This window comes from Pinus tabuliformis, chromosome 9 (genome assembly GCF_031772625.1).
Source record: "Pinus tabuliformis cultivar Carrire ecotype Pingquan chromosome 9, CPIR1, whole genome shotgun sequence".
NCBI lineage: Eukaryota > Viridiplantae > Streptophyta > Pinopsida > Pinales > Pinaceae > Pinus > Pinus tabuliformis.
Window position 1 is genome coordinate 640,789,046 of NC_142307.1, and position 72,089 is coordinate 640,861,134.

The window sequence follows — 72,089 nt, forward strand, 5'->3', positions numbered from 1 at the left end:
ATATAATTAGAGCCGACATAACAATAATAATGTAAGGGCACAACAATAACAATAGTGGGCTTCTCTGAGGCACAATAATAACAATATAGGGACAACATGGGCACAACAATAACAATAAGGGGCTACTGTGACAATAATAATAAGGGAATACACTAGTATTATAGGGACCTAACATGCCCCTCTCCTTCAAAAATGTGTTGTCCTCAACGTTTGAGTAGTTCTAGATGCTTCTGTACAAAATTCTCATCCTCCCATGTGGAATTTTCAGTGGGTAAGTTCTTCCACTTGATGAGATACTTTGAAATCGATCGATTTCGTAGCTGTCGATTTCTTGTTTATATGACTGCTTCAGGTTCCAATATGATTTTTCCTTCCTCGTCAAGTTCTAGCAATATTGTTTGAACTGGGAACTTGTCACCTATAACCTTCTTTAAACATGCAACATGGAAAACTGGGTGCACTCAGGAGGATGTAGGAGGCTCCAATTTGTATGCCATAGTACCAATCTTTTGTAACACCTTGTATGGACCATGAAACTTTGGTGATAATTTATTATCCTTCTTAGCTTGCTTGAGGGACATTTGTTTGTATGGTTGTAGTCATAGAAATACCCTGTCACCTACATCAAAATTGCTTTCATTGCGATGTTGATATGCATGTTATTTCATTCTATTATGTGCCAAAGTGAGGTTATCCTTTAAGAGTTGGAGAACTTGTTGTTGATGCTTGATGTGATCTTCCACTGCTTGAACCATAGAATTTTATTTTGAAGATGATGTCATGGATGGTGGATGATATCCATAAAATTCCATAAATGGGTTCATTTTTGCTGCAGTATGGAAGGAAGTGTTATATCACCATTCAGCCATAGGCAACCCCTTGACCCATTATGTTTGTTTATCATATACAAATCAACGAAGATGTCCCTCCAAACATTTGTTCACTATCTCAGTTTTCCCATCAGATTGAGTATGATAAGATGAGCTATGAGCTAACTGAGTACCCAGACAAGAAAATAATCTTTTCCAAAAATTTCTAGTCAAAATGGGATCTCTGTCGCTTATAATAATATTTGGGTTTCCATGTAGCTTTTGAATTGTTTCCATAAATGCAGTAGCAACTGTACTAGATTTAAATGGATGGGATCATGTACAACAGTGTGCATACTTGGTAAGTCTATCAACTACCACCATGATGATACTCTTTCCTTTGGACCTAGGTAAACATGTGATAAAATCCATTGAAACCTCCTACCAACGTTGACTTGGAATGGATAAAGGTTGTAATAGACCCGGGATCTTAATTGTCTCAACTTTATTTTGTTGGCAAACCAAGCATTTCGCCACAAAATTTTGAATATCAAATTTAAGGCCATCCCAAAAAAAAAAATCCTTCTTAACCCTATGGTAAGTTTTTAAAAATCCTGAGTGCCCTCCTAAGGGAGAGGTGTGATATTCCAGAAGAATATTTTGTTTGAGTTGGGAATTATTACAAAGGTATAAGCGATCTTTTTACCATAATGAATCATTTTTCCAGCTAAATGTATCATATGTACTGGGATCTTGTTGTAACTTTTGAATGAGTGCCTACACTTCTTCTTCATTTTTCCATTCATCCCCTGCTTCGTTTATCCAATTTGGTTGGATAATAGAAATTGTACAAAGCAATGCTTCCACATCCTCATCCTTTCTTGAGAGTGCATCTGCAACAACATTATGCTTCCCTTTTTTGTAGATGAATTCAAAGTCATAACCCAACATCTTTGTGACCCATTTTTTTTGCTCTTCTGAAGATAATATTTGTTCTAAAAAGTATTTAAGACTATCATGATTTGTTTTTACCTTGAAGTGTCTTCCCATTAGGTAAGGTCGTCATTTCTTAAGTGCATGTAGTATTGCCAATTTCCTTCTCATAAATAGCTTTGTGTAAATACTTTCCTTTGGTTGGACGAATTTCGAAAGAAATGGGTCTTTCTTCTTGCATTAAAACAGTGCCAATTCCATTTCCCGAGGCATCACATTCCACAATAAAGGTTTTTGTGAAGTCTAGCATAGCTAAGACCGGTTCTTGGCACATTGCCTCTTTAAAATGTTCAAAAGCCTTCGTTGCTTCTAGAGTCCAAGAAAATGCATCTTTATTTAGTAATGTTGTTAGAGTTGCTGCTATTCTCCCATAATTCTTAACAAACTTGTGATAATACCCTGTCAACCCGAGAAATCCTCATAGATGCTTTATGGATGTGGGGATTTTCCATTCCTTAATGACTTTAATTTTGTTAGGGTCTACCTTAACACCTTCATGAGATACAATATGACTCGGATATTCCATCTCTTGTACTCCAAAGAAACATTTGGACATTTTTGCATATAATTGTTTCTCCTCCAATAGTTTGAGCACCTTGTCAACCTATTGAACATGATCCTTCCAAGACTTGTTGTATCTTAGTATATCATCAAAAAATACTAACACGATTTTTCTAAGGAAGGGTTTGAAAATGGAATTCATCAAACCTTGAAATGTTAGAGTTGCTGCTATTCTCCCATAATTCTTAACAAACTTGTGATAATACCCTGTCAACCCGAGAAATCCTCATAGATGCTTTATGGATGTGGGGATTTTCCATTCCTTAATGACTTTAATTTTGTTAGGGTCTACCTTAACACCTTCATGAGATACAATATGACTCGGATATTCCATCTCTTGTACTCCAAAGAAACATTTGGACATTTTTGCATATAATTGTTTCTCCTCCAATAGTTTGAGCACCTTGTCAACCTGTTGAACATGATCCTTCCAAGACTTGTTGTATCTTAGTATATCATCAAAAAATACTAACACAATTTTTCTAAGGAAGGGTTTGAAAATCGAATTCATCAAACCTTGAAATGTAGAAGGTACATTGGTAAGGCCAAAAGGAATGACCAAAAATTCATAATGACCCTCATGAGTTCTAAATGTTGTTTTTGGAATGTCTTTAGTCTTCATTATGATTTGATGATATCTTGAACAAAAATCCAACTTGGTGAAGTAAATTGCTCCATGTAACTTATCCAATAATTCATCAATGACAGGAATGGGAAATTTATCTTTAATAGTGAGCTTGTTGAGCTCCCTATAATCCGAACACATGTGCCAAGATCCATCCTTCTTGTGCACCAATACTACTGGAGCAGAGAAAGAACTTTGACTAGGTTGAATTATACCATCCTCTATCATTTCTGCAACCATAGGTTCAATTTCACTCTTTTGGGCATATGGATATCTATAAGCCATGATGTTTCGAGGAACACTTCCTGGAATCAAATGAATAGCATGATCATGATCACAAATAGGTGGGAGGACTTTGGGAGTCTCAAATACCTTGGAATGATTATCCAAATATTTTTGGAGATATGGAGAAATAGATGATTTCGATGTGGGAACCTCTAGTGAACATAATTGTTCAATTGCACCCCGTTGGTCTTTCTTTAGAAGCTTTGTCATGTTGTTAGAGTTGATTATCTTTCCCGGTTTTCCTACGATACCCCTTAATTCAAATTCCTTTCCTTCCCAAAAAAGAGTCAAGAAAATTTCTTTAAAATTAAAAGTTATCATACCCAAAGATTGTAGCCATTGGACTCCTACTACAACATCAACACCGCCCATTGGAATGGAAAGCATTGAACTATTCAATACATATTCTCCCATGGATAGCTTGATATTATGGCACTTTCTAAAGAAATTTATGGTTCCTCCGTTTGCAACCATTGCTTGACACTTTGGTGCTAGATATAGGAAGCAATTCAATTCCTAGGCTATCTTACAATGAATAAAATTATGGGTACTACCTGAATCAATCAACACTATTATATTTTTCTTCTTGATATGTCCTTCGATCTTGAGAGTTTGAGGAGTGGTAATTCCTGCCAATGCATTACAAGATATGGTCAAATTCATTTCTTCTTTCTCTAGGGTTGGTTCCTGGTGTATATCATCTTCTTTTGACATTTCTCGTTCCTTTTCTTCCTCCTCTTCACAATCTGTGTAAAATAATTTCTTCTCAGCACACTTATGACCTTTAGTGTATTTGTTATCACAACTGTAACAAAGCCCTTTTTCTATTTTTTCTTCCAATTGTTGAGGTGTCAACCTTGCAGGTTGTGGAAGGCTAGGGGTAGCAACACTTCCCTCTTTATAGTTGTGAGTAGTAGGATTTCTATGAACACATCAACCTTATGCTCCTCTAGGATATCTTTTACCCTTATATTCAACTTTTGGAAGTCCTCAATGTGCTCCACCATTGTACCCTTTTGTTTGAGATTTATCAATTGGCTAAAGAAGGTATTTATTTTTGTATCCTCATAATGTGTTATCATTTCCTCCATAAAAATTGACCAAGTGACAATTTGTTTACAATAGCAAAGCCATCGATACCATACAAACTGTTTGGGTTCCAAATATAAAGTTTCAATGCGTACCTTTTGTGTGTTTTGCACATTATGGAGATCGAACTCATCATGAGTTTCCTCTACTACCTTTTGGCCATTAGGAAGCATTTCTTGTAGCAACTTTTCCAAACCTCCTTTCAAACCTTCCATGTCTTTCTTCAAATATTCAATGTTTACTTCTAAACCATCCATCGTAGCTTCCACGCCATCCATATTAGCTTCCATTCCTTTATTACCATCCATCTTAGCCTCTATTACATTTTGTGAGAGTGAAATTTGTTGCACTTGGTCTCGTAATTTTGATATATCATGTTGCATTTCTTCCTCTTCTTCATGAGTCATGTTAGAGCTTTCAGGTTTCTTACTAGGTGTTTCCATTTTCTTTCTTCGGGGCATCAATTAATGATAATTATGCTTCACTGCACCCTTTGAATCACTTCAAACTAATTTTTCAAACCAAACTAATGCAAATTTTTAAAAGGACTACACACAATATGGGGACAACATGGCACAACAATAACAATAAGGGGCTGCAATGGCAATAATAATAAGAAAATACACTAGTATTATAGGGACCTAACATGTTGAAAATCCTTTCAACTTTCTAAATGTCATATGACGGAGCATTTAATGTTGGTCAACTTGAAGAAGGGGTTCCCACAACTTCATCTTTTACGGAGATGCTATAAAAAAATAAACAAATGAAAGAGGAAGACAATATCTCTAACCTGGTAGTGATGGAATTGTGTTTGGTCACCTAAAACTCATAGGATATACAAATTAAATTCTAGAAGTAGGTGGTTTCTCCATAATTTTTCTCCTTCTAGGAAAAAAATTCACACAATGGCCACAAATGTTTCCTTTTATATGGGGAAACATGTTAAAAAATGTCACTTTTCACACTAGCCATGCATATTCTTGCTAGATAATTCGTTTTTTTTGGATATTATTATGATTTTTTATTATATTTTGATGCTACTAATACCACCATAAGAAAATTTTGATCTATTTTAGATAGGGATAATTATAATTCTATTCATACACTAGCAACTTGAGGTTCACTTTTGAAACCAACATATAAGGTTATGATTCACATCAATTTTTCCACTACATTTTTTACTTTCCTCATACCATTTCATTGTGCCTTAAGTTCCATCGGGTATTTAAAGTTGCAACATTAACCGTGCTTTTTTGCATGTCATGACTTGTGTGATAGAGCCTACCCTTCATGGGTGCCTTAGAATAACACCCAATTTTCATCTTGGTGTCATGTTGCATTCTTTTGTAGGATTAGGAATGCTCTTCAGAGCCCACTATGACTTTGAAATCAAACCTCATTCATCTATTTTTCTACTATTTATGGCCTCTCATTGCCCATAAAGGGGGTTTTGATCCTTTCTATCATTTCTTTTTGGTCGCTCATACCTATGATTATCAATGTCTTGGCATACACTCCTTTATATTTTTTTCCTTCATATCACTCATTGCCTTTGCAGTCACACTTGACCTCTTTCCTTCACATCCATCCTGCTTCTATCTTGCAACCCATCTTACCCTTTTAGAGACATTGTTATTGCAAGATCCTTCTCTACTGCTTCTTGTCTTGCTTGGAATTTTTCATGATCTTCATTCTAGAAACTTAGTTTCCCAACAATTCTAGCTCTGCTTGTTCATGCCTTAATTCATCCATTGCCTCTTCCCCAACTTAGGCCATCCTTCGGTCAATTCTTCATCTCTTTGCATTGCAAAAACATTTTCACACTCATTCATCAGATTCCAATATCATCACACCCTTGTGCAAAGAAACATCTTGATCCACTTAGGTAATGACTTCATATATCGGGTACTTGGTCCTTGGAAAAAACCCCTTTCACCTACATTGTAGGATCAGGTAACTTTCACCATGAATTCAACAACTTATCCCCTCATAACATTGTTCAACCAGAAATCAACATCCCTGGATATGTTAGGTCCCTATAATACTAGTGATTACCCCATTACTATGGTAGTTGTATCCCTTAATAATATTGTTGTGCCCTTATTTGTCCCCATATTGTTATTATTGTGTCCCATAGAATCTCTCTATTGTTATTTTTGTGGCTTTATATTATTATTGTTAGGTCGGTTGGGTTATATTGTGACTCCTTAGACTCCTATATATAGAAAGGAGGTTTTGTCATTTGAATCATAAAAGAATCATCCATTTGTGTAATGTAAAGGAGGTTGCCCCCTCGAAGAGGATGAATTCTAAGGCGTTGATCTATCTTTTCTATCTTTTTGTGAGCTGCTTTCATAACATTTGGTATCAGAGCTTTGGATTCTAGGGTTTTGCTGCTCCAAATAGGTCATCGTGGAATTTTCGCTATAAATTTTTTTCTGCGATGTTTCAGAAGCGAAAAAAAAACCCCATTTGAGATGACATCGCACTGAACCTCGGGTCTAAATTTCAGAGCTTTTCACGCTATATTTATGGAGATATGATATGAGGAAGTTTATCTTTTTGCAGACTCCTGAATTGCATTCCAAACAGGTGACCTGGGGAAAATCGTCATAACTTTCTCTTTGAGCATCAGATTGAAATTTCGTAAGAAGGTACAGAAAGAGGACGGACTATAGTTTCTTGTTTTTTTTTTTAGAGCCAAAGGTCGAAACAGGGACACGTGGCACGTCGTACAAGTTCACTCTACTGAACTAGTCTATAATCAGGTCACTGTGGGAGATTTGGCATAACTCTTCCTTGGAGAATCCAATTTGGATCAGACTAATGGCATTGGAAAGAGGACACAGAGGGCTACTGCAAATCGCAATTTCAGAACTGGATGATCCGAATTTACAGAGATACATCAGAGGCAATATCAAGCTCCTACAAAGTGAAAAAAGGTGTGTAGATTTTTTTAAATTTTTGCTTAAGCTTGGTTTGAAAAATTATTTTGAAGGAATTCAAAGGGCATGGTAGAGCACTATTATCGATAACTGATGCCCCGAGGAAAGAAAATGTAAACACCTAGTAAGCAACCTGAAAGCTCTAGCATGACTCATGAAGAAGAGGAAAAAATGCTACATGATATGTCAAAATTACAAGACCAAGTGCAACAAATGTCACTCTCACAAAAGCTAACAGAAGCTAAGATAAATGGCGTGGAATCTAAGTTAAAGGGCATGAAAGCTAAGATGAATGGAATGGAAGCTAAGATGGATGATTTGAAGATAGATTTGAAGACAAATTTGACGACAGGCATGGCAGATTTGAAGACAGATTTGACAAATTTTCTACAAGAAATATTCACTAATGGTGAAAGGGTAGTAAAGGAAACTCATGATGCGAACAAAAGAAATGTTAATCATGATTTCATAGACTCTAATGTTGGATCGAAGACCCACCATATTCCAAAAATTGATATGAGGAAGTTTGATGGCAAGGATCCCGCAACATGGATATTACAGATGGAACAATTTTTCGATCTTAATAATGTGCAAAACACACAAAAGGTACGTATTGCAACTTTATATTTGGAACCAAATTAGTTTGTATGGTATCAATGGATTTTATCTCGTAAAAAAATTATCACTTGGGCAATTTTTTACGGAAGAACTGACAGCACATTATGAGGATACAAAAAGCAACACTTTTTTTAGCCAATTGATAAGTCTCAAACAAAAGGGTTCAATAATGGAGCAAATTGAGGAGTTCCAAAAATTGAACATAAGGGTAAAAAATATTCCAAAGGAGCATAGGATTGATGTTTTCATAGGGATTTTAAAGGATAATATCCAACATGATGTTTGCCTTTGGGAACCTGATTCATTAGAGAAGGCATTCAGGTTAGCAAGAAAAATGGAAAGCAAAATTATGGCAACCAGGCAGCATACCACTGACAACTATAAAGATGGAAGTGTTGTTGCCCCTAGTCTTCCACAACCTATAAGGTTGACACCACAACAATTGGAAGAAAAAAGAGCAAAAGGGCTTTGTTACAGTTGTGATAGCAAATACACTAAAGGTCATAAGTGTGTTGAGGAGAAATTATTCTACATAGATTGTAAAGGGGAAGAAGAAAAGGAGTAAGAAAGGTCAAAAGAAGAGGATATACTCCAGGAACAAAGCCTAGATAAAGAAGAAATGAATCTGACCATATCTTGTAATGCATTGGCTGGAATTACCACTCCTCAAGCCATCAAGATAGAAGGACAAATCAAGAAGAAAAAGGTAATAGTGTTGATTGATTCAGGTAGTACCCACAATTTTATTCATTGTAAGGTAGCAAAATAATTGAATTGCTTCCTATATCCAGCACCAGAGTGTCAAGTGATGGCTGCAAATGGAGGAACAATAAATTGCTATGGAAAGTGCCATAATATCAAGCTATCCATGGGAGAATATGTATTGACTAACCCAATGCTTTCCATTCCATTGGGAGGTGCTGATGTTGTACTAGGAGTCCAATGGCTACAATCCTTAGGTACAATAGCTTTTAATTTTCAAGAACTTTTCATGAAATTTTTTGCGGAAGGAAAGGAAGTTGAATTAAGGGGTATTGCAGGGAAACCAGGAAAGATAATCAGCTCTAACGGTATGACCAAGCTTCTAAAAAAGGAACAAAGAGGTGTAATTGCACAATTATGTTCGCTAGATGTTTCCACATCAGAATCATCTATTTCTCCAAATCTCCAAAAAGTCTTGGACAATCATTCCAAGGTATTCGAGACTCCCAAAGGTCTCCCACCTATTCATGATCATGATCATGCTATTCATCTGATTCCAGGTAGTGTTCCTCCAAACATCAGGCCGTACAAATATCCCTATGCCCAAAAGAGTGAAATTGAACGTATGGTTGTAGAAATGCTAGAGGCTGGTATAATTCAACCTAGTCAAAGTTCTTTCTCTGCTCCAGTAGTATCGGTGCACAAGAAGGATGGATCATGGCGCATGTGTCCGGATTATAGGGAGCTCAACAAGCTCACTATTAAAGATAAGTTTCCCATTCCTGTCATTGATGAATTACTGGATGAATTGCATGGATCAATTTACTTCACCAAGTTGGATCTTCGTTCAAGATATCATCATATAAGAATGAAGACTGAAGACATTCCGAAAACAACATTTAGAACTCATGAGGGTCATTATGAATTTTTGGTCATGCCTTTTGGCCTTACCAATGCACCTTCTACATTTCAAGGTTTGATGAATTCCATTTTCAAACCCTTACTTAGAAAATTTGTGTTAGTTTTTTTTGATGATATACTAATCTACAGCAAGTCTTGGAAGGATCATGTTGAACATGTTAACAGGGTGCTACAACTATTGGAGGAGAAACAATTATATGCAAAAAGATCCAAATGTTTCTTTGGAGTACAAGAGGTGGAATATCTAGGTCATATTGTATTTCATGAAGGAGTTAAGGTAGACCCTAGCAAAATTAAAGCCATTAAGGAATGGAAAATCCCCAAATCCATTAATCATCTGCGAGGATTTCTCAGGTTGACAGGTTATTATCGGAAGTTTGTTAAGAATTATGGGAGAATAACAGCACCTCTAACAACATTATTGAAGAAAGATGCATTTTCATGGACTCTAGAAGCAACAAAGGCCTTCGAACATCTTAAAGAGGCAATGTGCCAAGCACCGGTCTTAGCTACACCGGACTTCACAAAAACCTTTATTGTGGAATGTGATGCTTCAGGAAATGGAATTGGTGTTGTTTTAATGCAAGATGAAAGACGCATTACTTTTGAAAGTCGTCCAATCAAGGGAAAGTTTTTACACAAAGCTATTTATGAGAAGGAAATGTTGGCAGTACTACATGCGCTTAAGAAATGGCGACCCTACCTAATGGGAAGACACTTCAAGGTAAAAATGGATCATGATAGCCTTAAATACTTTTTAGAACAAAGATTATCCTCTGAAGAGCAACAAAAGTGGGTCACAAAGATGTTGGGTTATGACTTTGAAATCATCTACAAAAAAGGGAAGCAAAATTTGGTGGTAGATGCACTCTCAAGAAAGGATGAGGATGTGGAAGCATTGTTGTGCGCCATTTCTATTATTCAACCAGATTGGATAAATGAATCAAGGGAGGAATGGAAGAATGATGAAGAAGTGTGGGCACTTATTCGAAAGTTACAAAAAGATTCCAGTACATCTAATACATTTAGCTGGCAAAATGATTCGTCATGGTACAAAGATCGCTTATACCTCTGTAAGAATTCCCAACTCAAACAAAAGATTCTTATAGAATTGCACACTTCTCCCTTAGGAGGGCACTCAGGATTTTTTAAAACTTACCACAAGGTTAAGAAGGAATTTTTTTTGGAATGGCCTTAAATCGGATATTCAAAAGTTTGTGGCGGGATGTTTGGTTTGCCAACAAAATAAAGTTGAAACAATTAAGACCCCGGGTCTATTACAACCTTTATCCATTCCAAGCCAATGTTGGGAGGAGGTTTCAATGGATTTTATCACAGGTTTACCCAAGTCTGAGGAAAAGAGTGCCATCATGGTGGTAATTGACAGACTTACCAAGTCTGCACACTTTTGTGCATTATCACATCCATTTAAAGCCAATACAGTTTCTATTGCATTTATGGAAACAATTCAAAAGCTACATGGAAACCCAAATATTATTGTAAGTGACAGAGATCCCATTTTCACTAGAAATTTTTGGACAAAATTATTTTCTTGTCTTGGTACTCAGTTAGCTCATAGCTCATCTTATCATCCTCAATCTGATGGGAAAACTGAGATAGTAAACAAATGTTTGGAAGGATATCTTTGTTGCTTTGTATATGATAAACAGACACAATAGGTCAAATGGTTGCCTATGGCCGAATGGTGGTATAACACTTCCTTCCATACAACAACAAAAATGACCCCATTTATGGAACTTTATGGATATCAGCCACCATCCATCACATCATATTTACGAGAAAATTCTAAGGTTCAAGTAGTGGAAGATCACATCGAACATCAACAACAAGTCCTCCAACTCTTAAAGGATAACCTCATGTTGGCACAGAATAGAATGAAACAACAGGCATATCAACATCACAGCGAAAGAAGTTTTGATGTAGGTGATTGGGTATTCCTACAACTACAACCATATAAACAAATTTCCCTCAAGTAAGCTAAGAAAGATAATAATTATCACCAAAGTATTATGGCCCATACCAGGTGTTGCAAAAGATTGGTACTATGGAATACAAATTGGAGCTTCCTGCAGCTTCTCGAGTGCACCCAGTTTTCCATGTTTCATGTTTAAAGAAGGTTATAGGCGACAAGCTCCCAGTTCAAACAATATTGCCAGAACTTGATGAGGAAGGAAAAATTATATTGGAACCGGAAGAAGTCACAGAAACAAGAACTCAACAACTACGAAATCGATCAATTTCGGAGTATCTCATCAAGTGGAAGAACTTATCCGTTGAAGATTCTAGATGGGAGGATGAGAATTTTATACAAAAGCATCCAGAACTACTCAAGCGTTGAGGACAACACTTTTTTGAAGGAGAGGGGTAGCTTAGGTCCCTATAATACTAGTGATTACCCCATTACTATTGTAGTTGTATCCCTTATTAATATTTTTGTGCCCCTATTTGTCCCCATATTGTTATTATTGTGCCCCATAGAATCCCTTTATTGTTATTTTTGTGGCTTTATATTATTATTGTTAGGTCGACTGGGTTATATTGTGACTCCTTAGACTCCTATATATAGAAAGGAGGTTTTGTCATTTGAATCATCAAAGAATCATTCATTTGTGTAATGTAAAGGAGGTTGCCCCCTCGAAGAGGCTGAATTCTAAGGCATTGATCTATCTTTTCTATCTTTTTGTGAGCTGGTTTCATAACAGGATACCTTGTCCTTCAAAACATTTACCCTCCTGATCAGATCTGTTGTCCACACACATGGCTTTAGAAGATTCCAACCTCCTCGTTTCTCTACCTATCTTTGCAAACACTCCCACAGAATAAAAAGAAACTCAACGATTTTATTTTGTGAAAGTCAGTTTCTAAATACATTTTCAACCACTTCTTTGGAGTGATATGTTGATTCCTTGATTTCTCTACTAAAAACTCATATGGTTTGTTGATCAACCACTGCTTTATATCCTCTTTTGTTGGTCTCCACATCACCCCTTGACATAATCTTCAGGTCCTGGAAATAGAACCATTTGTTGGCACGACACAAGAGTGGGCTATGCTTCAGGAATTGGCCAACAAAACCCCCACAAACACTAGCATATTCAACACCTGTGAGTAGGTGAGATCTAACTTGGCACATCATGATGGGATTTCAATAACCGTTGAAAGGTTTTGTAAGAAAATGGGAGATAGAGACAATCTAACCTAAAATATTTCCTTTGATGACCAATATTCAAAATAGAATGCATATATAAACATATTCATCGCCATGCAGATATATTATGTCAAAGAAATTCAAGGATATACACAATGCGCATTAAGGAAAGCAATAAAATTCAACATTATTCATTAACATTCCATTACATAGACATGAACACAAATAACAATATTTTAGAGAAACCAACGAATTCATATTTTATTCATCATAGCAAGATATTCATTACACTGCAACATGTATATCCTTCCTCTTCGACTCTACAAAAATACCACCTTTCTCATATTTGCATCCTCTGTATCTCATCAACCTATACTCCTCTCTTACAATTACAATTACCATTACAACTCTTCCCTTCCATCAGAAGAATAACATAATTTATTTTCAACAAACATAACAATTTATATAACAATCTACTGATAATAACAATAACTACTCCTATACTACAACTTAAGGTCCAATTAAAACCTCCTAAAAAAAATTCTACTAATGACATGGATCTATGCATAACAAACAAATATCAATAACCAACTTAGTTGATGGGTTGTAATTAACTAATTGGAATTTTCTTTTTGTTATTTCCATCATGGTCCTTCTCATCTCCATCACACATCTATGTAGTATCCTTGCTTACCACTATGTTGTGTATGGTTTTCATCATTCTTTGTAGTGTGTGGTATCCTGCGCAATCTTCCCCCACTTAGCCAAAATTCCCTTCATCCCTTACATAGACAAAATTCTCATACTTAGCCAAAACTACAAAACTTTGTAGAACTTTTCCTTTGGTTACCCTTTGCTCCAATAGGTAGCAATTGTGCTCAAAATCATGTTTTTAACAGGAAATAAGTAGTGCCTTACCAAAGAATATGATGAGATATTGTAAGGCACATTGGAGTATTTTTTAAGTCTATAACACCCATTGAAATTTAGGGGTTTAAAATTCTAAAATGCTTTAGGAAGTATACTCTTCTCGCCCTTCTAGCGGCCTTGATTTAGTTGATGTGCTAGACGACTTATTAGAACTATTAGTCTCATCCTTAGAGGTGTCTACTAAAGTTTCCTCACTTGCACTCTTGTGTATCTTTCTTGTTATGCTTCCTTCAACCTTGTTAGTTGATTGTTCATACTTCTAAATTTCAGGGGGGACTAGAGACTCTTTTGGACCTAAGTAAGTCCAAAAGACTAGCATCTGGTTCACGTTATTTTTGACATTATAGTTATGATACAATTTTCAATATTACAACATTTACTTCTTCTTGCTTATCTTGGGATCTAATAATCTTCTCATTATCAACCTTACAACTCCTTAGCTTAGCCCTTAGGCTTCTAAGAATGTTATCTATTTAGGATTTGTCTCTAATGCCCTCCTCTCATCTAATTTCTCTTCTCTATTATGAGAATTTCTATCCAAGCTATATTGGAACATTTACTACACATTTATTTTTGCCTTTCTACTAGAATTGTATCTTCTTATGTACTGGAATGTCACACACAATTATTCATTTAAAATAATCACAAATTATTTATTGATAAATTAACAAGGTTTAAAATCAATAGGGTCATCACAAAAAAAAAAAATTAACTTAACTCTCTCTACTCCAAGTCTTTCCAATCCAAAATATGAACCTTAAGCTCCTATTTCTATTTTGATAATTCTACTTCTCTTGAGCCCATCTAGTTCAAGTCTTGAACCTCGGCTCTCTGAAGTAGAGCTCCAAAATTATTCATATTGTGTGTCTCTAGCCCTCCATCCCTAATGTTTGAACCACTGCTCTAATACCACTATGAAACACACCCACCCACCTAATTCCATATAGGGGTTGTGGGGCATAATTAGACTTGACCTTCGAGGTACATTATGAATATGGGGTTATCCAATTATCTTTATTCCATTACCTCAAATCACATTTTTGATACTTCCATCATCTTCATATCATCAAGAGATTTCCAACAATATAAATTTCACCTCAATATGAGTTATAGGCATAAATTCATGCCTCTTTAAAGTTTCACCCCTTTTAAGGTCCACATCATCATTTGTACCACCATATGGCAACTCTTAGCCATTTTCCTACCCTAAATGGGTCCAAAACCGCTGACCACCTACTATATCAAAGCCCCACCATATCGAGAGTTTCATAACGATTCAAGCTCTAAAATCCGCGGTGCACTAGTATGTTGATATGTTGGTACAACCACAATGTCCATATGTCGATAGGCATGGGCTTTTGATACACCAATATAACTTTTATCCTCTGATATGCCAATATAATGTTACTTCAACATGGAATATTGAAAATCTGACAAATCATAATTGAAAACCTTTGCAAAACACCAATCAGTTGACATGCTTGTGGCTAGCTTAGCATGTCAACTCATATCTCTCCTTATACCCAATCATAACCCACCATGTGGTGAAGGACGATGTTTCTGACATGTGGCATGGTTGATGTGTATATCATGATATTCATTTATCAATGATTTCCAGGATGCAACCCTCTTGAACTCCTTATATGTCGACATGTCGATATAAAAACTTGGGATGCCACACCAATCATGGATAACCAATCACCATGTAACATGTGGAACATGCTAATGCATCCATTGCCACGTGAAACTATTGATGTGTGCCATGTGTCACTCATATTCGTAAGGTTGGCATGCCAAGAGGGCTAATTCTAGGTTGCACCTATTGCACACATGGCATCACCATATCATCATTAGTGACATCATCATTATGTCATCCCTCCAATCTTCCAAGTGCTTGATCCTTTGGTTTCTCCCATGTTTCAAGGATCCAAAGTCCTTGTGTTGTCACTTGACATGCTCAATTAACAAAACTACTATTGTCAATTGATAACTCGTCTGCAGTGGTTGCGTTATCCTCGCAATATTGAAACTTCTAGGGCTTGATATGCCAATGGCCTGAGGGCCCCCTTTCAACTGGATCTTGGTACTGGATCCTATCGAGTCATGTGACTAGGGATAAGGTTGGGCTAACCAAACCCCAAATTTCCAATACTCAACCAAACTATAGGGGAATTCCATCCTCAAATTTCCAAGGAGTTTTGTACTAAGGAGCTCAATCCCCAAATTTTCTTTATGGTTTAAAATGAAAGGGTTAAACCCCAAATTTCCTTCTTATCCAAAACAAAGGCTCAACCCCAAATTTCTCCTTTCTCATCAAGGATTCTATTCTTACCTCTAATTCCATTCTAAATAGGTGCTTTCAATCCACTCAGTAAGCGTAGGGATCCTTTGGTATGTCTATGGAAGCCTAAGCTTATTGATTCAAACTTACAAGGAAAGGGGATATTACCAAAATCTCAACCACTAACTAGACCACAAACCAATCAGTCATGTCCCTTTACAAACACACCATACATCACAAAAAATCGTAAATGATTACAAGCATGCATAATGACATAGTAAAAATATCTAAGGTTGACCTCTTAATTCATGAACATACAACTCATAACATTCTCATTTAACATAGATGAAAGGTTACCATTTCATAAAAAAACTCATATTTATAAAGGAATGCATTTCAATAGTCAAATAAACCATGTTAATTCCTCAACACATTGATCATATGTTCAATATAACAATACTATATCTCTCATCCTACCATTGCATACATACGCAATGAATCTAACATACTATTTAAACATGAAGTTTTGAATAGCATTTACGAAGGAATACACATATATATTCCTCTTAAAATTGTTGGAAACTGAAGAAGGAACTCCCACTCTCCTCCCAACTATAGGCACAACTACATTGTGAATTTCTTACAGTTTCCAACCCCCAAGTCATATATGATGTATGAAGGATGCTTTACTAAGTGTATTGCACCAAAGGTGTCAATTTAGGGGATAAAGGATGAAGGAAAACTCCTTCACTGGCTAGGAAACAAGGATGCCACTTCAAAATCATTGAGTTTATGTTGATTTCACAATAAGGTATTTCCATTAGGAGCTTGAACAACACAAAGCGAGACCACTTCACCTCTTCCTATAGTTACCTCGATGATCCTCTGTATTTCCAGTGCTTCGTGTGTACAAATAAAACCAAATATCAAAGTTCTTCTTGGTCCGCCTGACTTAGGTGAATGATGCTCTCACTGGTTTCCTCAACTATCACAATTCAATCCTAGACTATGCAGTCCAGTGTCTAAGCACAGGTTTTCAAGTTCATAATGGTCCTGGGTTTAGTCATAGTTCGAGTCTCTTTTTTTTCTTTGTTCTTCAATCACTACAATACTCGCCACTGAACTTCTTGAAACTACCATTATTTCCCCACGATTGTTGCTTCACATAGGAGAGTAATGGGGTCCACTTCTCGGGCTGCAGAGTCAACTAGGACTTTTTGTGAGGTACATATCCCATGCTTGGGTGGTTCTTGTACCTCCCCCCATACTCACATAACTACTTGGATAGTTAGTATTTCAACAAGAACATTAGGGTTCATAACATTAAATTCAAGGAAGTAGGAAACTTCCTAATCTCCCTTATGGCTTCCTAAGCAAGTGATCCTTCCAAACATCAAGATCCATATAGGTTTGTCTTTCTTCTTCAACTTTAGTAGTTATAATTAAATTCAAAACATTTAGATCATACATTCTTAGAAATATATCCATGTTGGCTCTCCAACACTATCATCCTTTAATTGCATTATAAAACCTAGGGATTAGAAAAAGGGATGTTGAGAACTTCAATGGAAACTCAACACTTCATTCATATACTTATTCGTTGAATAATTGTAATGTCTCAATATGTGATAGAACTTATGATGTGAAAAAAATCTTTAATAACCTTTGAAATTAGGTGACTAATTAATTTAGTAAGGCATTTTGAAAATTTAATTGAAAGTTCATAAGAAGAATGATGACTGAAAAAAAAAATCCCTAAACACCTAAAATTGTCAAACTCCTTAAAAATTCACCCTTAAAATCTTAGTTTTCTATAACAACACCTATTCTTAAACATAAGAAAATTCCCCCCCACCCCCCTTCAAAATAAAAATAATTCCACAACATCATTCGTATTTCCATGTGGTAACCCTTGGCCACATGCCTTCACTGTATGGGTTCATGTCTATTGGACACACACTATACCAGAGTCTTACCATATTGGGAGTTTCATAATGGTTCAATTACCAAAATCCCCAATACTTCAGTATGTCAAGATACCAGTATAATTGCAACACCAATATGCTAATATGCTTTGGTTCCTAATATACATATATAGTTGTTATCCTATGATAAGTCGATACAATATTAACCCAACACAAAATATCAGAAATCCAACAAATTTCTTTATAATTGAAAACCTTTGCAAAACACTGATAAGTCGATAAGCCTGTGGCCAACTCAACATGCCATCTCATAACTTTACTACCCAATCACGACCCGCCATGTGGTGAAGGATGACATGTCTAACACGTGGCATGGATGATGTGTATAATGGGATATAAAGATATTAATTATTTCCAGGATGCAACCCCCTCAAACTCCTAATATGTTGACAGGATAGATTGGCATGCCACAATAATCACAAATAACCAATCACCACCTGACACATGGCTTATCTAGATGTTCCATTGCCACATGGCACTAATGACTTGTGCGGTGGGTCACTCATATTCGCAAGGCTTGCATGTCAAATGGGCTAATTCTGGGTGATGTGTCATAGACATAGCATCACCATATCATTAATGGTGACATAATCATCACACCATCCCTCAAATATTCGAAGTTCCTAATGATTTGGTTTTTTTGATGTTTCAAGGTTCCAAAGTCTTGGTGCCATCACTTGACATGCTTAGATAGTAAAACTACTATTGTCAATTGGAAACTTGTCCCCCGGGGCTACACCATACTAGATCTTTCCCATAATGGTGAAATATAGAATGTCTAGGGCTCGATACACTGATAGTATGACAACCCCTTTCAATTAGCTCTTGGTCCAGACTCCTGTCATGGCATGTGACTAGGGTTAAGGCCATGCTAACCAAACCCAAAATTTCTAAGACTTTTCCAAACAATAAGGGAAATCCATCCTCAACCTTCCAAGGAATTTCATGTTAAGGGGATCAATCCCCAAATTCTCTTGATGGCTTGAAAGGAAAGGGTCAAGCCCTAAATTTTCTTCTTGGTAAAAACAAAGGCTCAACCCAAAATTTATCATTTCTCATCAAAGCTTGTACTCTTGCCTTTGGGTCCCATCCTCAACAAGTCCTTCCAATATTCTCAGGAAGCATCAGAATCCTCTAGCTTGTCCAAGGTAGCCTAAGCCTATTGATTCAAACTCATAAGGAACAGGGATATTACCAAAAAAACTTAACCATAATCGGGACCACAAACTAATCAGTCTTGTCCCTTTGGAAACACACCATACGTCACAAAGATCTATAAATGATTACAGGCATGCATATAAAGATGACACAATCAACACAATTAAGGATAACCTCTTAATTCATCAACATAAAACTCATAACATTCTCATTTAACATAGATGAAAGGCTTACATTTCACACAACATTTCGTATTCATTAAGAAATTTATTTAAATAGTCAAACAAACCATGTTAATTGCTTAACACATTGATCATATATTCAATACAACAATACCATAGCTCTCATATGAAAATTACACACATATGTAATGAATCTAGTATAATATTTAAACATCAAGTATTGAACAACGTTTACAATTCATTTGCAAGAAAGAATACATCTATCTATTCCTCTTAAAATCACTGAAAATTGAAGAAGGAATTACCACTCTCATCCCAACTGTAGGCACAATTGGACTGAAAATTTCTTTTAGTTAGCCACCCCTGAGTTGAATCCAATGTTTGAAGGATGCTTTACTCAAGGTATTACACCAAAAGGGTCAATTCACGAGATATAGAATGAAGGTCAATCTCCTTCAATGGTTGGGAAATAGGAATGCCACTTCTCAAGTACTAAGTTTGGGTTGATTTCACAACAAGGTATGCCCACTATGAGCTTACATAACACAATAGGAGACCACTTCACCGCTTCCTATAGTTCCCTTGATGACCATTTCTCTTTCCAATGTTTCATATGCACAAGCACAACCAAATAGAAAAGTTCTCGCTCTACCTGAATCAAGCAAAGGGCACTTTCATTGTTTCCCTCAGCTATGACAATTCAAGCATGAACTCTGCGGTCTAGTTTTTAAACATAGGTTTATATGTTCATGATGGTTTCGGGTTTACACACAATTTAAGTCTCTTTTTCTGTCTATGTTCTCTAATTGCTACAATACTCCCCACTCAACTTCCATAAACCACCATTCTTTCCCCATAAGCACTACTTCATGCATGAGAGGCTTGAGGTTCCCTGCTTTTGCTATGGATTCAACCATGACTCTATCGTGAGGTACATAGCCCATGTTTGGGCAGCCCCAATACGTCTTCCTCCATCCTCTCATAATTGCTTGGACAATTAGTAGTTCAATACAAATATCAAGGGTCGAAACATTAAATTCAAAGAATATAGGAAACTTCTCATTCTCGCTTACAACTTCCTAAACAAACTATCCTTTAAGACATTAGGATCTGTATAAGTTTATCCTTCTTCTTTAACTTTAATAATTTACACAATTAAATCAAAATAATTAAAACAAACAATCTTGACCATATATCCATACTAACTCTATAACACACTGACATTCTTTAATTGCATCAAAAAAAACTTAATAATTAGGAAAAAAAAAATTGAAAACTTCATAAACAATTCACACCCTTCGTTCACATACTTATTAGTTAAATAATTATAATTTCCCAAAATATAATAAAATTATAATGCGTAAAAACCCTTTACTAACGTATTGTGACTAATTCATTTAGCAAAGCATTTTAAAAATTTAATGAAAGTTTATAGGACTAATGATGACCCCGAAAAAGAGTCCATTGTCAAACTACCTTTTTATTACTTTAAAGACATCAACCCTTAAAATAATACTAAAATATTAGTTGTATGTAACCTCGCTTATCCCTTACACACACCATTTTTGCCCTTTAAAATAAAAAATAATTCCTCGACCAAACCATGCAATAGTATTATGTACATTATGTAAAAGAATATTTTATCAATATATTACACCAAACCATGCAAATCATGCAATGGTATTATGTACATTATGTAAAAGAATCTTTTAACAATATATTACACCAAACAATGCAATAGTATGTTGTACATTACTATTAAAAATTTAAAAGCTTAGATATATATAATCAAGTGGATCCAACATTTGTAGATATGGGATCTTGAAAGATTTCACATCATTTTGTAAAATGTCTAAAAAGAACATTCCTTTATATATGGAATGACACGTACAATTTACACATTACTATTAAAATCTTAAAAGCATCACATCTACATCCTTGATTTGGGATTGAACAACGAAAAAGTGGGTATCACATCATAATGTAACATGTCTCGAAAGGACAATTTCACGAGTATGAAATGACACATTTTGAATATGTTTAATTATTTTATTATTGATGGTTAAGTTAATGTAAGATTAGTTTTGATATTGATATATGCATCATATCACCATGTTTATAAATATCCTAAAATTTATTATAATATAATTTTCATCTTAAAATTTATTATAATTTAATTATTAATATATTATAAGAAGGAATATTTGGAGCTCTAATGGCGGTTTCCATGGAGGTTCAGGGGCCCAACAACCCTGGACATGACGGTCTGGGTATCCCTCCTGGCTCGACTGACCTTTAATTGTCTACCCTTTCATCCCCCCCGCGGCTCTATCTTTCCACCTCGCGGTTGCCTGGTCCACTGCAGCTCATCATCTGGCGGTTACTTGGTTTCCTCTCCGTCCCGTATTCTTACCTCGACAACAGTAATTACCTCCGACCGTTTATTGTTGGTTACTATGGAGCTGGATGAGGTATACTATGAGGAGGACCCTCATCCCCAAGAGGTTATATGGTCTCACCGACGCCCCGTGTCAGGCTCTGGTCCTTTCGCTGCAACCCTACGCCCTTTGTCAGTTGCACCTTCCGTTCAGACCCGCCCAGGTCCTTCTGTGCCTCATCCCCTGCCCTATGTTCACATTGACGACGCCCCTGGTATGGATTGCCCCCTCCCTAAACCTACTTGGAACCTACCTACAACCCTCACCCACTTTCGACGCTCCCCTACCCCAGCTCCCCGACATATCTGCTCCACATTGCACCCCATCCACCTCGCGCATCCATTCGTCCGAGCCTCCCTCCCTCAATAATCCTGCCCTCTCCAGTGCAACCCTAAACCCAGGCAGCGCTAACCCTAACACCCCTATCCGCTCCGACTGTTTCAGTTCTCCGATACCAAACCCTAAATCTACTCCTTCCACTCCCTAGACTATAAACCAAGGCTGTCGTGGTCTCCTCAAGGAATATCTGACTGCACGTCGCTTGGACAAGCCCAAGAAAGGCAGGTGCCTTCAAACAGTGGATAAAAACATCAACCTAGCTCTGGGCGAAGACATTTCGATGGGTGAAGTTGTAGAGACTGCAAAGAAGGTACTTGTCGGTCGTGTGTGTGGCAGAAACTACACTGTCAAGTGTCTCCGCTTATGGACCACCGAGATTTGGGGTTCCTTGCTAAAAGAACTGCCCATCATCTAGGTATTGGCTCGAGGGTGGTTTTCCCTGCGCTTCCATAGGGAGGAATACACAGACTGGACCTTATCCAATTTTTGGCACATAGAATTTGCTCCGGTCCTGCTAAAAAGATGGGATCCACTTTTCGACCCGGAGAGGGAACAACTGGGAGTTGGGCCGATCTGGGTCCGTTTGTCGGGCCTCCTGATGTAGTTTTGGACCCCTGTTGTATTCAAGCGCATTGGAGACACCCTGGGCACATACTGGGAACACGATCAATCCTTTGAAAAGACTGGAATCATGACAATGGCGCCTATCCTGGTGCATTTGGACACAAGGGAGGGGCTGGAGGAAAAGATAACCCTCCATTGGAGACATTTCTCACATCATCAAAACCTGGACTATGAAGGTGTTCCCTTTCGTTGCAGAAGATGCCATAAGATCGGCCACCTCTACAAGGATTGTCCATTGTTGACTCCTTCTTCACAGGTGCTTCAAGGGGAACGAAGCATCGTAAGATGGAAGACCCGATTGTGGACGAGCAACCCTCAGGTCCGGATCACTCGAAGGTTGCGGATGGAGTCACTGCACAATAAACTAGTGCACCACAGATACCGCCTATATCTGCTCCACTGACTCGATCTCGGTCTGTTGTGGTGGCCACTCCTACAATGGGTAATGCATCTATTCCCTCTCCCTCCGCTCTATTTTTTAATAATTTAAATGCATCTCTGGCACACTCTACATCCATCTCTAGCATGATTACCCCCATCAATTGTGTGCTCAAACCCCTCTCCCCCATTTTTTCTACCGCCCCGCCGACGGTCCACGGACAGAGTCACCTCCACCATCCCCCTCACTCCCGTTCTGCCTTGGGCTCGCACTCATACAATCTCCGCTCTCGTCAACTAGAAAACCCTAATCTGCTGGATCTAGGCATCACCCCCACCCCTCCATCGAGCCCAAATCCTCCTGGGGCAAACCATCAAAGACTTTCAAAGCCATCAAATCTGCGGGGGCAGATGTGGTCCAGGGGCGCCAGAACACCATTGAAAGGGCGCTTAGAGCCACTGACACCCTTGACTCTGTTCCCTGATGAAGTGGCTTTCCTACAACTGTAGCGGTTTGGCCAACCCTTCCAAAAAATTGGCCCTTAAGCGACTCTTGCAATGTATACCTTATGACATGATACTACTATAAGAAAACCTCGGCCCATCTGAACAGATTGTTAGGACCCTTCAAGCCATCTTACCAGGTTGGCACCTCCAAGCTCTGGATGCGGCAGGAAGATTTGGAGGCCTAGCCATCGGGATAAATCCTCTATCTATAAGGGTGATTTCTTCATGGGAAGGTCAGGGTTTCCTAGGCTTGGAAATTTTCTTGGCTGAATTGAGTAAACAACTTCGTATCATTAATATCTATGCCCCTAATCAAAACAGGCTTGCCCTCTGGCAGTCCTTTCTGGAAATCCCTTGATCAGCAATTCTTCAATACTAGGGGGTGACCTGAATTTCTCCATTGGACATGAGGAATCCTGGGGGCACCACTTGTAGCCAAACCCCCTCTCAAAACAACTGAGCACCCTCCTGGAACAATTTGGACTCATAGATGTCCCCATGAACAAGAAGATGCCAACATGGCATAACAAACATACTGGAGAAGCAGCCCTTGGTTGAAGGCCAGACAGATACCTTATTCAGGAATATCTCCTTCAATCACTCTCTGTCTACAGGCAATGGGTGGGTTCAAGGGGGAATATCGGATCACTCCCCCATATACGTGGAAGTCATTGGCTCATCCCAAAAACCTAGGGTGCCTTATAAATTTAGCTCCACCTGTTTAAAGGATCCCGACTATGTCAAGATGGTTTTGGATTTTTGGCAAGCTCAGCCCCCACTCATGGACCAGAGGAAGGCTTAAGGGTTTTGTAGCAACCTGAAACAACTAAAGAGATTAACCATTGAGTGGTCAAAAAGGAAAAAGGATAGGGATGACCACACCCTAGCTGACATCGAATCACAGTTGGCCTCCTTAACGGATGAAAGTGGGCAAGGTTTCTTATCCATCAAAGCTAAGTTACATCTAGTAGATCTGGAGGCTCAGAGATCTAAGATCCTACTTGATCAGGAAGAAACATGGAGACTCAGAAGCAGGGCAACCTAGCTCCAAGCGGGGGATGGCAACACAAAGTTCTTTCATAAATATGCAAATGGAAGGAAAGCCAACAATACTATCTGGCAGATGCTCTCAGACCTGGATCAAATTGCAAACACACACCCACAACTCGCCCATTTGGGTATCTCACACTTCAAGCAGCTATTCAAAGCCCCTCCAGGAACATCAATTGCTGAAATCATCAGCATTGCAGGACACTTCCCTGGCTTTGTGGAACCTGATGGGATGGAGGATCTCATTAAACCTGTCTCCATGGGGGAATTAGAAAACACTCTCAAGTGGTTCAAGAAGGACAAAAGCCCAGGACCGGATGGCTGGTTTGTGGAATTCTTCCTTGCTTTCTTCGACATCATTGGACCCAACCTGCTAGGGGTGGTGGAAGAAAGTCGCATTCTTGGCCGCATATATGCCCCCATAAACTCTATTTTTATTGCCCTCATTCCAAAAATGGACTCCCCACTCTCCTTGAATGACTTTCGCCCTATATCCCTCTGCAACTGCCTCTACAAAATTATTGCAAAGATCATTGCAAATCGCAATAAGCCAATCCTATCCGAACACATCTCACAGGAGCAATTTTCTTTCCTACAAAATAAACAAATCCATGAAGCCATTGGATTTGCCCAAGAGGCCCTCCACTCCATCAAGCTGAAGAATTTGAAAGGGGTGTCGCTTAAAATTGACCTCTCAAAGGCATTTGACAAGGTTAATTGGTTATATTTAAGGATGATACTTACCCATCTGGGGTTCCCACTAGTATTTATCAGATGGATTATGGGGTGCATCACTTCAGTTTCCTTTGCAATCCTAATTAACGGGTTAGCCTCCCAAACCTTTCAAGCAGAGAGGGGAATCAGACAGGGTTGCTCCTTATCCCCCCCTACTTTTTCTACTAATTATGGAAAGACTGAGCATACTAATAACGACAGAGAAGAGATCTGGGAGACTCTGGGGCCTCAAGATCTTGGAACAATGCCATATAACACATATGTTATTTGTTGATGATATACTCATATTCCTAGATGGGGGAATACAGGACATCATCACCCTCACAGAGATATTGAAGCTCTTTAGAGCTACTACAGGAATGGAAATAAATGGGGAAAAATCTACTATATCCTTCTCTGACTGCACACAACAAGAAAATCAGCGAGCTCTGCAAAACTTCCCCTACCAAACCTTGGCACTGAAGGATGGACTGAAGTACTTGGGCTTCAGGATAAAAGCAAATAGTTATAAAATTGCAGACTGGACCTGGTTGTTTGCAAAGGTGGAAAAAAGATTAAATAATTGGAGCCATCGCTTACTTTCCAGAGCTGGAAGACTGGTGCTCATAAAAGCAGTGCTGGAAGGAACCCCATTCTTTTGGATGTCCTTGGCCTGGATCCCCCTGGGGATACTACATAGGATTCAATGAGTCTGTAGTCATTTCCTATGGAAGGGACACAAAGAAGGAAAGCCCTATGCATGGGTCAAATGGAGCAGGATCACAACTCCTAAAAAATGGGGTGGTTGGGGATTAAAACATCTCCCGGCTTTCGCACAGGCATTGGCAGCAAAGCTTGGCTGGCTTCTCCTGAAGCACAAGAGCCTTTGGACGGAGGTGGTCACCCACAAATACATTTCGCTGAGCACTGCCTTGGACTAGCTAAGACAACCCTCTTGAAACAGGAAGGGTCTATCAGTAATCTGGAGGGCTGTAATAAACACTCTTCCCATCATTAAAAGGGGCCTCATCTGGAGGATTGGAAATGGTGAGTCTGTCCGGATTGGGATCGATCCATGGATAGGCAATGGAAATTCCTATTAGCTTCCACCGGATTTGATTGACCTGCTAAACCTCAATGGAGTACACTACACTCATCTTGGGGACCCTCGCAAAACTACCATATATCAACAAGCATGGCAAACAGGGGAGGCATGGGACATTCTAGATCAATGGCAAAGACAATGGAGAAATTATTTGCAGACATTAATAGAATCCCATGTGCGCCTTAGAGATGAGGAGGATGAATCGATCTGAGGGTATTCAAAGAAAGGTCACTACTCCCCCAAGGAAGGGTATGAAATCATACATGATGGCCACAAGCCGGATAGATTGAAGAGTTGGTGGAGTCATCTATGGAAGTTAAAAGCCCCTCCTCGCACCAAATTACTGATGTGGAAAATTTTAATGGAAAAAACACCTACAAGAACAAACCTTAGGAAACGAGCATTTCTAGGCCCGACTTGGTGTATATTATGCCATGCAGAGGAGGAATCGAACCACCATTTATTCCTCTCATGTACCACAACCCAACACATCTGGACTCAAGTCCTGCATACACTAAGAATCACACTTTCCTGGAGTGGCAACGATATCCCAAATCCCTGGGATAGATGATGAAAAACATCATCAGAGACGAGAGCTCGGAACCTGCCACTTTTGGTCTGCTGGCACATATGGATATGCCGGAACAACATTACATTTAGGGGCCGAAATATAATATGGTCATTGATTCCTCTAAAAATATGTATGAGCTATGGGGAAATCTCAGCAGAGGAACAAGCATTTAGGTCCCAGAACATCACACAAGTACTGATAGACAAAGAACACCCCTGGGCCTACTTCGATGGTGCAGCACAAGCATAGGGATGTGGTGGAGGCATTATCCTTCTTCTGTCTGATTTATATTTCTTTCACATTTGCATGGGGTTGGGAGAGGGCACAAATAATTATGCAGAGTTGCTTTCACTCCGACACCTCTTATACTTTGCAATACAAAAACAATGCAGACACATACAAATATTTGGAGACTCCAAAATAGTCATAAACTGGTTCAACAACACAACATCATGCCATGCATATACTCTCAAAACTATTTTGGATGATATTATTTTTCTCAAAACACATTTTGATCATGTCTCATGCACTCGTATTTACAAGGAGCGTAATCAAGGTGCAGACAAGTTATCGAAAGAGGCAACACATCGTCCTCGAGGAGAATGAATGATTACAAAGCACTTACTTGAGCGAACCTATCGCTTTTTCCACATACCATATATGGAACAGGGACTACAGAGCGCAGACATGCCCTAATTTCAACAATCTATCTTTTTTGTTTATATCTCTTTTTGGCAACAAAACAGAAATCACCAATGGTGTAATTTTGAAATATGTAATTATTTTGTATATGATCAGCAACCATTAGTATACCCAACACAGGGTCATTTTGTAGCAACCATTAGTATACCCAACACAGGGTCATTTTGTAGAAATTTACAGTTGGGGTTTTATTACAAACTCAATGGTGTAATTTTGAAATATGTAATTATTGTGTATATGATCAGCAACAATTAGCATACCCAACATAGGGTCATTTTGTAGAAATTTACAGTTGTGATTTTATTACAAACTCTTCATAGTTGACTACGGTACTTGCATATGCCTATGGCATTTACAGCGTGCAATTTTCACAAATTAATGGAAATTACGACATTTTCTCCCCAAGAAAAAAAAATAAAAAATATTATAAGAATAAAAATAATTAATTATATCGAAAATGTTTTTTTTGTAAAATTGGGTTGAGTAAACATTGTTCATTCTAGCTAATCCTAAAGTTTCATTTCTTTATCTTTCATCCAACAATTTTTAAAGAAGTTTCATTTTCATCATCTTTCATCCAACAATTTTCAAACATATGGCATTTTTTTACCAAACTTTGTGGCCAAACACATTTAAAAAAAGCTTACACAGAATTTTAAAGTTTTAACAGCTGTAACTTGAATTTACAAAAATCCCTTAGAAATTTTCTCAAAATATAGCCGGAATTTCCATGACTTTAAGACCACTGCTTCTTTTATTTATTTATTTATATTGCCGCAGCCAACTTTACCAAAGCGCATGGGCAACAATAAATGACCAAGCATTCTAGAGTAGTACTGACAGCCAACTCAACGAACCGACCACCCTCCCATTTACAGGCTTCCAACTGAATTCCTCTCATGACATTGCTGTTGCAAGAACATGATAGGTCAATTTTCTTTGAATTCAACCTAAAGCCTTCGTAAACCGTTAAATTTTAATGCTCCAAGGGCAGATCACCGGTAAAAAAACCATAAAATTTGACACTCCGAAAGGCAAGGAAAAATTCCAAAGACACTTTGTTTTTCAACACGAAAAAAAAATTCCAAAGACACTTTACATGACAAAGTGTTTTAAAGAATTGAACGAAATTGACAGATTCACTTAACATGCTAAAATGCTATGAAGTTTTGAACAAAATTCGCAGAATCTGAAATAACCGAGACGAATAAATTACAAAATTGACCATGCATGATATTTTGAACGAGAATTGTTGAACCTATGCGAAGATGCATGATATTTCGAACATAAATTGTTGAATACCTATACTCTTTTTAATACTGATGAAAATTTACAGTGTGCTGGATATGGGGAATTATTAAACAATTTTGATCTAACTTACAAGATATGGTCATAAAACAAACAAATTTAGCCAGACCGGCTAGAAAGAACTCTAAAATTGCCTGATCTTTGAAACAAGACAAAAAGATAACAGGAAAAATCATACCTAATCCAGCGAAGCCGGAATCGGACATGAGAGAGCTCAATCTCCAGATAATTTCAAGTCGAATTCAACAAAATTAATGCTCCAAGGGCATATTACCGGTAAAATAAACATAAAATTTGACACTTAGAAGGCAGGAAAAAAATCAAAAGATAATAGGAAAAATCATACCTATCCAACGAAGCCGGAATCACACATGAGAGATCTCAATCTCCGAATAATTTCCAGCCGAATTCAACAAAATTGAGAAAGAAATCCGGAAGGATGAGCACAAGAATCCATGGGCCAGTGATTCACATGCCTTAAAAGAACCAGACATGAGTGAATTCGCTGCTACTCCTTTTGTTCAACCGACTTGGTTTGCACAACGCAGAACATGCAGCCTCCACACAAACAACTTCGTCGCTAATCACAACTGCTATGGAACAATAAAAAACTGTATATAGTACTAAGCAATATTCAAAATCTTGTAGATATTAAGCAATATTCAAAAGCTTGTAGAAGAATAATTTGATGAGGGAACTTAGAAAAAACACGTAGCTTGTTAAAATTGTACCTAGAGACTGAAACGTGTTCATCGAACAACCTTCAAACCTGTCAAGTTGCTAGGCCTCGTGTATTCTTATCCGTCTTTATTTGAGATCTTCTAGCTCCCCCGCTAAATTTAGAGGCCATGGACTAGCGCCAAACTTGGACAAAAAGAATTGAGGAAGAAATGAGTTAGAGTAACCATTCGAAATGTTGACAGTTCAGATGACAAAAATGTATTATTTGTTATTGACATCTGTATTATTTATTATTGACATATCTATCACTAATTAATGATTTATCTAATTAATTCTATTATATATATATTATAATAATTTTATAATATTTTAAGATTTTTAAAATTAAATGTATAGGGAAAAAATATATTCAAAAAATAAAATAAAATAATTATATTGAAGGTATCTCTTTACGAGGTTGGGTTGGACACGTACAATTTATCTCAACCAAAAAGATCTATCCATTTTCGTATTCTTCCATCAAACCATTTTTACCACATGACATTTGAACATTGCAATACGTCAAGATCACCACCAAGAACTCTTGGCACTCTGAACATTGCAAGATGTCAGCTTGACTGCTAGTAACTCTAACCTATTCAACGCAGAGCTTTCAGAGAATGCTCAAAGAAGGAAGTCCAGAAGCAGTCTCACACACCAGATCCAAAGAACCGACTTATCTTTTGAATCCACACTCACTCCTATAATCTCCCGAGCATGATTCTCTTATACTCTTGCGAAGTATCCATGAAAGAGGAATGTGGCCCTCCAAATGCCGTTGAAACTCCAAACCTCTAAGCAGATCTATTAGTCATATGTGCTCTAAACTTCCCTTGAGACTTCGATATTGTCAAATCCAACAAATGTGGACATGACAACCTTAATACCATTGGCATGTGCATTCCTAACGGAATCAAAGTAATCGTAGACCTCCCCTTCGATTCCAGGATTCTGGGTTAGAACCCTGAAGTAGTGGCGAATTGACTAGTGGAATCTCAGAGGAGGACCCATTGTGTAGTGTAGGGAACGATTCACTGGGCTCTAGGACCTCGCCAAAGATTAATCTTGCGCCCTAGCGGAAATCAGGGATTGACAGTGCCATGTGGCAGACAAAAGACAAAATGTTGGCCATGACACACTTGGGGCAAGGTCTGTCAATACTTTGTGCTCATGCATTGGTTGTGAGTAGTGGGCACAACTTGTGACACTTGCATTGGAGACTTTGGTAAACTTTATGCACATGCATTCAAGATTGGCCTTTTTTTGTGGCGATATGATCTTCCAAATCTTCTATTCCTTTGGTGTGTCTTTTCACCTTTAAGGACAATTGCTAGTTATGTTTATATTGATATATAGATGATATCATCATATTATAATAATAATTATTATATTTAGTTATTAATGTATTATAAGAATAAAATCAATTAATTAATTATTATTATTATTATTATTTTTAATTTATTTTTTTTGTGTTCAAAATGGCTTTCATTAGATTTTCAAAATAGCATAACATACAAAAATGATCTCAACAGTCTCTGCTCTCTCATTTCGACCAAACTTTTTGAGATTGGGGGCTGGAGAATACCAGGAAAGATAGTTTGCATACATTATTTTCGGAGGGCGTTGTGGCCTTAGCATACTAGGAGTGACACAAAAAGAGACCTGAACTGGTAGCATCATATTGAGGAGGGGGATGGAGGGGCATTACAGGGGGAGTTGCAAAGTAACCAACACGATCATGAATATGGAAGTCAATATATTCCACTCGTGCTTCCAAGCTGCGGAGTTGGTCATTTGTGTGGCGTTGATTGTGCTAGAGCTTGTCCAACTGCTCCAGAATTGCATTTTGACTATATTGAATATCAACAAAATAGGCTACAATTTCATTATGATCTTCATACATGTGGTCTTTGAGAATGTTGATGTCACATTACATATGTCGCAACTACTCTGCAACGGATTCCATGGATTCCTGGCGAATTAGCTAGAGAAATTGCCTCAGTGTCCTTTGTTTCCTGGCTAGTTGAGTTGGCAGAGGATGAATGTTGACTTGGCTCAGGACGCCTAGCCTAGGCATAGGCATGTCAACCCTTCTCGCAGTGAGGACAACCCTATTGTCGTGGCATGCTGCAAGTAACATTGGTTGACAATCCGCTATAAGGGGAGCCCACAGAGAGATCTGGAGTGAACCTGCATAAAACACAAATATGCCCAATATCACGAACCCATTGCCACACACATGTATGAACCACCAAACCGACACCACAACCATAGGGACGAGATGGGCAAGAGTTTACCCAGACCGGGTAACGACGCAGAGTAGTCTTCAAATACAACCCTAAAGCTTGACGCAAACAGAAAAGGCAACCCTAATTATAGAAGAAGAGACTATTGTTATCTTCAGGCAGAGGAGACCCAAACCCATAACACAATTTACTAGAAACCAAAATAATACCCACACACCTATGAAGACCAACAAGAGTCTTTACAAATGGGAGTGGAGCCAAAAGCTACCATAGGAGTGAAGAGGGCTTATAGCCAATGAAGGCATGGAAACAACACCAAACCGCGACTATCTGGGTGCTTGGATCCTAAGGGCAGACCAGGAGACATATCCCAACCCATAGTCGAAAACTGCAGTTGTGTTCTACACTCCTCACCCAAGGTCGAAACTCCAGTGAGGCACCATAGACCCAGATCCAGACACTTCCACTTGCCTTTCAACCCAAATTCACTGCCTAGACTGCCAGACTGAAATAGACTGCTTGCTAGACTCTGAATTTAACCACAGATTGTATGAGGGAAATCTATCACATAGGAGGAATGAATGCCAAGATAGTGGAGTTAATACGGACTTGGAGGAGGAACAAGCCCAATGGCCTTTCATGCACTTGTATTTCGACATGAACACCCCATGAAAAAATTAATTAATTATTATTTAAAATAAAAGAATATATTTTTATTTTTATTAAACAATTTAAAATTTTTACATTATTAACTTCATTTCCTATATTTTGAAAAAAATATTCTTTTAATTATTATTATTTTTTTTAATTTTATTGAAATCATTTACTATATTTATATAACTATACACTTAAAATAAAATACATTGGTAATTAGATAATTTTTTAGTAATAAAATTGTGTGGAAACCATGAAAATTATCCTACACAATTTGGACTTCGAATATACGGTTTTATGATGCAGAATTATTGGACTTTTAATATACTATTTTATGATATAATTTTTGAAAGGTAAAAGTTTCTCCTATTAAAAAATGAATGAATACAAAATTAATTAAATAAAGTATTCAAGTTTGGTTTTAAAGAAGGAAGTGAAGTATTTGAACTTCATACCGTAAGGTTGTCATACTGATATTGGTACAATGATGAATTTCAGGGGTCTCAGAGATCGGTACAATGATGAATTTTAGGAGTGTCAGAGATCGGTACAATGATGAACTTCAGGAATGTCATATTGATATTGGTACAATGATGTTGGAGGTTTAATCCATTTATCTTTCTTTATATATATATATATATTGATATATATAATATTTTTTTATTTTTTTTTAAGGAAGTTGGGTATTAATTCTTCTTATGTTTTTGGGTTTTATTGAGTTAGAATTTAAAAATAAATTTTTGTTTTTTAAGATTATGGTTTAAAATGAATATTTGAATTTATTAATAGATATATATTTTTTTTTTGAGTATTTGGATTTTGTAGATTTCACAACTTGAATTTGTGATTCCGATAATTTTATGTTAAATTTTGGTAAACTTGACTTGAAAATATGTTAAGAACAAACCTTTGTTGAATTTTAGATAAAATTAACCAAACAAATATGGCTAGAAAAGACCAAAACATTAAAAAAAAAAAAAAAGAAAGTAAAAGTTACGAAGTTATTCGTTGCAAAAATAAAAAGACACATGATTAAAAAATTTGAATTGGGAAGTAGATTATTATTTTTCAACCAAATTGAATGAAATGCAACTAATATGAGTCAGAAGTGATGAATTCTAAATGATGTTGTCTAATTAATCTGCATTTTGTTTTTTTGCGGAAGCAATGCAATTCTTCCCAATATTGTAATTTTTGGTTAGTTAGATAACATTTTTGAATATATACAAAATTCAATGCCTTGGAAAACCCTAGAAGCTTTTAGACTATGTAGACAAGACATCTTTAATATGGAAGTCCCACCTTTGTTGAATTTCACATAAAAATACTTGAAAAATATGTCCAAAAATACCAAAATATATAAAAAGTTAAATTACACATTTCTAAATAAATAAACTAAAATTATAGATTTAAAAAAAATAAAATTATAAGTAAAATAAATTTTCAAATGATATATATTTTTTTAAAACGTAAATTAAATTAATATATTGAGTATGAAATTTATAACTAAACATATATATATATAAATATATAAACAAGGGTTACATAGTATCTAGTCCCTGCAACTTAATTTAAATGTAATTAAATTAAAGTAAAAATATTAATTTCAAGTTATTATTAAGGTTTAGAATCACGCCAATTTAGATAATATGAATAATTTTATTTAATGGATTAAACTTTTGTATTAGCTTTTGTGATGGTTTCCTAAAATTTGTGATGGTATTTTTAAGGAAATTTACTTCACTAAAAGTAATTCAAGTGTCCAATTATATCTTCCACATTGATAATCCTTACTTAATGTATTTTTTTGAATTAAAAATGTGAAAAACCAAATTATCATCAAAGCTTTAGAGTTAAACAAATTTTAATAAATTTGAATCAATGGATGATTAGAAAAAATCTTTAATGGTCATGTACGAAATATATAATGAAATAAATGAAATGATATTTTAATGTCCACGAGACTATAAATAGTCTATGGGACCATCAGTTCCATGTTTTTCGCCTTTTGCAATTCAATCCTTTTCTTATTCAAAGTGATGATGAGCTGGCCCAACCTTCCAACAATCCCCTCGGTGAGAAGACAATGCCAAGAAATCGATGCTAACATATTCTCATAACTTTCTCTGATGTCTTTGAATGCATCACAGTCCAAAATGAAATGCTTTTCCAATTTTATTGCCCTAGACGTGCAAAATGTACACACCTGTTCTTCCCAATCTTTTTTAGGCCTTTTCCATTGTCTTGTTTCACACCGAAGTTGATGCGAGTTGGTTCTTAATTGAGCAATAAGAGCCTTTGGCCTCCACAGAATGTTAGCTCCAATGTACTCTTTGTTGGCATTATGATTCAGGTTTGGCGCTATGGCACAGGTGTTGTACTTGATGGCAACTCACTCAAGAGGTAGATCTCTGTTGAGGCTCTCAAAATCATAGAAAATGAGATACCCGCAGGTGAACCTAAGAAAAGCTGCGGACCCGCAGGTACCCCGACCAAGAAGTGCGGACATACCCGCAGGTACTCTGTTCAAAAGGTGCAGACCTCAATTTCACTCACTTCAATGCAGAGAAGCGCGCACACGTGGGAATTCTTATGAATGGTCCGTGGTATTTAGTCCGACGTATATGATCCTATGGTTTTGGTCAGTGGTATAGCATCTAAATTATTAAACCCCGGTTTTGGGTCCCTTGTATCGGTTCTCTATGGTTTTGACCCTTGGTTTGAGTATGGGCTTGCCTATAAAAAGGAAAGGAGATCATTTGGCTAGACACTTTTGAATATTGAATATCTTAAGATCTGAAATTTTGGGTGATCGGTTTGATAACGCTAGATCTAAATCAAGGTGAATACTGTAAATTGTAAGGCGGATTTATCGTGATCTCATTGGTGCATGATCAGATCTGTGGATCTGACAGTCTGTGGCACATTGGAGGACTGATAAATTGGCTCTATTCGGAGGTCCGCAAGCGATCCACAGTGCAGGCGCGAAGGTACGCAGCTCAGCAGAAGGCACTAGTGCAGAGGTACGCAGCGCAACAGAAGGCACAATGCGGAGGTACGCAGAGGAACAGAAGGACCAGGTGCGGAGGTACGTTGTTTGGCAGACAACGCAGGTGCGGATCTGCGCAGAGGTACGCAGCACAACAGAAGGAGTAGGTGCAGAGGTATGCAGAGCAGAAGAAGGATCAGGTGCGGATCTACGCAATTTAGACACAGAAGAGCTGCGGGTATTTGCAGGTTTCTATTAGTGAAATTGCGGACTTTCCTTGAAATATTTGTTGACTGCCTTTTATCTATTGCTGAAGAGTTCTGGGTTTAGATTACTGGTATTGTTGTTCTGGTTACTGCATTCTGAGAAGTTATTGGATTGATTCATTAGTTGATTGAAAAAGGAGATTGGTTGATTCACATGTACTTGATGATTATTTGATGTTCATGGATCCAGTCTGAAAATTAATGAAACGTGGTCCTTGGAAGCAAAGAAGTAGGTCAGCACCTACGTACTAGTAGATCAGCTGGTACAAGAGCTAAGGGGGTTGTAGCTCCCTTCCAGGAGAGACTGGAAAACGAGAGAGGGTTGTAGCTCTCAGCAGGTTGCAGCTTGCGTACTGGTAAAGGTCTGCACCAGTACAAAATCATTGTAAAAGAAATTTCTAATTGAAAGAAGATAGAGACATATTGCAGTAGGTGGTTTTCACCCACATTGGGTTTCCACCTTATATCTGGTGTTCATTGGTGTGACTTTCTGTTTTTCTTGTTCTTGCTCATTATTATATGGTACTGACATACAAATTAATGATCAATATCTGAAGAATAAACTTGGAAGATATATTGAAAAGAATTTGATAATACTAATTCACCCCCCTCTCAGTATTATTTCAAACACTCTTTTTGTTGGAGATCACATGTAGGGTTGAATTCCTCAATTTAGTACTTCTTCTTTCTACCCAACTCTTTTCCCCATACCCGTTTATGAAACCTCCATAAAAAAATCTTTAGCTCCTTGCTAGTTGTGGGACAGACATTGAGGTAGATATTCCGTTTTTGCATCCATGTGTAGTTTTATCTCATCATGTTTTCTATCTTTCACTCATGTCTTCATTGACGATAACATTAGGTCATCTACCTACTCTCATTTGCTCAATTATTTTTAGATATCTTATGAGTCGCACCATAACAATTGCTTCGATGAGAGTTGCTCCTGTTTCACTCAACATTATCTCATAAAGTATCAAACTTTTTATTTTTGAACTTGCTCATGATCAAGCGTTTTGGGATTTTCTCAATTTGTTTCCATTTTGAGATGGGGGTGCTGCTAGCCCACAATTCACACCCATATAGCATCACTGGACAAAATAGGAGTCCAAAAAGCACTTTAATTGTTTTCCAATCCCATAAATCTGCCTCTCTACATCTATTTTGAAGAGCATATAATGCTTTCCACCCTCCTAAAATTCTCTTCGTTTTGTAGTCCTCCCAATTAAGTTTGTTGTTGAAATCAATCCCAAGGTACTTGTACTCATTTAGTTCTTCAAGAATTTTCCCTTCAAAGAAGAACATATGCTGTCTTTGCTTCATTTTATTAGAGAAAATCATTATTTTGGTCTTGCTAGTATTGACTTGCATCCCCACTGCTCTACAAAAATGCTCACGGGCATATAGGTGCATCTGCAATCCATTGGCAGATTTAGAAATCAATACAAGATCAACAATATATAAAAGAAGCTTTATCACAAACTCCCCCAACAACATCTCCACCTTGCAGATTTAGCCACTCTTCCAGTTTATCAATATATAATCCAAAAAGAGTAGGGGATAGAGGGAAACCTTGCTTGACTCCAATATCACTTCTAAAGCTTTCTGAAATACCCACTGAGGTTATAATTTTGACTTTCAACTCTTCATAAAGTCTATGGACAACGACTCTATAATACAAATGAATTTCAAGTTCTTCCATTCTATGCCACAACTTATCTCTAGGATTGTGTCAAATGCCTTTATGAAGTCAACAAAGCAACAAAATTCTTCTTCTTTGTCCCCCCAAACCTTTTCAATAATGTGTCTCAACGTGATACCATGATTCACTGTAGGATGCTTCGACCTAAAATCCGCTTGTCCTTTTTCCCTCTTTTCTTTTACTTTTGCCCACTTACTGATTCTCTTTTCTACCATGTTGCCGAAAATATTTGTAAACAAATGATTGATCATAATGATTCTATAATTTGAAGGATTATTAATGTCTCCACTTTTAAAAAGGGGCATTGCTAGACTAATTGTCTAGTCTCTTGGGAATCCTTGCTGAATGATGTTGTTGGATATTTCCATGATGTGCGGTGCAAGAGTGTGCATTCCCCATTTTAGATAATCTGCTTGAAGTTCAACCAAGCCCTTTGCCTTTCCTGATTGCTTAGTTCCAATCTCCACCTCTTGTAACATGAAGAGCTTTGTAGTTGTGTTGATCCTAGGGGGAGGCTCAGCCTCTAATTATTTCTCATAGAGTTCTCTTGCATATTCAAACCATTGATTGACTGTAATATTATTTTCGATTTGCTTCTTCCCTTGTTGAAATTCCTGCCATAAAAGCTTTGAGTTATTCTTGCCTAGATATATTAACTCTTCTTGCCTTGTTTGCATGAACTCATCTTTTTTCCTTTTTAGTATCCGCTTATATAAATTTACATTCATCTTCTCTTTATCTATATTTTTGAAGGTTCTCCTTGCCATTTTACATTCCTCATTGAACTAAGCATCTATAGGAAAACAATTTGATTGAAAAATTAATTTTAAGTCTTAAAAATTAATTTTTATATTGATAATTTTTTTTTTTCAATGATTTTTTTTTGAGCGGAAAGTAGTTGGAAGTCAATTGAATGATTTTTTTTTAGCTTAAAGTAGTTGGAAGCCAATTTATGGTAGACTCCCACACTTAAAATTCAAGAGAAAGTAGATTGTAGTAGTAAAAAGAAGAACATGCATAGTAGATAAAAGTGGAATCCATAGAGATCCTTTCGGTATGGGTAGAGCCAATAAATCAATCAATATTCCCTTCGTGCTCAAGGATATATTCTTTGTGCCCTTCCTTACTTTAGAAATTCACACATGCAAGGGGAAAAATGTTGGCGTGTTGTTGGATCCAAAATCGTAAATAGGTAGGTCTCTATAAGATTGGCTTAGGTATCGACTAATGCTCGCTAAGAATATGGTTGTGCCATTCCGTTTTTTAAGTGAAGCAAGTGTAGCATGTGTTCTCTTTAGGTGGGTCTTTATTATATTAATTCAGAACATTGCGTATGTAGGTTTGTTTGTTTGTTTGTTTGTTTTTTTTTTTTTTTTAACACATGGTGAATCGGTAACTATTAGGCCTAATCTATGGGAGATCTAGAATCAATCCTTATAGCAGCCTCTATAACACTAGGAGTACATCCAACTACCTGCAAGTCTAATATACTAAGATCCTATGATTTTGGCAAGATCCGAGACTCACATAGTCGTTAAGGCGATCATGGGGAAAGCAACCACCACAACAGGACATTGTACTCCATGAGATTTGAATTGCGGTCTCTTGAGCTTCGCCCAAGTAGACTTACTGTTAAACCACACATCACTGTACGCGTATGCAGGCTTGTTAACGCGTGTTTTCTATGAAGTCATAAAAGTTGTACTTGCTTCGCCCAAGTAGACTTACCGTTAAACCACACATCACTGTACGTGTATGCAGGCTTGTTAATGCATGTTTTCTATGAAATCATAGGAGTAGTACTTGCTTTACGACTAGATGATTTAAATCGTATTGTGGATATTTATTTGAGTGAAATGCAAATGTGACTATCAATTTAATGAAATGTGCATTTGTGCAACCATTAGACTCGTATTAAACTTTAACTATTACCATAATACCACGATTTACGAGGCATGCTCTAATAAGATTTTCAAAATTACAACCAATAATATTATAGATAAATACTAATAAAAAAACTGTAATAAATATATTTTTTTCTTCTAAAGTTTCACTTAAATTGAAAATTATTTGCCTAGTTTGACCAAAATAATAGGTGGTCAACATCAAATCAAAGGCCTAATACATGCCAACATAATAACTAGTTAAAAGTATGATTTTAATAAAACGTTGGATCTCACATGTTTAAATTGCGATATACCTATGGTCATTGTGAATTATAGTTGAGTCATCTTTTGTTTCAATATTACTTAAAAGAAAGGGGGTTATAAAAGACATATTTTTGAAATAAATTTATAATGGTTATTATTAATAATGTTAAGTATTTATTTATTGGTTTATATCAAGTGGTTAGGATAGTTTTTTTGTTATTTTTTCTATTTGGTGTTAATTTTTATAAGAGATATGTTGGCTAGCCTTGATAAGGCTCTAAGAGTAGGTGATCCTTGAGATAGAGCTCCCTTGCGAGGTTTTAGACTTTTCTGGCTTGTGAGTTGTTAGATATACTCGTGTTCTTATAGTGGTAGTAGTAGGTTTGATTCAAAGCCTCACCCAAATTACTCCACTCATTTATTCAATCATAATTTTAAAAAATGTTGTTAACATTTAGCTAATTCTATACCAACAATTATTTAGATATACTAACTACATAAACAAATTTAATAAAAATATTGTCCAAAACTATAAAATAAAAACCTTTTATATAAATTAATTCTACTCTAAATAATTAAACAAAGAAATTGTTATTCTTTCTATTTAAATTTAATTCCCCTTTTATCACATATTTTCCCTATTCATTAAAATTAAAAAAAATATTAATAATTTTAGTGTTAATCAAACACACAAGAATGAAACAAAAACGTTCTAAAATAATATTCTAAAGGTTAGTTAATTTGTACGCTCATTCAAACACACCAGGTAGAAGCAAAACAAATTCTCAAATAATCTTTTAAAGATGAGTTAATTCATTTTTACTGAAAAAATTTAATGGTTAAAAATACAAATTAACATTACAAATCTTGTATCAATGACTTAATGTTAAAACTCCATAGATATTTTATATTTCAATTTTTTTCTTTTTCTTTTTTCTTTTTAAGTTAAGTTGAGCTTAGGTCTGGCTCACTACTAATGTTGGATAGAAGAATGATGTGTCCACTAATAAAATGTTATCAACTTAAAGCTTGATCTTGGATCTTTAATCTTAAAAAGAAAAAAAAGAAGAGAAGTAAATCAATGTATATCTCCAATTCACTTGAACATGTGTCCCATAAATAGCAAAGAGATAATTTTTTTTGTTATGGATAAGTTCCACAAGCGTATTTGGGATAAGGAGATAGGAAGAAATAAAAAGTACTATATTGAAGTGTTTAATCCCACTCATAGTCATCAACCAAAAGCATACATAGAGGCCAATATCTCTTGGAGAGCCAAAATTCTCACTGCTTAGTTAAGGACTAATTCTCATCAACTCCCTTGTGAAACACGACGCGGGAAAATGCCAAAAAAAATGTGAGAGGAAAGAGTATGCATTTTTTGTTCTTCCAAAAAAGTGGAAACAAAAACATTTGTTCTAGAATGTGAGGCCTTCAAAGGCACCATGGAAAGTTATGCAGGCTAGCTCTTGGGAATCGGTTTGTTGAGACGCTGGGAGCATTTATTGTGTAGTTTCACATAAAAAAGAGCCGCATACATCAAGCATATGAAAAAGCAATTTGTCCTATAGACTATCTTTAACCTCATGGACGTTAAAATAATTTATTTCTTTCTTCTTCTACATTTCCTACACAAATCATACAGAGAAGATAAAAAGATCAAATCCATAAAATCTCATTGGCCAAAATAATTTTCCCTAGCAACCATATTTCTTTTGTTTCTTTTTAACTACCAAATAGTTATAGCCCATCCCAAATCGTAATTACTTCTACCAAAAACATACGACAATCAATATTTCTCCTATAAAAACATACCACAATCAATATTTCCGACGACAATCAATATTTCTCCTACTAAAAACATACGACAATTAATATTTGTGGAACTAGAGCTCCATTGGGCAATAAATTTGTACTTACTTAATTTAAAGTTAACATATACTGCCAAATACATTAATAAAACTATAGCTCCAAAAATATTAATAAGTAAAACGAAGCGTACCAGCAAATTGTTGTTCCCTGTTCGCTCGCTTCATCGTACGCAGATAGGGTCGAATCTCTTTGTCCTTCGTGCCCAAAGGTTCCGATAGACACGTGTACGTAGCATGCGGGAAGGGTCGGTCTCGCTTTTCCCTTAAAGGTCACTTTCCAAGAGGCAGCAAACCGCAATGTCGATGACAATGGCGAAGAGAGACTACGACAGCATCACAACAATGGCGGTGTACATACTGTTACTGGGATGTCTATGCGCAAGTGCGGAGGCTTCTGCTCCCAGTGGAGGGATCCACGACATTCCGGGGTTTGAAGACAAGAAAGAGATTCAAGACCTCGGACGCTTTGCTGTCGATGAATACAACAGGCAACAGGTCTCTGTGTGTAAATTTATATACAATTTCTGGTTCAGATTCTGTCATTATTGTAATGCATTTGACAGTCAGGGTTTTATTGGCTTTTGGCAGAATGCCAGTATTTCGTTTTCCATGGTGGTGAAAGCCCAGGAGCAGGTCGTCTCAGGCCTGCTGTACTACCTCAGAGTAGAGACAATGGACGGCGGCGAAACCAGGCTCTATGCGGCCAAAATATGGGTGAAGCCATGGGAGAAATTTAGGCAGCTGCAAGAGTTCAAGCCTGTGCAGACTCTGCATCAATAACGGTTTGTTTCGTCTTCATTTCTGCCTCTTTATTTGCCCTTTTTTGTGAAATGAGGGTTTGAGGATTCACAGAATAAGAATGTAAATGATCTGGGATTCTATGTTTGCAAATCTGAATGTGTGTTTCCTAATGCTGTTCCCAAGTTTGGAGGCCATCAAGGCTTATATATGGATGCAACAAAGAGTAATGGTTATGGAATCAAATGTGTGTTAATGGAGATCACTTGAATTTATATGTGATTTTAACAAATGGTTATGGTGGAAAGTAATAGGAATGTGTGTATAGAGGTGAGAACTGTGAAGTAATGACTAGGGAAAATCCCAGCAGTGCTTGCAGATTGAAACAATGATAACATATGTGATGTGAAAAAGTGACAAAAAGTGACAAACTTAAACCTGCAATAATAAAATCTTAAAGTGTAGAAGCTTTGTATTATTTAACCATTTTGAGAGACGTCTTGGGTGTATTGTTGAGAGGTTATAGAGTTTCTTTTATTAGAAACCTGCAATAATAAAGTCTTAAATTGTAGAAGCTTTGTATTATTTAACCATTTTGAAGCTTTGTATTATTTAACCATTTTGAGAGACGTCTTGGGTTTCTTTTATTAGAAACCTGCAATAATAAAGTCTTAAATTGTAGAAGCTTTGTATTATTTAACCATTTTGAAGCTTTGTATTATTTAACCATTTTGAGAGACGTCTTGGGTGTATTGTTTAGAGGTTATAGAGTTTTTTACTAGAAATATTATAGATATATTTAAGGTTTAATAAAAAGATATTTATATTTATTTAAAATAAACTTCTATTTTTTTAATTAATGAAATATTGTAATTAAATTTATAATGTTCCATTTGATGAGATTTGTGATTCTTTCTCTTTTTAAAATGAGTTTTTAGTTTGTACATTTCACTTGCAACTTTTAAAATGAGTTTTTAGTTGTACATTTCACTTGCAACTTTTAAAATGGGTTTTTAGTTGTATATTGCACTTACAACTTCAATATTTGAATTCATGTGAATCCTACATCAGTGTTTTAAACTGATCCATGTTAATGATGTTTTAAAAACTTATACATCAGTGTTTTAAACTGATCCATGTTAATGAACTTGTACATCAGTGTTTTAAACTTATCCATGTTATCCATGTTCATGATGTTATAAACTTATCCATGTTATCCATGTTCATGAACATTAAACTTATATCACTAAACTAATATTTAACCTATATAATTAAACTAATTAAAATTTTCCTTATATAATATATTATTCTCAAAACATAATAATTAATTCTTTTTTGCTTATAATATATTATCATGAAAACATAATATAAAATAAAAACTTAACACTAACAATATGCTTAGACTTAACATTAAGGAGATATAATATTAACATAAAGGAGATATAATATTAACATAAGGGGTAAATCTCCATCTTCATAGGATATTAGGGTTGTTGAAGAATTATAGCCATCAAGTAATATTTTGCTTATAATATATTATCATGAAAACATAATATAAAATAAAAACTTAACACTAACAGTATGCTTAGACTTAACATTAAGGAGATATAATATTAACATAAGGGTAAATCTCCATCTTCATAGGATATTAGGGTTGTTGAAGAATTATAGCCATCAAGTAATAAAGACCTTGTAAACATATATCAGGGTAAAGACCTTGTAAACATATATTAGGGTTGTTGAAGAATTATAGCCATCAGGTAATAAAGACCACTCTTGTAAACATACGTGAATGGATATTAGGGTGGTTGAAGAATTATAGCCATCAAGTAATAAGGACCGGACCGAACCGGACCGAGTAAACATAGGTGAATGTGAATGACCGGACCGAGTAAACATAGAACATAGGTGACTGTGAGTGGAGGTTTGGAGGTTTTTGTAAGTAAAATTATTTAGATATTACATAAAAGTATTGATTTATCATATAAAAATAAAAGTATTGATTTATCATATAAAAATATTGATTGACATTTTTGAAGTAGAATTATTTAGATATTTATCTTTTGGATCTATCACATAAAATAGTGATTGACGCTATTGACGCTGTTGAATCAACTAATTGTTTTTGTGAGTAAAATTATTTAGATATTTGTCTTTCGGATCTATCACATAAAAGTATTGATTGACGTTTTTGAACCAACATAAAAGTTGATTAACCCTTTTGAACCAACCAACCAATTGTTTTAGTGAGTAAAATTATTTAGGTATTTGTCTTTAGGATCCATCACATAAAAATATTGATTGATGTTTTTGAACCAACCAATATGGTTCATCATCAAGATGAACCACATAAATGCGAACATGTCTTTTCTTTTTAAATCTGAGTTTCATATACATATCCCTCCATCTATGAAAGTAGTTGTTGATATTTGAAATATATTCTTTGCTTGAAGGTAGTTGTTGATATTTGAAATATATTCTTTGCTTTTGAGTTTTTTGTTTGTTTGTTTTGAGATATTATCTTAAAATTTTATTTACCATATTCATTTATCTATATGCTATAAACATATTTGTCCATCTATGAATATAATAATATGTTCTTTGCTTTTCTTTTTTTCATAATAATATGTTCTTTGCTTTTTCCTGGTTTTTCATAATAATATGTTCTTTGCTTTTTCCTTTTTTGTTTTTTTGCGACGTGAGACATTGTTTTAATTTAAAATTTTCCATTTTCACTTTTCGATTTTATTTTATTTTATCAATCATAGATAATAATATGTTCTTTGCTTTTTCCATTTTTTTTCAATGTAAGACATTGTTTTAAAATTTCCATTCACTTTTTGATTTTATTGATTTTATTTGATTTTATCAATATTAAAAATGCATATAGTTCACACATTTTCTCTTCTCCCACTTGAATTTGGGTTTTTAGAGCACCTCGCTTCTCTCATGCAACGATTACCTTCTCATCTAAAATGATTGTGGTTATTTTCAATTCAAAACCTCAAATGATTACTTTTTCAGGTAAAAGGGTTGTGGTTATTTCAATTCAAAACCTAAAAGATTAAATGATTACCTTTTCAGTTAAAAGGGTTGTGGTTATCTCAATTCAAAACCTAATATGACCAGGTTCTAATAAAAAATAGATTATTTTTAATTCAAAATATAATATGATTACCTTCTTATGTAAAAGGGTTATGGTTATTTTCAATTCAAAATTTAATATGAATTAAAATAATTAGTTTCTTAAATATTCAAAACATGGGAGGGGAACATCAAAAGGTATTAGGTGGAAAAAGAATAACAATGATATTCACTCGCAACCTATATGAATAAACATGATTAATTAGTGTAACTTTGAAATAAACGAAAAAGTATGCAAAGAATAACGTTGTGAAATCACAAAACTACATTTTCTCTTCTTAGTTGTTAGGAACCTCTTTGAAAGGACAACATCTCTTTTTTCCACTCTTCTCCATAAAACTTATATGAACATAAAGTAAAGAACACCTACTACATTTGTTAGTGTAAGCTAGAAGATTTGAGCAACTACGGGAGGCCTTAATGTGACTTGTATGCACACAATTGACTTCCCTCTGTTATTGTTCCTTGAGATCTAGATGCACATGTGGTTATGTTATTGTAGAAAGATATGCCCCTTGGCTAAGAGCATTGTTATCGGAGTTTCTCACTGTTAACTAGATTATTTGGAGTACAATGAAACCCCAAGCTCTTGGACCCCACACATTTTTTATAAACCTTTACGAAGTTGCATCTTAGTTTTAAACCTTTGGTTTCGTGTCCATGTCCATGTAAATGCCTATGGCTTGAAAAAACAACATTCATGGGTTAGGGCCTTAGGAAAGCTCGTAGTTGAAATCGAAGTCGGATCTGGTGGAAAGTGGTGTTAGGACCATACTCTGTTGAGTTCAGACAAGACTTCTAAAGTATGCAAGAACTTGTTACTTTGAATAGGATCTTTGTGTATGCAAAATATTTATGCATTTTTCTATGCTCTTTATTTTCAGCTTCGTTATCTATTTTTGTAATTTCATTTACCAGCTACATTATGAAAAGCATAAGATAGTGGGATATGGCGTGTTGCTGGTCTTTTGAGCCGAGGATAGGCATGTTGTGACCACAAGTTGTTCCCTAGTCTGATCTTTAATCCTATCTACTTTTCTAGCATTTTGTTATTTGTTTCTAGTATGGATCCATCTTTAGATACAATAAACTTCTCAGAAATTACTTCAAATGGTATTCCAATGACATTCTCTAAACAATGAGCTTCATTTCTAGAAACAAGAAGTTCTATCAGAAGTCTTATTTTTGTAAAGGAATTTGACTCTATAGAGCATTGGCAACTTCCTCCAATGTCTCCTAAAGATGGATATAAAGTGACATGGTGAAACTATGTTTCAGACTCATTCATTAAGACTCACTCTCTAGATATCCCATTCTCTTCTTTAGATGACCTTGTAAATATTAACCTTTTAGATCATGATATAATAGATTGGGCAAAAAAGTAAGGCTTTGTTTATGCTCATATTAGACCTATCAAATTTGACATCGACCTTCTAGTTCACCCTTTTCTACCTGTATCATCTCTGTGTTGCACCATTGATACTTGCCATAATAAGTTTGCACATGCTTTGATTGTAGGCCTGTCAACCCATTTGCATGATGGCCTTGCCTTTGCTACTATATTTCCCAAGTATACGATATCTTTGGATGACCCTTATATATATGACTTGTTGAAATCGTATAGATTGCCTGTCGGTTTTGTTATGCCAATGAACTCACATATCATACAATTAAAATCTATGGTGAGTGTTTGCTTTGATAATGATATCCTACCACTTTTACGAAAATTAGTCCAAACTATTTCTCACGTCCATAGCATAGTAGAGAAAGATAAGTCTAAACAAGCATGACTGCTTACCTTTGACTAAACCGGTATTTCATATCCAATTGTATGGGAAAAACAAATATTCTAATCTTAAAGAATAATGATTGTCCATGGACCTAAGCATACCCCACCAATCTCGTTGTCTACTGTAAATAGACCTATGTATATAAGACTTCCAGAATTGTACCCATCAACACATGAAATAACCCATACTTGTACACAATCTTCTACATCTTCATGTACTGAAGCTGCAGTAGAAAAACATATTGGAAAATATATGGAGTGTCTAGCTTGCCAAGAGAAGATTAACAAAATTCATGGTTATAGATCTATTGAACATGCTCTCCCTTCCCAAAGAAGGAATATGAGGGATAAAGAAGTTCCCCAATGGAGAAGAATCTTATGTTCTTGGGAGAAATTTACTTGCAGTCCATTTCAGACAAATTTCGGAGGATTTAAAAAGCAAGAAAGAATATATGCCAGTTAGAGCTTCTACGATAACTGATAGTGTTCGATGAGTGCAATCCCATGAACTTTTTAAATATGCAAGTAGTATTAACTGGTTAGAATATAGATGATTTACATCAAGATTTGCCGAAGCTCAAGGAAAACCCAGATCTCAAAAAGAGAAAATAAAAGAATTGTCAATTAAAATAGATATTTTGTCACATGGGTTAATAGACACCACTCTACTAAGAAACCTTATGGACAAAGTAAATGCACAACTAGATTTGCTAGCGCATTTTTACAGGATCTTCAAACAGATATCATGCAAAGGATAGGATTTTATTTATATCAGAAGAGTATACAGATATGGACTCAATTACATGACAGAGTCTTCCTTCTCAGATTGACTGCTGCAGCATTTAACAGATATGTCTTAGCCGAAGCTTAAGAGATCTGTAGGCTACCTGGCATGCAAGCAGGCTGAGACCAGAAAACAGACTTTCAGACTTAAAGATCAAACTCCGTGATGCAAGCAGATCGAGAAATTTTCTCGCAGATGCAGAGCAGGGAATTCAAGCTCAGACTCTTAGACTCTAGACCTCTCTCTTCTTAATCTCGAATGAGCCTTACCTTCCAGTTCATTCTTTTATAGAACTCAAGGGGGACAAACATCCGTGAATCACCGAAAGTAGAAATGTACAAACTAGATTCGGGCATGAGCGGACAACTCATGTTATCTCGTCCCTTTTCCTTTTGGAAAGCCGTATGGCATGTGGGAACCGAATCTAGGACATAGATTAAACCTAAGTAAAGCGGAGAATCCAAACATGTGATCTCGAATCGCTTTATTATTGTACTCTAAACTTTACATAGTGGAGATTCATTGACGAGTGAACCCATGAAAGCTCGTCCAACACCAAAGTCGGTTGGAAAGACAACACAATCAAATCACATAATGTCTGATCTAAGGATGGGAATAATGCTGATATCGAAATCTTTCGATCAGGTGATTTGAGAAGTACTGGACCCGCACTTCTTTCTCGGATTCCCATACTTGTGATGGATGGCTGTCCGGTGGTTCTAAAAAGTTGATATTCTCAAAAGGATTTGATTCTGGACTTATCTGATCATGGAAATCTTCATAATTGATACTGTCATTGATTGTTCTTGCTTTGTAGTGGTTTGTGACAAACCATCTGACATGACCGCATCTTCTTACTCCGTTCAAGAAATGAATGTCTTCAATATCGGCAATATTTTCTACGGATTTGTACAAGATTCCTGACTGATGAGCTGTGGGCTCACTGAATCCGTAGATTTTTAGCAAGTGTAGGGAATATGGTTTTGTCACTAAAGCAGATAATCCATAGATTTTCCACCACTCGTGAAACCACTCTGGAATAGGGTCTTCATCTTCCATTGCTTCAACTGACCATCCTTCGTACATGAAAGTAAACTGCAAAGAGTAAAACAGGTTAGAGGAATAGTTTTGTAAATTCATACCTGAGTAGAATGCTTCTCTTTGTCGGTCTTCATCAAAATTGTTTCTGTGGAGATGGTTATTAAACTTTCTGAATGCAATATGGCAGCTTTCTATGAGGTCATCATCATCTTCACTTCTATCCAATATAAAAGTGATGCTTCCGATATGCACCAGATAGTCAAGAGCTTCAAGGGCTTCTTGATTCATCTCATCCTGCATTCTTTCTGTCCAGAGATATGGGATTCCCATTCTGTGCCTTATTTCTTTTACAGGGAACCAGTTTGAATCATGAACTAACAATGGAGTATTTAATTCATAACTGACCCATCCTGTGGGAGTCTCAATCTGAACTAAAGTCTCATTTCTTCTTAAAAAATTACATGTTAAAGCGAGGATAGAGTGTCCTGACAATAATTCTCTGCTTAACATGTCTGCAAAGCTATTTTTATCTCCAGGGATAAATTCTATATCGAAGGTGTATTGACTCAATTGCATCACCCACCTTACCATGGTTGCATCTTCGAAGTCACATTTGTGAATTGCGTATTTTAAAGCCTAGCAGTCTGTTTTAATTGTAGACTTTGTATAAATAACAAAGTCTTTGAACTTTGCAATCCCAAGACAGACTGCTCTCAACTCCTTCTTCAAGCTGGACCAGTTCAGCTGATTCTTGGCCCAGAGACCTGATGCATATTGGCATATTTCTATTTCTTTCTTACTGTCGGGGTTCTCTTGACATAACACTGCTCCCCAACCGGCTTGACTGGCATCGGTCATTATAATCTTTCTCCATTCTTCTCTTATGGGAGACAGAGGTTGGATATTTTTGACTCTGTCTTTTATTTTCCTGACTGCCTGAGTGCAGTCTTCATTCCAGGGTATTGGTACCTTCTGGAGTCTCTGATTTAGCAATTTCCTTTCTTGGGCACAATGTTTCAAGAATTTAGAAATGTAGTTTAAACTCCCAAGAAATCTCTGCAACTGATTTTTATCAGTTATTTCATCCGGGAAGTGATCTACAAAATTTAAACTTCTCTGGATGACACTATATGAACCAAACTGGATATTATAACCCAGAAAATCTATCATAGTTTTGAAGAGTTTCATTTTGGATGCTGACAGGACAATTCCCATTTCTTTAACTCTTCTTAAGAAAATCTTCAGATGTTTAATGTGATCTGGAATGTTATCAGAATGAATTAGCAGATCATCAATATATTTCTTCAGAAAATCATCCATACCTTCAAACGTTTCATCCATGATTCTCTGGAATGCAGAGGGTGCATTGATCAAGCCGAAAGGCATGATGTTCCACTCATAATGGCCCTCTGGTACTGAAAAGGCTGTCTTCCATTTATCAGCCTCTTTTATCCCAACCTGCCAAAATCCTGACTTGAGATCAAATTTTGAGAAAATCTTTGATTTGGATATTTGAGCCAAAATAGTAGATGGTTTCGGCAGTGGATAGGCATCATAATCAAGAATGCTATTTAGAGGCTTATAGTTGACAACTAACCTGGGTTTGCCTCTAGCAATCTCAGAGTGTTTATTAACATAAAAAGCAAAGCATGCAATGGGGCTCTTGCTTTTCCTTATCAAACCTTTCTTTAAAAGATCTTTGATTTCTTCCTTGCACATCTTTAGTTGTTCTTGATTCATGGCTATTGCCTTAGATCTTTTAAGTTTTCCACTGAAATCTGTTTTTAGTGGAAGTTCGACTTCATGCTTGTGAATATGCCAGAATGCGTTTGGATCATCTGAGCAACATTCTTTAAACTTAGCAGTGATATCTGCTATTTCCTTAGCATATTTCCCATTATCCAGTGATCCGAATCGGATGCATAAACGACTGTCATAGAACCATGACTATATCGGGACGAACAAACCCATGGAAAATCCAAAACAGCGATCGAAAACACCCTGAAATAGTGGCCATGGCAGCCGGCGTGAAACGACGAGGACCTCGGTCAAAGCGCGCTGACCGAGGCCCATGGAGACTGCGCAGGAGGTCGATGAAGCCCCTGGGAGCCCCGGAATGGGAAAATGGACTGATTTTTGATGCGCGTTAGCGCTAACGCGCATCACTGGGCAAAAAGGGCTGAAATGGTAGAGCTAAGCACTCAGTCACGTTGGGAGCCAGGGAACCGTGGGCGGAAAAACCGAAAAGGCGCCATCATACAAAGGTGGGACCCACGACCTGGAAACCGACGGTTTTACCCGGGGTGCCCTTGAACGGTAAGAGGTTTTGGAAAAAGCGGAGCGAGCACACTCAGCGATTGACGCGTGGCAGCGGAGGTGAGAGAAAAACTGCCGCGATCGCACGTTATCGGTCGAGCAAGTCAACCGCGCTCGACGTGCGAATGATGTTGGATCTGGAGGAGCCTAGATCGGATTGCTGAGATTGCGCCCGATAGACAGAGCGGAATTGACAGGAGTTAAGCCGCGATTTAAGGGATTTGAGATCCGTTGACCTCCACAATGGAGAAAAGAACGAATCGACGAGCGGGCTGGCGCTGTTCCGATGAGGACACGTGGCTACTTCGCGAGCGTTCATGTTGATGCCGAACAGGGAATTCCAAGCACACATGCGACAGGCGAATCGACACAAGCGGGAGAGGAACCGAACAGGCCAAGGATCGAATGACTAAAGCCGTGAACGGAGACAGTCGAATAAAGGTTGGAGATTAGAAGAGAGATTCAGATCGAAGAGTCCAAGCGACCAAGAGAGACAGTGAACAGTGAATCTTGCGAGGAGGACTGAGCACAGAGAGTAGTAAAGCCAAGCAGAGGAGACAGAGGGCCGAGCTGACCACAGGCAACATCGAGCACCAAAGAGCTTGAAGTATCAAGCCTTCCCATAGAGGAATCTGTCTGGATTGAGCATCACAATTGGCTCTTTCCACTGTAGACCGAGAGACACAGCTCTGGTAGGAAGAACAAGAGTCTGTGTACTCCAAGTGGCTTGGGGAATCCAAGAACCACCCTGCCAAGCAAACTCTGCTTCAGGGAACTCATATTGAGTTCCTGTATTGTAATTTCTCTGCTCAAAGACATAATAAAACAAGACTACCACTGAAGCTAGACCGGAGACGTAGCCCTGGAGAATAGGGTGAACTCCTTATTAAAAACTGTTTGTGTCTTTGTGTTGCTTACTGTATTTCTCTGCTGTCTTTCCATTCAAAATTTCTGTGTATTGGCAATCTGATCGATCCGTTGTTTCAATAACACAGAACACACACCAACACATGAGTCTGTAATACCTTTTGTTTAATAAATCTTAACTTAGGTCACTCATAGGGTGATTTTCAGATCAAGTGGTATCAGAGCTCTAGGCTGTAAGGTTAGACAAGCTTGTGTTGGTTTAGCTGTGAATGATCACTAGATCAAAGCTCAAATTAGGAGAAGGAGAATTGGTGGAAACTAATCCTGAGATTGGGAGAGTCTATTCCCGAAAGACAATGTCAGAAGAAGGTTCTATAGGGCCAGACCCTCAATTCCTAGAAAGTTTCCTAGCTATAAAGTCCATGGTGGAAGAAATGTATAGGGACTTTAGAAAGCATAAGGATGAGGATTCATCGGGTTCTAAGCAAGATAAAGAAGAAGATGAATCTCATTCCCATGATCACTCCAAAGGGAAGGGAAAAGAAGAAAGCTTCCCTACACCTCCTAGTAGCCCTGTGCATAATAATAAGGCATCTTTGATTAAGTTAGATGTTAAATTTGATTTGCCTATATATGATGGAGAGTTGAATGCTGAAAAGTTGGACAATTGGATAAGACAAATTGATGTGTATTGCAGAGTACAAAACATAGACTCAGACAAGAGCAAGATTCAGCTGGCAAGCCTACGCCTAGGAGGCACTGCCTTGGTTTGGTGGGAAGGCAGAACCCAAGCTGATATGAAGAAGCATGGTAAGACCATCTCTGTCTGGAGTGACTTTGTTTCTGCCATCAGAAAGCAGTTCTATCCATTGGCCTACATGCAACAAGCCATGATGAGTTGGCAAACTCTTCGGCAGTTGAAAGGGCAAAGTGTACAAGGGTATACTCAAGAGTTCAGAAAGAGAGCATTGATGCTAGGCATTTCATTAGACTCACCAGAAACTCTTTTGAAGTACATTGGTGGTCTACACAGCGACATGAGGCCCACTATCCTCATGTTTAATCCCATTAGTATAGATGAGGTATCTGTACAAGCTACTCATCTAGAAGCTAGAGGAAAGAATGGAAATCCAGAAGTTGGGGGACCATCCCAACCCATTGTAAGCAAAAACAAGGAGAAAAGAAAGCAGAAATGGAAAGCAAGGAAGACTAACACTGCACAAAAAGGCAAAGCTTCATGCACTCACTGTAAAAAGGAGGGGCATGATTATGAGCACTGTTGGATTCTGCATCTAGAGCTGAGGCCTAAGAAGCCCGAGGGCAAGAAGAAGACGACTGCTGCAGCTATTCAGAAGGATTTGGGGTCAGACTCAGGAGATGAAACAATCATAGCAGCCACAATAAAAGGTAAGAATTCTGAAGAATCTACTAGTAATTCTGCTCAATCTGTTAATGATGAAGAACATGAGAGAAGAAGGCGTGAGCTTTTCCATATTCGAGTTGTTTCCAAATATCAAAAGATTGATACTTTGTTTGATAGTGGCTCACAAGTAAATCTGATTTCTGAAACAATTGTAAAGAAATTGGGATTAGCAACTACACCTCATAAGAAACATACCCATTAGGATGGTTGAATGATAAAGCACAACTACAAGTGACTAGACAGTGCAAATTCAAGTTTTCTTTTGGGTCAGCATTTGTAGATGAGGTTGAGTTAGATGTAATTCCTTTGGATATATGTGGAATTGTTTTAGGAAGTCCTTACTTGTATGATAGAAAGGCTATTTTCTATAGAGCTAAGAACAAGTATCTACTTGTTAAAGATGGAATCAAATACTTTGTAAGAGCTCATAAGCTCAAGAATAATTATACTTTCATAAACTCAGGACAGATGAAAAGAATGATAAATTCATGCAAACAGTTCTTACTAATGGTTGTAAAAGAAAAGAAAATCGATAAAACCAATGTATTTGAGCACTGTAATTTTGATCAGCACGCTGATATAGAAAAGATTGTTTAAGAGTATGATGTCTTGTTTCAAGAACCTCAAGGTCTGCCGCCCAAAAAGGAAATAGAACATGATATTATTTTGCAGCAAGATGTTCCTTTGCCTAACATTGGGATGTACAGGTTATCTACTTTAGAGAATGCTGAAATCAAGAAGCAGGTGCAGGAGTTGCTCGAGAAAGGGTTCATCAGGCCCACATCACCATGTGGGTCACCAATCGTTTTGGTGAGAAAGAAAGATGGATCGTGGAGAATGTGCATTGACTACCGAGCACTGAATAAAATAATGATCAAAAATTGTTATCCCCTTCGTCGCATAGATGATCTTTTAGATCAATTAAAGGAAGCTGTTTATTTCACCAAGCTGGATTTGCACAGTGGATACCATCAGGTCAGAGTTGCAGAGCAAGATGCATGGAACACTGCTTTCAAAACAAAGCAGGGATTGTATGAATGGCTGGTTATGCCTTTTGGCTTGACCAATGCCCCTGCTACTTTCATGAGATTAATGAATGATGTACTCAGACCTTTTCTTGATGATTTTGTTATTGTGTATCTGGATGACATTCTGATTTTTAGTAAAACGTGGGAAGAACATTTAAAGCATGTTAAGCAGACATTAGATGTTTTGAAAAGAGAAAAACTTCATGTTAAACTCGCCAAATGTGAATTTGGCAAAACCTCTCTAAATTATCTGGGTCATATAGTAGGGGGAGGTGAATTGAAAATAGATCCCTCTAAAGTGGCAGTCATTGTAAATTGGCCTAAACCCAAGTCTGCTACAGAAGTGAGAAGCTTCTTAGGAGCAACACAGTATTGGAGGAAGTTCATTTCAAATTTCTCCTCAATTGCAGCTCCCTTACATGCTTTGACAGGATTGAACAAGGTGTTTCAGTGGGGAGGCAAACAACAGAAAGCCTTCGACACCTTGAAAGAAAAAATTAGTACAACACCTGTACTAGCACTGCCAGATCTACAAAGACCATTTGAGATCCAAACTGATGCCAGTGACTATGCCATGGGAGCAATGTTGACACAACACGGTAAACCCATATGTTATCATTTTGAGACTTTTAATCCTGCAGTAGTTAACTATCCTACATATGATAAAGAATTGTATGCATTAGTTCAGAGTGTGAAAAAGTGGAAACATTACTTAATGGGCAAAGAAACAGTAATACACACTGATCATCAGCCACTTCAATATCTACACTCCCAAACTAAGTTGCAACAATCAAGGCATTACAGATGGATGGGTTTTCTACAGCAGTTTCATTTAGTCATCAGATATAAAAAGGGCATACATAACAAGGTTGCAGACATGTTATCAAGACCCATTATAGATGCATCTACCATACTTAAGCATAATTATGTGCTACATGAAAGCTACATAGAACAGTATGCTCAGGATATGGACTTTAAAGATGTATATGCAACTTTGAGTCAAGGAAAACGAGTAGAAGAATTGGACTATCATGTAAAGGACCGACTCTTATACCATTGTGGGAAACTCTGCATGCGACAAACTGAGAGAGCAAAGATAATTAGGGAAGCACACACTTCTCTGATATCAGGTCACTTCGGGGTAAGCAAAACAGTTGCACAGCTGCAAAGGTTCTGTTATAGTCCAAAAATGAGTGAGACAGTTTCTAGATATGTGAAGGGGTGTGCCATGTGTGCTAAAAGCAAGCCCAGCAACAGAAAACTAGGATTGTACACTCCATTTCCAGTTCCTTCTCACCCTTGGGAAAACATTTCCATGGATTTTGTTGGAGCACTGCCTAAATCTAGGAAAGGTCATGACTATCTATATGTTGTTGTGGATAGGTTCAGCAAAATGTGTATTTTGATACCCTGTAGTAAACAGATTACAGCTGAACAAAATGCAAAATTATTCTTTGAGCATGTATGGGTTCATTTTGGATTACCCACTTCCATTATATCTGATCGAGACACCTGATTTGTGGGGAAGTTTTGGTCCAGTCTGCGGGAACTAATGGACACCAAATTAAAGAAAAGCACAACTTTTCATCCACAAACAGATGGCCAGACAGAAGTGGTTAACAGGACAATGATCCAGTTACTGAGAGGATATTGCAGCAAACACCCTAAGCTTTGGGATGAACACTTGTGTTATGTGCAGCGTGCTTACAATAGAGCCAAACACTCTTCTACCCAAAGATCTCCTTTTGAGACCTGCTTTGGGTTCATACCAAGGTCTCCCTTGGATTTTGTCTTTGGTAAAGATACCATGATTGATGGACACAGTGATGTGGACAAAGCAACTAGGTTCATTGAACAGATCCAGGAGATCCACCAGGCAGTACAGGAACAATTGGAAAAGAGCCAGGCCAAGTATAAGGCTAGGCATGATAAGCATCGGATGGAGCATAGTTTCAAGTTGGAGACCAAGTATGGCTGTATATGAGCAAGGACAGGATGCAAGGTGAAGGGAAGAAGCTAAAACCTATCAGGTATGGACCCTTCAGGATACTTGAGAAGATTGGTGAAAATGATTTTCGCCTTGATCTGCCAGCTTACAAGCACATCTACTCAGTCGTGAACACAGATTGCTTGAGGTTATTTGAACCTTCAATGATTGAGGACCCTGAAGAGCAGAGTCAATTACCTTCTGTTGATGACCTACTACCTGAATATCTTAATGAGTTGCAGGAAGATATAGTGCTAGATAGGAAGGTAAGGACGACGTGCAGTGGACAGGTGGAATACCTCATAATTGGGCTTAAAGGTTCGAAGCCGAGCAGTGCGAAGTGGATTGAGATTGGACAAGTGAGACAACAGTTTCCTCACTTAGTCGATGCTTGAAGAAAACCAACTTTTGGTGGTCCAAAAGCTTTTCAGTTGGGAGGCCGTGATCCGAATCGGATCCATAAACGACTGTCATAGAACCATGACTATATCAGGACGAACAAACCCGTGGAAAATCCAAAACAACGATTGAAAACACCCTGAACCAGTGGCCATGGCAGCCGGCGTGAAATGACGAGGACCTCGGTCAAAGCGCGCTGACCGAGGCCCATGGAGACTGCGTAGAAGGTCGATGAAGCCCCTGGGAGCCCCGGAATGGGAAAAGGGACTGATTTGTAGCGCTAACACGCATCGCTGGGCAAAAAGGGCTGAAATGGTAGAGCTAAGCACTCGGTCACGTTGGGAGCTAGGGAACCGTGGGCGGAAAAACCCAAAAGGCGCCATCATACGAAGGTGGGACCCACGACCTAGAAACTGGCGGTTTTACTCGAGGTGCTCTTGAACGGTAAGAGGTTTTGGAAAAAGCAGAGCGAGCACACTTAGTGATTGACGCGTGGCAACGGAGGTGAGAGAAAAACCGCCGCGATCGCACGTTATCGGTTGAGCAAGTCAACTGCGCTCGACGTGCGAATGACGTTGGATCTGGAGGAGCCCAGATCGGACGACTGAGATTGCGCCCGATAGACAGAGCGGAACTGACAGGGAGTTAAGCCGCGATTTAAGGGATTTGAGATCCGTTGACCGCCACGATGGAGAAAAGAACGAATCGACGAGCGGGCTGGCGCTGTTCCGATGAGGACACGTGGCTACTTCTCGAGCGTTCATGCTGACGCCGAACAGGGAATTCCAAGCACACAGGCGACAGGCGAATCGACACAGGCGGGAGAGGAACCGAACAGGCCGAGGATCGAATGACTAAAGCCATGAACGGAGACAGTCGAATAAAGATTGGAGATTAGAAGAGAGATTCAGATCGAAGAGTCCAAGCGACCAAGAGAGACAGTGAACAGTGAACCTTGCGAGGAGGACTGAGCACAGAGAGCAGTAAAGCCAAGCAGAGGAGACAGAGGGCCGAGCTGACCACAGGCAGCATCGAGCACCAAAGAGCTTGAAGTATCAAGCCTTCCCATAGAGGAATCTGTTCGGATTGAGCATCACAGTTGGCTCTTTCCACTGTAGATCGAGAGTCACAGAGCTGGTAGGAAGAACAAGAGTCTGTGTACTCCAAGTGGCTTGGGGAATCCAAGAACCACCCTGCCAAGCAAAATCTTCTTCAGGAGAACTCATATTGAGTCCCTGTATTGTAATTTCTATGCTCAAAGACATAATAAAACAAGGCCACCACTGAAGCTGGACCGGAGACGTAGCCCTGGAGAATAGGGTGAACTCCTTATTAAAAACTGTTTGTGTCTTTGTGTTGCTTACTGTATTTCTCCACTGTCTTTCCATTCAAAATTTCTGTGTATTGGTAATCTGATCGATTCGTTGTTTCAATAAGACAGAACACACACCAGCACATGAGTCTGTAATACCTTTTGTTTAATAAATCTTAACTGAGGTCACTCATAGGGTGATTTTCAGATCATCCAGGAGCTCTTATGTTTTTAGAGATTCTTTCTTTAATTCCATTTTTGCCAATAGGCCTTCTAGTCTTTCTATTCTCTTTAACCTATTTAGCGAATTAGAATTTATAAATGGAAAGAAAATCTCTCTGTTATTCAAGCTGACAAAATAACCATACCTCTGAGTAGAAGTGTCAAGCTTGGCTCCATGTTTGTCAAAGTTTTGGAAGAAAGGTGTTCCAAGATACATTGCACAATCCATTCCTGGAACTATTGGACATACAAGTCGTACTCCAATATCTTCAGTCAGAAATACATCTATTTCTGCTTCTGTTTTTGTAATAATGTCACCGCTGGTTGTGGTGACCCTAGGACAGGCAGTTGGCCTCCTTAAGTGTGCATTGACCACCGTGTCACTTACAATATTCAATCTGGAGCCAGTATCCATCAGCACTTTCCAATCTTCATACTGGTTTCCAATCTTGACTTTCATCTTAATGCAATACATGACATCTCTGTTCACAATATTGCATCTTAATTCCGTCCTATCAGATTCTTCTTCTTCATGTGATTTCTCAATTATTGGATTTTGATGGAACATCCAATTTTCTAGTTTGCCTGATAGGGGAGGGTTCTTTGATGTCGAGGCTTCTTGAGAATTCATCAAACCTGACAGACAGGTCTCTGTGATTTTCTATGCATAACCTCTTATTTTCTTTCACTGTTTTTCTCAGTTCTTTTATAGCCTGATGTATACTTGGGAGTGTCTGAGGTAGATCTTCTCCAAAGTCTTCATTTTTAAACTGTCTGGTCAAGGCTTCAACTGAGAATAATGATGCAGGAGGAACATACCCTTTATGTGGCAAGTTCTTTGAACCCGAGGGTACTTGTTTGAGATGATCCATCAGTAATGATTTATACATTTCTTTTAGCTGAGGATCTATTGCTGCCATCATTTGTGTGAAAAGATTTCTACTGGTCTCTTCATAATCTGTTTTCATCATCCTGACAGTGTTGCAACTACATACATCTGGATCACTGCAACTGCAATCTTTACATTCTAAGCAATGTGGATCTCTACATATTTCTTCGTCAGATGATGAGGAATAATCAGAGTGTAAAAGATTTAAATTATCTTCTGATTCAGACTCAGAAGATAGCATTTCATCACAACTGCTCGGAAGATCAAAGAAGTTGATCTTTCCCTTCTTGTTTCTGTATGTTATCTTCTTCTTTGAAGATTCTTTTTTCTTCTCAGGACATCGGTTTGCTGTATGTCCTTTCTTGTTGCAGTTGTAGCAGATTATTTCTTTTTCTTTTGAAAACATTTCAGTATGTTTATACGGCTTCTTCTTGAAATGTTTTTTAGATGTGCTTTTGGAAGGCTGGAAATTCTTCTTTGAATGCTTGTGCCTTCTCCTTCGCCCCTCAGAATTGCCAGCTTTTCCAAGGTGCCATTGTTTGTAGAGCTGCTGGTATCCATGCGGCTTCTTTGGGTTGGTTGCGGCGCGGGCAATTTTCATCTGAGAGCAAAGCTCAACAATAACAGCTTTGACTGCTTGCCTGATGACTCCAAATTTATAATCTCCGACTTTTCCTGGAAGTTTATTTACAATTGCCGAAGAGACCCATTGTGGAAGAGAAGCAACAAAAATCTCTTTCCATTTAGGCTCAAGAATCAAGTCTGGAGATAGAGTGTGCAATCTGTGGAGAAACTCATTAAAATATTCATCAAAATGTTGCATATTATGCAACTTCATGGCTAGCAGTGTAATTGTAGTAATTTCATTGGTGATTTGTGGGAATCCAATGAAATTTACTGTAATACCATAGAGCAGGCGTCCAATCATGTTATTCATAGGAAGATGAGTAACAGGATCCATGTAAGTGGTTCCATCTTCATTTAGCACTACAGACTGTTCCCAAGAAGGAAGAAGGTTTGGTTCCTTTAAAGTTTCAGCTTTTAAGTAGGAGTCAAGAGTGCCTTCAAATCGTCCAAAGATTCTTCGAGTAGCATTTATGGGACCAATGTCATCAGCAAGATACGTCTTGTAGCATACTAACATTGAATGTAGAACTGACATGACTTCTGCCTCTGTGCAATTATCAATATTCCACGAGTAAGTGGAATTTGCAGACCAGTCCTTATGATATTCAGACTTCATTAAGTCTCGACGGTCTGGAGCTGGATTCCAAGTAGTGTTCCACTTGGATCTAGATGAAGTGGCATTAATTTGATTTTCTAAATTTTCTTCAGAATCTATAATGCCAAACTGTTCTTTGTCTTGTGCAGAAAAATTATTAATACAAGCTTCAAGGTCTTCAAGTTCTGGGGTGAGTTCAATCTTATGAAGGCTTGTATCTGCATCATCCTTTTCTTCAGAAGGTTCACCAAATAGGAATTCAGAAACACTTCCTTTGAATTCTGGGAATTTTTCTTCAGAAGGTTTTTCTGGTGAATATGAAATTTTGCTAAAAAAGCTGGGATTAGCAAATAGAGAGTAAGGATGTGTGGAAGTAGGAGGTGGAAAGTTTATAGCACTAGGAGCTTTAATCAGGCTTTCCACTGATGGTGTTATTGAGTATGGGACTGAAGGTTTAGGACCAGAAAATAGAGTAGTTGATTTATAGGCCTCTGCACTAGGCTTTTTCTTCAAAGATTCTACTCCTGTGGAGACAACCCATACTTGTTTTTTTATGATGTCAAGGCTAGTATTAACCTTAACAAGTTCTTTTCCATGAGCCACAACTGCTTCATGGATCTTTTTGTCTGTTTGTATAGACAACTTATCCAGACTCTGAGCAATGGTTTGGTCATTTTCAGCTAGAGTCTTCACACTTTCATTTAAACAGACAATATTATAATCCTGTTTTTGTAGAATCCTGCCAAGCATGATTTTCATTTCTGAACAGGCAGTTTCTACAGAATCAAATTTAGTTCTCATGAATTTTTCCAAACTAGATATAGCCAAATTGGTCCAGTTGGTTGCTGCTACTGACTCTTTTGCAGATAGTGAAGGATCATCAGGATGGGAAGGAAGAAGCTTATACATTTTACCATCCTGTTGCCGAATGACAAAGTTTTTCCAAGGTGGAAACTCTGTGTCTGTTTCATGGACAAAACCATCAAGGAGTTCCCATTTATGCTTTCCTGGAGTTCCAGATTTGATCATATTTACATGGAACTGTGAGCATACTAATTTAATCAATTCCTCTCCTTTCACCCTTACAGCTATCAAAGATTTTGGAACATTGGGCTTTGAAAGCATATTTTGGATTTTAGGGTGGAAAATAGGAGTGTGGAGAGGTGAAGGAATGATAACACGATTTTCTTCCAATTTTTTTTCTACAAATTTTTCTGGCTCCTTGATTTTCTTTTGCTTGGCTTCATTCCTGAATTGTTTTATCAGGGATTCTTCAACCTGACTTGCAGAAGGATAGTACCATTCATAGAATGATATCCATTGGTCTTGTGCTTTCATCCATTCTTTCCATGCTGCACTATTTTGTTGGTTGAAGTTTTTTCTATCTTTTTTTTCTAAAAGGAGCATTTCTTGCATATACAGGTGCTCTTTCTCATGTGTGTAGATGTCCCAATTGAACATCTTCTTTTTCCAGACATCTTCTGGATTGTAAGGTCCTATTCCCTTGAAAATCTTTAGAAAGGCAATGATTTCTTCATCAGAGGGAATTTCAATTGAATTGGGAATTTTGTCTATAGGACTTCTTCTGTAGGCTGGGATGGCAGATTCATGTACAAAACCTAGACCTCGGGAAGAAGTGGGGGCAACAGAATTTACAAGAAGTTCTTCTTGAACATTAAAAAATGATACATGCTTGTAACTTTGTTCAGAAGAATCATCAGAAGATGGTACAAACTTAATCATATTTACACGATGATTATTGGAAGATTCTCCGTGCGGAGTAGGAGGATCAGAAGAAAACTGACAGAATGTCTTTGAACAGTGTGGGTGGTCACAGACAGAGCTAAAAACCTGAGATGAGCTTGGCTGTGTGAGAAGCTTTCTAAGTGACTCATACACTGCTTGATCAATTACAAGTTGCTGAGAAGTCTGTACAGGTTGTAATTGATTTGTGGGGACAACAGTAGTAGTTGGAATGGTTGTTATTGAAGGTCCACCACGCTGAACTGGCTGAACTCTGGGGAACCGAGTAATGACTTGATCATCGGTTTCAGTTATGATAGACTGGGCAGCAGAGACTGATCGACGAACTGGCTTTTTCCAATTTGTGACCCAGTTATCAGGAGGGCTGAGTTCTCTTCGAGATACATATACAGGTGCAACATGGTTGCAAGCAGAATCATATTGAATCAAAGTGACAATACCAGAGTCTTTGTCAGGGGAACTTAACACAACTGGTATTGTGGTATTATAGAACCTAACACAAGTAATATAATAGATGGACAAATTTTTGGCTTTGGATCTGAATTCTTCATATCCTTGAGTCTGCACTCCCAATGTAATACATTGCATGATGTGTGGATCATCAAGGGCGACAGAGAAATCAGGACAGACATCAAATGGTATCAGAGCCAAGTTATTGTTTGAGTGGATTTTGCTTATGATATATTGTCTGAGTGGATCATGAGTTTGTTTGAAGTCGTGAATAGCGTTTGTAGCCCGTGTTGCCGTGTTGGCGTTGGAAGGGTGTTGAAGACGTTCGACTAGAACTCGTTTGAGGAAGCCGCAATTTATCCAGCAAAAGGAAGCCGCAATTCTTCTTGATATCATTCTGCAAAATCTGATCGGGTACTTCTCTAAGTTATTATCATTTTTATTATATCAATATGGACTCTGCTAGTCCTTCTGGTTCAATGGCTCGTTTTGGTTCCAAACATTTTGATGATTTAGAAACAGAAGAAACTCTCAGATCAGGTTTAGACCCTCTTTGTTAGTCTGAAGACAATGATATAAATTCTGCCTGTTTGTCTATTAGAGAAAATAATCCTGCTGTAAACTGGAAACTTCCCCCTGTTTCTCCATCCGATGTTTATAAAGGTGTTCACCCTTTCCACCTAAGAGCACTTAGTCATATTAAGATTAAAGAAAAATCTATTAAGACTGAGCTGAATTTAAATAGTATGATGACAATCTCCCTTTTAGTTACAGGATCTTCAAACAAATTTCATGCAAAGGATAGGATTTTATTTATATCAGAATAGTATACAGATATGGACTCAATTACATGACAGAGTCTTCCTTCTCAGATTGATTGATGCAGCATTTAACAGATATGTCTTAGCCGAAGCTTAAGAGATTTGTAGGCTACCTGGCATGCAAGCAGGGTGAGACCAGAAAACAGGCTTTCAGACTTAAAAATCAAACTCCGTGATGCAAGCAGATCGAGAAATTTTCTCGCAGATGCAGAGCAGGGAATTCAAGCTCAGACTCTAAAACTCAATTAAACTCTAGACCTCTCTCTTTTTAATCTCGAATGAGCCTTACCTTCCAGTTCATATGATCTTTTATAGAACTCAAGGGGGACAAACATCCGTGAATCACCGAAAGTAGAAATGTACAAACTAGATTCGGGCATGAGCGGACAACTCATGTTATCTCGTCCCTTTTCCTTTCGGAAAGCCATCTGGTATGTGGGGACCGAATCTAGGACATAGATTAGACCTAAGTAAGGCGGAGAATCCAAACATGTGATCTTGAATCGCTTTATTATTGTACTCTAAACTTTACATAGTGGAGTTTCATTGACGAGTGAACCCACGAAAGCTTGTCCAATACCAAAGTCGGTTGGAAAGACAACACAATCAAATCACATAATGTCTGATCTGAGGATGAGAATAATGCTGATATTAGAATCTTCCGAATAGGTGATTTGAGAAGTACTAGACCCGCACTTCTTTCTCGGATTCCCACAATTGTGATGGATGGTTGTCTGGTGGTTCTAAAAAGTTGATATTCTCGAAAGGATTTGATTCCGGACTTATCTGATCATGGAAATCTTCATAATTGATACTGTCATTGATTGTTATTCAAGAACATTGCCTTGTCACGAGCCCCTGATTAAAATTGGTATCAGAGCCAGTAACGACTGGTTCTTGAGGTCGGTAATTTATACTAAAACTCATATAGAATGGATTCATTCCGGAAATTTGTTTCATTCCGTGAATTAGAAGAGAGAGAATATCTGGCTGAAGAAAATCCACTAAGAGATATATTTGTTTCTAGTTCAAGTCGTGTCTTAAACCAAGCCGAGCTTGAGTATGAAGAAAGCCAGCCAGCTACCCAATGGGATTTACCTGCCATAGCTCCCTCAGAAGTTTATAAAGATGTATCCATGTTTCATTTAAAAGCTGTTACTAGGATCAGCGTAAGAGAGTTTGTTAGTCAAATACAAGAAAACTCTGATGTAATCCAGACCATTCCTTTATTAAATCCTAAAGCTTTACAGGCAGAGGCCAAAAGATTGAACACTAAATATTTGCATCTAGGATGCATAAGAGTAGGAATCAGTCCCTTAGTACACCAAGGGTTAAATACTTTTGTGTTAGCTGTTGTTCGTGATCTTACACACAATAAGTATACTGATTCTTTGATTGGTGGAATAGTTGCTCCACTTTCCAATGGCCCAGTCTATTTTCACCGTTTTCCGAATTTCTCTATCTGAAACCATTGATCAAATCCTCTAGCTTCAAATTCAAACCATTGGTTTCAATATGCAGCGGAAGAGAAATAATATTGCCATACATATTAAAGGTTGTTTTCGCCATACAAATACTTTATGGCCAGCCATCTGCCACACTCCCAGTCGAGACTCCAAGTCAAGTGTTGTTATTATGACTGATGCTAAAAACCAGAAAATTGAGCATCAAACAATCCGATGGGAAGACTTGACTTTCCCTGAGCATTGGATAGTACAAAATCCTAGGCCTTTGATTCCAAAAAGAATTACTTTAGCTGACATCAAAGAAAATCAATCTTCTCCAGTGTTATCCTTTCCCAGAAGATCTACTATTGTTCGTCGAGGTATTGAACAAGCCTGTAAAAATTCTAAATATTACAGAGATCCTTCTACTGTAGATACTGCATATTCTAGTTCTTCTTCTTGTAAACATATTTCCTTTTTTGAATTTGCACGGATTGTTAACTTTGCTTCTTTAGAAGTCAAATGTCCAGAATGTCAAAACCCTGTCAATCTATTTACGCTTGCTGAGACTACTATCCATGCAAACCATAATCCCAGATCTGGCATAGCTCCTCCATCAACCTCTGTAAATCCATGCCCCAATCCTAAATGCTCAAACATCCCTTTCCCTCATGAACAGGAGTTTGATCATGTCCTCATGATGCATGAGATAATTACTTTGGAAGAAGAAGACCCAAGATTGACCGAGATGATGAGTCTCATGAGACCAGCCAAGCCTAGATATGGTCTAGGTTATTTGGAGCAAGCAAATGGCCTTATACCAACATGTAGATTTGGTCCAGTCCTTGAACACTGCAAAAAGCCTGCTATAATGGAAATGCACAAGTTTTTTTCTCTTATGGATGGGTGTTTAAACTCTGAAATCAATGTTAAATGGATGAAAGAAATGCTTAATTGGGATCTGTTCACAAATCCCTAAGCAGAAGAATTTGATAAGACTTATACTCCTTAAGAGAAAAAGAAATTAGATGAAGATTGGAAGCATTTTATGGAAGTTAATAATTCATGGATATCCTTTTATTCTTGGAAGGATAATATTTCTCCAGTAAATGTCTTAACTGGTTCATCATTAACCACTTTAGTTAACAAACATCCCTGGGCTGCATTGGATGGAAGTAATGTAGAAACTCCAACAATATTTCCTCCATTCAAAGGAATTGTTATTGGAGAGAACCAGAATGCAGCTAAAGCCATCCCATTAGTACAGAAAGATGACAATGCTTTAGGCATTGATGGCAGTATACAGAAGGGAAGTGAGCAGTGAAATTGGACAAACACAGCGATCAAAGGCCTAGAAATCAATATAGCCAAAGCAACAGAAGTTAAAGAGCAAATTGATACTGTTCAAGTATCAGTAAATGAAGTAAACAAATGTCTAAATAGTGTACAGTATGATTCTATTGTTGTTAGATCATATGCTAAAGAATCCTTGTCAAAAATAGAAGGAGTAGAAGAAAAACTAGCTGATCATCTGGATTCAACTAAAAATCTCCTAACTGGTTTGACAAATAAGGTAGAAAAGATTAATTTGTCAAAGGCAGAAAATCCAGTTCCGAACTCCTTTATTTATAAAAGAAACATAAAGATGCAGGATCCTATCAAGCCTGTCAATAGGTTCCCAGCACTTTTTGCAAAGGAAGTAGCCATGTCTTCAGAATCTGAGGCTATTGAAAAAATAACCATTGCATCCTTATTCAAGGATGAAGAAGAAGAGAAAAAAGAGAAGAAAGATCCTGACACTCAGATTTTTCCTATTTATGACCCTCTCGAGCATAGGTTCAGTACATATCCAGCACCTGACCTTGAAGGCAAAGGTAAGCTCTCTGAAGCACATACCTTTTTCTCAGATTCTCACAGAGAATGGAACATTGACAGCATGAGCGTTGGTCAAATTAGACAGCTCATAGACATGATGTACACTGAATACAAACTTATGTCTCTAAGGGGAAAGAGTGAGATTGATGCTTGCAGAACAATCATACAGTGCTTTACAGACACACTTCTCAGGTGGTAGGAAAGAGAGTCATCTTCAAAACTCATAGCAAAAATGGAAGAAGAAGTACCTAAAGATGAAAATGGAGATGTTATACATAATCCAGATGGCACCACTATCAGTAATATGATAGGAGCATTAACATCAATGATCCTTGAGCACTGATGTGGTAGTGAGACATAAATCGCAAATAAGAATGAAGTCATTCTTATGAATTTGAAATGCCATAAAATGTCTCAGTTTGAAGACTTCCATAGAGATTGAATGCAGCGGATTTACGAAGTCAAAGATACAAATAACTTGTTATGGAAACAAGTTTATCTTGCAGCGCTGCCATCCAGGTTTGTAGATTACATCAGATTACAAGAAGTCTCTCAATTGCCATTTGAATCCTATACATGGGGAGAAATATATGCTCATATTACAAAGACCTTGGTAAGTATTTGTACTAGTTCCAAAGTCAATAAATCTCTGGAAAAACTTTCCAGATTTCCAGACAAAAAGTCCATTTGTAGTAAATATGGACTTACAGCAGATGATCCTTTGGTAAAAAGAAAAAAGGTAAAAAAGAGAGCAAAAAGGGAATACAAAGAAAAATTCTATAAAGATCGCAGAAAATATTCTAAAGATAGAAGGAAATATTCAAAGCTAGCTCGAGGCCAAACTTCTAGGGCTAAAAAGGGATATTATAAGTATGTCTCTTGGACGCATTATTACAGACCTTCAGATATTCATCTGCATACTTCAAAACAAGAAAAATCGAATAGTCTTACATGTTGGCTATGCGGTCAGAGTGGACATACTTCCTCTAGATGTCTAGAAGGTGAAGATTCGAAAAAAAACAGAGACAAGAAATCTCAAGCCTTTGTTCAAAGGGGAAAACAAGTTAAACAAGAAAATAAGGGACCAATGCAATGCATGAAATGTGGTTCCCATACTCACAAGACAGAACGATGTCCTAATGTTGTGATCAGAGAGATAGCTCAGCAACACCAAATTGAAAAATCATCTTATGATTCTTTCAGTTCTTCTTCTGCAGAAGAAATACAAGCTCACATACAACAATGTTCAGATTCTGATACTTCAGAATGCTTTTATTCTGAATCTGACGAATGTGCCTGCCAAATTCACTATGATTCTGATTCAAAATTCTTTAGTGAATCCAGTGAAACAGAAGAAACCTCTCGGCCTGCAAAAGAAAAAGTTCTAATGGCTGCAACTGAAGAAGATGAGATAAAATTTTTATCTTAGATACGAGCCACGGAAGACGGTGAAATGAAGAGTCGTCTAACTGAAGCATTTATGGAACAACTCAAAGTTAATGCTTCAAAAGACTCAGGTAAGAAATCTCTGTTTATTGATGCTTCATTTGAAAGAAATACTAAATCATTTCAAAAGCATTATGAGAAACCTGATAGAGTAAGATCTTTCACTTTGGGAGAAGTAAGTCGCGAGATTCACAACATAAAGTCAGAAATTTCTACTATAAAATCCCAGATTGTAGAATTTAAAAAGGGGAAACAGGTGACTGGTAAAAAAAAAGAAGACAAAGAAGATCAGCCCTGGGATACTGCTCAATACAGTAGTAATAAACAGATTGAAGTTGCTGAAAGGTTCAAAGATCCAAATTTTGGATTCAAAGAGATGAGGCTTCTGAGCATTTCTTATCAGCAGCATCATGTCAAAGTAAATATTTGTATTAAAGGAGAAATGTTTGAATTGATTACGCTTCTTGATTCAGGAGTAGATATAAATATTTTCAACATCAAGACCATTCCAACAAGACATTGGATTGCTGCAGAAAGAAAAGTGGTGGGTTTAGGCAACAAAATGCTTAAATATGAAGTACCCAAAGCATCTCTATGCTTTGAACATCACTACATTAATCTAAAATTTGCAGTAGTAGATATTCCTGTTGATTGCATACTTGGCAATGTTTTCTTGGCAGCAGTAAAGCCTCATGGCTTAATAAGGCTAAAAGATGGAAAAGCTGGATATTTTATATTGGTTTCCACATTTAAAGGAACCAGAAAGAAAATTGAATTGCCATATATTTCAAATCAAAGAATCTCTACAATGGTCCAGACTGTGCAGAATTTGGATAAAGCTGAAGCAAGACTGTCAGATCTAAAGGATCTGAAATCTACTCTCAGAGTTGAAGAACAACTTAAAAAACTCCCAAGTAAAGAGCAAAATTGAACATTTAAAGAGAGAAATTGAAGAAGAACGCTGCTCTGAAGAACCCAATGCATTTTGGCATAGGAAGCAACATACAGTTGAACTCCCTTACAAAGAAAGCTATGCTGGTAAGCCTTGTTAGAGCGGAGCCATTCCCATGAATAAAGAATACAGAGATCTCTGCGAAAAAGAGATTAAGCAGCTTTTGGACAGAAAACTCATTAGAGAATCAGATAGTCCGTGGAATTGCTATGGATTTTATGTAAACAAGAAAGCCGAACAGATCAGAGGGATTCCAAGGTTAGTGATAAATTATAAATCTCTGAATTCAGTTCTAGCTGGTGATACCTATCCCATATCACACAAAGGTGATCTCATCAAAGGTGATCTCATCAGAAGGATAGCAGGAGCAAAGATTTTCTCCAAATTTGATTTGAAGGCAGGATTCTGGCAAGTTGCCATTTCAGAAAAAGACAAATTCAAAACCGCTTTTAGCATACCAGCAGGCCACTACGACTGGAACGTGATGCCTTTTGGACTGAAAAACGCGCCATCGAAATTCCAAAAGGTAATGGATAAGATTTTTAAGCCATACTTTGATTGGCTTATTGTGTATATAGATGATGTGCTGATATTTTCTAAGAATATTCAAAATCACTTCAAACATGTAAATATTTTAAAAAATTTGGTCAAACACAATGGTTTTGTGTTCAATAAGAAAAAGATAGAAGTCTTTCAGTGCGCTGTCAAATTTCTAGGGCATACGATCTCCAATGGACAAATCTCATTACTGAAGAATGCATTGGAGTTTGCAGATAAATTCTTTGATGTCATAACAGACAAAAATCAGTTGCAAAGGTTTTTGGGATGCGTTAATTATGTCAGTAACTTCTACCATGACTGTGCAAGCGATAGAAGAATACTGAATAAAAGATTGAAGAAGAATTCTCCAGAATGGATAGAAGTCCATACTAAGGTAGTACAAAATATTAAGGCCAAGGTAAAAAATCTGTCAATTTTATATGTTGCTGATGATCTAGCATTTAAAATTGTGGAAACAGATGCAAGCAACATTGGATGGGGAGGCATCTTAAAGCAGAAAAATGGAGACACTGAACAGATTGTTCAGTTTGCTTCAGGAGTGTGGAATCCAGCTGAACAAAATTATTACACAATAGAAAAAGAAGTTAAAGCAGCTTGAAATTGCATCAGCAAGTTTGAGGTATATCTTATCAATAAACCATTCCTGCTAAGGATTGATGCATTTGCTTTACAAAAGGTCCTGACAAAAGATATCAGAAAAGCGGGAGAATAAAAGTTTGCCAGATGGCAAGCACTTTTCGCCAACTTTGATTTTAAAGTTGAGCATATCAACGGGAAGGAAAATAACCTTTCAGATTTCCTCACAAGGGAATATCTTGGGTCTCAAGAACATGTTATGATGATAATTACCGAGTGGGACCAAAATCAAAAGCAAGAAGTACTACGAACCATCCTAGATAATCAAGATTGGAAGGAATATAAAAATAACTGGAAACCCACATGGCAGCTCAGGAGTACAAAGGTACTCGACGCCAACTTGCAATCACACACTGACATACAACACCTTGTGCCAGAACGGAAAGTATATCCTAAAGGCATTAAGTGGATCCATGACATGGTCTACGAAAAATAAAAAAGAGATGCTGGTATTGCACAGGTAATTTTGCAACAAAATTCCCATGACATCGCAAGCATATGGTATCATGGAGGACGAAGCACGGGCATACATGAAAGATACTTTTGTATTTATCGAACCAGAGATCTTGCTTGGAATGAACAAAGACATTGGCCTGTCCAACGATCTGCATTATGGCCAAAAGGTGATCCTAAGATTATTTTCCCTGACATTGTGTATGATTTTGCAGGATATAAAAAACTTCGGTGGGATTTCCTCAATGTCGACGACAAAGAAGAAACTCACTATACAAAGTTAAAATTCAGTGCAACAGGGACTTTCCAAAGAAATCAGCAGTGCAAATGGTTCAGAGAATGGTGGCGTGACTATGGTGTGAACAGAACTGCAATGGATCCTATATACCACACAGAATATTGCAGAAAGCATTGTGATTTGTGTTTTGAACAAAATATTGTAGAATGCTTTCATCCCATCTATAAAACTGTCAAAGAAATGACAAATCAAGAATGGTCCCCATTTCATGATATAAACTATTCACTCCAAGAATACATGCGTGAGCATCTAGAGTGGTTAGTTTTAACAAAAATTAAACATCAAATTGTTTTGGGAAAACCAATGATTGTCCGCAGGATATACACAAAAAGCCTGGGATGAATTATTGTATAAAAGAAATAGATTCCAGAACTGACTATGTTCTGACGGTTCACATGGGCTTTCCGTAAAAGCATCCATTGTGTAATCATGATGTCTAATCACAAGGACTCAATTGTGGTTAGATTTCTCGTGGGCTTTTGCTGTACTAAAGCTTCCAATGTGTAAATAATTCATAAAGAATTTTTTCTCGTGGGCTTTGATAGATTAAAAGCATCCATTTTGTTTTGTCGGAATTCATTCCGTAATATTTGCTTTTTCGGACTGGAATCTTTGTGCGGATGTCGCTCTGGCGTTA

The 72,089-nt window shown here is 37.3% G+C and overlaps 1 protein-coding gene and 1 pseudogene across 1 annotated transcript; one reads left to right on the forward strand and one right to left on the reverse strand.

The window, feature by feature from the left end:
* Positions 1-28,450: 28,450 nt before the first annotated feature.
* Positions 28,451-29,198, reverse strand: LOC149150262 (uncharacterized; annotated as a pseudogene).
* Positions 29,199-41,871: 12,673 nt separating this feature from the next.
* Positions 41,872-42,603, forward strand: LOC149150263 (cysteine proteinase inhibitor A-like). Its single transcript, XM_089439642.1, has 2 exons — positions 41,872-42,085; positions 42,179-42,603. Exons 1-2 carry the CDS (start codon positions 41,888-41,890, stop codon positions 42,368-42,370), a joined length of 390 nt encoding a protein of 129 aa, XP_089295768.1. The 5' UTR covers positions 41,872-41,887; the 3' UTR covers positions 42,371-42,603.
* Positions 42,604-72,089: the final 29,486 nt, after the last annotated feature.

Coding starts and splice junctions, on each gene's coding strand:
- LOC149150263 (XM_089439642.1), top strand. CDS start 41,888: ATGTCGATGACAATGGCGAAGAGAGACTACGACAGCATCACAACAATG. Junction 42,086..42,178: donor ATGAATACAACAGGCAACAG/GTCTCTGTGTGT, acceptor GGCTTTTGGCAG/AATGCCAGTATTTCGTTTTC.